The sequence below is a fragment of the Papaver somniferum genome, chromosome 2 (assembly GCF_003573695.1).
Source record: "Papaver somniferum cultivar HN1 chromosome 2, ASM357369v1, whole genome shotgun sequence".
NCBI classification, from domain to species: Eukaryota; Viridiplantae; Streptophyta; class Magnoliopsida; order Ranunculales; family Papaveraceae; genus Papaver; species Papaver somniferum.
Genome location: NC_039359.1, coordinates 78,117,939 through 78,189,706, shown reverse-complemented (window position 1 = coordinate 78,189,706; position 71,768 = coordinate 78,117,939). Strand labels below are relative to the sequence as shown.

Sequence of the window (71,768 nt, the reverse complement as noted above, 5' to 3'; positions counted from 1 at the left end):
ATGAAAAATAGGGATCCAAATATCAAATCTGGGTCACCCCTTATGTAATTATTTTTTTAATTCCTAATCTAGCCCTCACTAATCAGGTTTAGTGGTTGATATTAATTAGTAAAATCTTAAGTATTTGGGGGATAGATTAGTGTGTATTTTTATTTGAATTTGTGTGAGGGAGGTGAGAGTAGAAGGAGGGAAAAATATTTTTGAGTGGAATTTTTTTTGTGAAAATGGAAGATGATTGTGAGGAGAGAATTGCAGCTGCTGAATCTTTAGCTCAACTACAACAACAATCATATATTCAATCTTCGGTTAATGATAACAACTCACAATTGGAATTATATGATGAACCAACACCCTTGGATCATGATTTTCGTGAGCATCAAGTGTTTTTTGAAGAACCAACCCAAGAAAGTAAACATGTTCAACGTACAAGCAACCCCAACATACAGGTAATGCTGCTAAGGGTCGAAAATTTGTTTGTTTTTCTTTGAAACCGCCATTTTTTCTCTGAAAAAGCTTGGTGCCGGCATACCCGTAGTATGAATACCACGCCGGCACCACCAAAACCGGCACAGTATTCATATTATTTCCATGCCAGAAATAGATTTCCCCATTTCTAAAACAATTTCCGACGTGGTCTTCAACCAAAAAAACCATGCCGGCACGAAGTTAACTTTTTACATACAACCGAATATTCCATGAAATATCCAAACCGGCATGGTTCCCTCCTAACTTTCCATGCCGGTACCACCAATAAAACATCCAGGAGTTAGAGAGTTTTGAACTTAAATACCGGCGTCTTATACAAATTATCGAGCACGCCGGAACCTATTACCAGTGTGGTAAAAAAATTAAGGACCAAGCCGGCACGAGATACCGGCTTGGAATCTTTCATATATAGAATGCCGGTACCACTAGAAAAACATCCAAAAGTTAGTCACTTTGGTACCGGCATTGTTTTAGAAGTATCTGGAATGCCGGCTCCAATTTCCGGCGTCGGACCTTGTGTAAAGAGAATGCCGGTATTACCAATTCCGGCATCAATGTTCAAGAAAATAAAATGTCGGTACTGTTTAAAATCAGGTGCTCTTTTTCAAGTGCATTTCCGGAAAGCCGGAACATTTTTCGAGATTGCCGGCACTAATTTCCGGCTTAGGTCGTTTTTGCCGAACTTCCGTCGAGCATGCCGGAAATAGTACCCGGCATTATACTTCATTTTTTTTTTTTTGAACTAATTTAATTTTCTTTTCATTTATTCCTTAGATTGTAACATATGATCCAACAAATTCCAAACCGCTTGGTCCGGATACATCCGAATACTATAAAATGCCTCCGGTATGTTACCAAACAATACTTTTCACCTAGTTTTTAGAACTTTATGTGGGGATTGCTTGTAATGAACCTTATAATATTACATTGTTGTCCATATGTAGGGAATAAAATCTCCACAGGAAGCGATTGCTTAGGCAAAAGAGATGGCTCTTAAGAACATGTGTGTGTTGGTGAGGAATACCCAACATTCAGATAATCGTTTTGAGATGGTTTGCGAGAGAAGTGGGAAATACAAGGAGAAGAATAGCCATAAGAGAAAGGGTTATGTATATCCAAAGAAGACCAATAGGATATACAAGACTCATACGAGGAAGGATAATTTCCCCTTAAAGCTTGTATTCTATTTAAGAGACAAAGAAAAGAAATGGGATTATGCGGTGTTGTGCGGTTTGGCCGTCATAACCATCGGGATCCGAAAGATTTTGTTGGTCACTCCCTAGTTGCGAAGCTAAAACCTCATGAATTCGAGGATGTAAAGATAATTACCAAAGCATGTATCAAACCAAGAGTGATTCTCAGAGGCTTCAAGGAAAAGGATGATCAGAACGTTTCTTCTCTAAGTACAATCTATAGCGCACAAGCAACCATTAGAAGGGTGGAATGGGAAGGGAGGACCGTTATGCAAGAATTTGAGAAGATAGTTTGGGATCACAACTACACGGGTATCATTAAAAGAGGACCGTACAACAAACCCCTTCAAATATTCATTGCGCATCCTTTTCTTTCACAATTGGCTCATACATGTGGTGGTGTTCTTATAATGGATTGCACCTACAAGACAAACAAATAAAACATGTCGTTGTTCAACATCGTGGGGAAAACATCGAACAAGGTGTCATTTACATTGGCTTGGTGTTTAATGGAAAACGAGAGGGAACACAATTATCATTGGGAATTACGAAAATTGAAATTATTGTTCCCGGAAAATCAATTCTGAGGGTCATCATAACCGATCAAGATGACGCACTAATGAGTGCTATATCCGATGTATTTCCGGATGCACAAAATTTCCTATGTACGTATCATATTCGTAAAAATGTGACAAAACATTGTCATGCTTTGTTTGAACCCTCTAAAGCAGATATTAAGAAGAGAATGGTTGCTCAACTAGAATAAGATGTTCGCAAGAAGAAACTATCACCCGAAGAATAAGAAGATGAAAGAGGAAAGATTAAAGAGCGAGTGGACAAAGAATACGATGAAAGTCATAGAAAGTGGTTGGAATTTCTAAAGGATTGGGAGAAAGTTTATTGGTCTCTTACCGAGGATATATATGAAAATAGATTGAATATGTTTATTGCAAAATATAACGAAGTGTATCCAAGTGTCGTCTCATATTATCGGGATAAATTGTTGGATAAGTTCAAGGAAAAATTTGTGCGTGCATGGACAAATCGGTATAGACACCACGGGAATGAAGCAACTAGTATAGCAGAGTCAGCTCATGGGAAATTTAAAGATCTCATCCAGTCCGGCCAAGGAAACGTGGTTACGGTCACCGAGGCATTTGAACAATACTTTAAGGTTGATATCGATAGGATCAAGAAGGATTTTGAGAAAATCTCAATGGAAAGGATGACATCACATTTTCGATATGGTAAATTTCTCCAAGGAATAGAATTCAACGTCTCGCAATGGGAAATAAAACATATGATTAAACAAATGGAAAAGAGATAAACTACGGCAAACCGGGTGATGTGTGTATTTGTCCCGACATGCCTTCGTTGGGGCTTTCGTGTAGTCATATTCTTGTGAAGTATGAAGAAGTGATACCTATTGAGGTTATAGATCCGTTTTGGAAGCAACTATCTTTCGACCCTCCCCCTACGGAAGCTCCCGGACAATCACCATAGGATACAAATGAAGCAAAGGAATTCTATGAAGCTTACTCACGTGGCAACTCGGCTAGACGAAAAGTATTGTTGAGCCAACTAAGGCTAATTACACGCCCATGGATAGCACAAAATGAAGAGCCAACAAAGGGAGATATGCCCGGTAGACCACAAACTAAAATTACAAGGAGAAAACAAATGAGAGAATTGAAAGCAATGAGTCAACGCGAATGTGAAGACGAGGCGAGTAAGAAACGAGACCCAACCGGATGTGAGCTTTCGGAAGCAAGGCTCGCGGAAGTGCCGGTTCCAAAGAAAAGGGGTAGGCCGAAGAAGGAACCGCCATCAAGTCAACAATAAATGGGGAATTCTGTATCCACACCACAAGTCGATGAAGTGCCGGTTCCAAAGAAAAGGGGTAGGCCGAATAAGTTACCGCTATCAAGTCAAGAACAAATGACGGATTCCGTATCAACACCACAAGTCGATGAAGTACTGGTTCCAAAGAAAAGGGGTAGGCCGACGAAGGTACTCGAATCGATGTAACAAGAACAACAAGCCGAGGAAGCATATGTCACACCTAGAGTCGATGTAGCGGAGGTTACAAAGAAAAGGGGTAGGCCTATAAAGGTACCAACAATGATTGAACCAGGAGAGTATTCTGAAGTCACACCCATAGTTGAAGGGGCGGCTTTGCATATCAAAAATCAAAGGCCGAATAAGGAACCTATATCAAGTCAAGTACATCAAGGTGAAAATTCTGAAGTCACGCCAAAGATAGGTGATAGCAAAGGTAAGCGACCAATGCCTAGTCATCAATAACACGATGGTGAAGTGGTCTCTTTTAAAAAGCAAAGGGGTAGGCCAAGGAAGTACGGTCTCCCAACACATACCGAAGACATTGGAAGTGTAGAGATTGCAGAGGATGGATTGTATATAATTAAGTTGAAAATTGGTAATATGAAGATGTATTAGGATTCCAAAATAGGTAAGACTTATGGACATTACCATACCAAAATAGAGGGTTATGTAGACCAACTTCCCGAGTTTATTCGCGAGTATATTGTATATACGGATGATGTCGATGGAGATGGAAATTGTGGCTATCATACCGTGACCGAACAATTAGGAATATTTGAGACGGCGGATAGTAAAGGGATGACACCATGCCGATACGCTAGAAAGAGGATGGCCGAACAACTTATGAAAAAGAAGAGTTGCTATGAACAATTAGTAGATGATGACGAAGGGTTTGATAGTTTGCATGCTCGGGTCTTAGGGTCAGAGCACAATATGAAGCTCCTTTCTAATGAAAATTGGATGAGAATGCCGGTTTGTGGGCATCTTGTGGCGGATACATTTAACTGTGTTGTTCATTATTTTTCACCCACCGAACAAACAACTTATACGCCAAAGTGGCAAAAGTGCGAAGGATCTCTTAAGAAGAGAAGAGTTGTCTTGGGGTTCATGAACGGGAATCATTTCATTATTCTAAAGCTCAAGGAAAATTGTACATTGCCACCGGTTTGTCAGTTGACTATAAACAAGGGTATAGTCCCCAATCACTCGGAGGAATGAATGAAATTGTATGAGGAGAACCAACAATTGTGGGATGCGTTGAAGCTATCAATTAACCCGGAAAAGAGAGAAATTCCTATTCATAGATTATAAAGTGATGAAGAGTAATTTCGAAATGTTTGGTTCACTGCTACACAACCTCTTTTTGGAAGTTTGAATTGTAATCATTAAACCATATGCTATGTACATGCCGACATGATTTAGTTCAAACTTTGCAATGCCGGGAGCTTATCCCGGTTTAGAAAGTTGTTTTTCTTTTATGCCAGAGAAGCACCATAAATACACAGAGATATCAGGTTTGGTACCGGCGTGGAAATTAACTTCCTAATAATGCCGAAATTCTACACAAATCGTTTTTTTGTGAGGAAAATAAAGAGTACCGGCATTGTCGAGAAACTCGTATTCATGCCGGAACCATAAATTCCTTTTGTCCGGAAAAGAAATAAGGATGCCGGCATTTTCGAGAAAATCGCATCCATGCCGGAAATCTAAATTCCTTTGGTCCGGAAAATAAATCAGTATACCGGCATTGTTCGTACCATTTCGATTATGCCGGTTTTGGAAAGAAAAAAACAAAAGTTGCCATAGATGTTCCAATATAATATATTATAAGGCAAAAACAAATGAAATCAACTTCTCCAAAGATTAGCAAGACATACATAATAACATAAGCAAAGACTATGTTGTTTAACAAACTATATGTAAAGTTAAGATGTTCCAAACCGAAAACAAATGAAACAAAGATGTTCAAAGTTTAACAAAACACAAAAACAAACATAAACCGACAGTAGATTGTTCGAAGATGTAACTAATACTATAAAAGAAACATTAACAAACATCTTAGATCACTCGGTCCTTGGATTCTTGTGAACCCTCTTCTTCATTTCCTTCCACAAGTCTTTTGCATATGAATCTTCAATTTTGTTTATCTTTTCCTTTTCCTGTAAGTAACGCGTTTTCACGGCTTCATGCTACAAAAACAACACAAAAACTTAGTTTGTTACATAAAATTTGAAAAATAGTGGTTTGTGTCAAATTAATCATGAAGATACTTACAAGTTGTTGAGGGGACAATCTATTGCGGGTAGCGTGCTCGATCCGGTGTTTCATTTTTAGATACTCAACCACCGCATTTAAGATGATGTCGTGTCGTTGCTCGATTTGTTGAGCAGTTCTCCCTTTCGGGTTACCGTAATCGTGAATAAATTTGTTAAAAATCTTCAACCACATGGAATCCCGCGTGCTGTTATCTATAGTTGAAGGACGAGTTTCGGCGTACCATGCTTGAGTGATTGCTAAATCTTCCTCGGAGTCGAACGATTCCATTTGTTGTATGTGGGATTAGCTACTATATATACTAAGCTATTTATAGATGATTATTCTAGGGTTTAGGGTTTCTAAGTTAAGAGGCTCAAGGAGATATATAAGAACATACGAGTTTTGGTATTTTGAGTCCAAGCATTAGCTCTCCTTATATAGAGAAAAACCTCAACGACTAGTTTTTTTGAAATCACTCAAACACCGGCATACAAATAAATGTGACATAGAATGCCGGCACCCAGTTCTGGTAGAGTTTACCATTAGATGTCCATGCCAGTACAAAGGAATTTCTTCACAGTGAAATATGCAACTATTACCGGAATGGTTTAACAACAAGGTTCAACGCCGGTACTATATGCCGGCATTAAATATATAATTGCGACCATGCCGGTATTTGTGAATTTCAAAAAAAAAAAGACGTCTAGTTTTTTGAAAAAAATAAGACCGTTGGAGATTCATTTCTATATAATACTCCCCATTCCTTTGGAAAAATATACACAAAGCACCCACCAAATAACAAAAAACCTTCTCTCAAGAAAGCAAGCACCAAAAAATAGATCAATCAAGCACGGTTAAAGTTCACAAGCGATGGGAGATTCATCATCAAGATCTATTTGCAAAGTAAGTAGATTGAACATTACTAACAATATATGGACAGTTAAAATCTTCACTACTATGATGCATAACTAATAAAATTATGTGTACATTAAACGAGTAAGCAATTAACAAATACTTACTAGCAATCCGACGGTCTTATTAAGTTGGGTCATCGTAGGTGGTGCCTCTATAGGAGTTGGAACGGGAGGGTTTTTCTGGGGTGGAACTTCGACGTCTTCCGGGCGTACGACAAAAGGATGTGACTATTCCATGTAATTATCAATGTAGGTTGGGTCGGCTTCATCACCGTTGTTCACAAGCTCCCAATTAGTAGCATCTACTAAACGACGTGGTTCCCTATCCCTCCAATGTGTTGGTTGTGGAGTTGGATCATACTCTACCCTCAACCTTGTGGAACTTTCCATGGACACAAAAAGGTCAAGCCGATACCTTTCAATAGAGGATGTCATGTAGCAGGGTAATTGCTTGTATCCAAGTTGCCGCATCACATGTCGAGGATCAGCCATAATGTATCCCTTTGGGTGGAACAAAGGCCCGTTGTAAAATGCAACGTTATGGGACCTCAAATATTGGCGGTTTTCTCTAGCCTCCTTGTAAGGGTCGAACACAACATCTTTGGTAGTCATCGCGTCCAGAGCCAATCTCATATCTGTCAGTCGATGATCGTTACCGGGCTTCGGATGGCTGTTGAACTGGTATCTCTTGGCTCTAGGCTCCTCGGGGTCATCAACGGGAATAATCTTCAAGAAAGGGTTGTCCTTGAACAATGTTGAGAAATGTTCATAAGCCCACACCTATACCAATGTGAAATGATACATATTAAAATTAGTAATTTTTGTGAAAATGGTACATGTGAACAATATAAATAAGAACATAAGTTTAAAAACAAAATTACCTGGAGTAGAGTGAAATTCCCGACAAATTGGTTTGTAACCTCCAAAGAGGCCTTTCTCATCTCCGTCATCAAATGAGCCATTACCACGGTGCCCCAAGAATAGCTAAAGACGTCTTCCAACGGATCCAAGTATTGAAGGTAGTTTGCACTAACCATGTGGCCACTAGTGTCATGGAATACCCTGGTGACCAAGATGAATAACAGGTACGCAGCAGCTGTATAACGAATCCGTGCGGGGTCCCATCCATCCTTCAAACTTCTTTCCTTTGAGTTTTGAAACTTCTCCTTAAGCAGGGTCAGCTTGATGGTCTTTGTCCTACTAAGATTAGATACATAGAAGCTTTCCACAGAAGTTTTGTAGTTCCAACCAAGCAACTTTTTAGTAAGCTCGTGCAACTTCGTCCATTCTAGATCAAAAGAATGATTATCTTCTTCTGCAATTGATTTGCCGGTAACACTCAAGCCTAGGATGTTCTGAGCATCATCAGGGATCAAGGTCATCTCGCCAAACGGGAAGTGCATGGTATCTAATTCACCATGATACCTTTCGACGAAGCAATTGACTGTCACAATATCTGGTTTCACATAATTTTCAACCAAAGGATATAGAACAGAATCCTTAACCATTGCTTGAACATCTTCATGCTCCTTAGACAAATCCTAATGAGCCGCGACTTGGTTTCGGCAAACACGCACAGCCTTCGTATGATCCTATAATTAAGAGATAATATGATTAAGAGATTATGCATAAATACAAAACAATACATATGCACGAGATAGAAATTCTTACATAGGTTCTATATATAGTACGAGCCCACGAGTGCTTGTAGACAAATAGATACCCCGGATCATAAGAAGCTGCGCCCCAAATTCTACCACGATCAAGGTCGGGCATCATGTCATCAACATGAGGAAGGTGCGAACCTTTAACTTTTACTTTTCCTTTGCCTTTTCCTTTCCTATTGCCTTGTGTGGGTTGTTGACTTGGAACACCTTGTTCCACTACTCATTGGATTTGGATTGCTAATTGAGTTGGTTCAATCTCATTATCTTCCTCCTCAACAGCTCCAGTTTTACTACGATCACGACCACTCTCCCAAATTTCCCCTCTTGTATTAGCACCCAAACGCTTTTTGTTTTTCCCTCGAGGAGGCAGAGATTGAGGAGTATCAAGACCATCCTTCCTTCTTTTCTTAGTGACAGCATCTTTAGATTTTCCTTTGTTAGCCTCCTTTGGTTTAGCTTCCTTTGCTTTAGATCTATTTCAAAAGAAGCACAAAATAAGTATAAGACAACTAACTTTAATTTCTAATACCGGCATAGATAAACCACATTACGGGATAGAATCATAAATACCGGCATACTGAAAAAAAGTATCGAACATGCCGGGATACAATACCGGCATAATATATCAAAACGATTACATGCCGGGAGCAGCTGCTGGCATTGATAAATAAGTTTCTAGGATGCCGGTTTACTATAGGAAATTCCTGGATAAGAAAACTCAAGTACCGGCAGCTACGTAAAATTAAAATAAATGCCGGAACGGAGTACAAGCATTGAAATAAAATTTTCCAGGATACCGATAGTAGTTCTAAAGTTTCTGGATACAAAAAATCTAGTAGCGGCATGGAATCTAACATATAATGTACGTCGGAATAACTAATAAAATCATAGGGTTTTCTGTTGATTAGAAGCTTGCTACCGGCGTACTCGTAAAAGTTCAAGTAAATGCCGGTACTAGGTTCAGAAATGGTGTTCATCCTAAATTCAATGCTGAAACTAAGTTCTGGTGTGGTTTTCAACCTAAATTGAACGACGGAACGGGATACCGGTGTGGTCTTCATCCTAGATTGACTGCCGGTACTAGTTTCCGGTGTGGTCTTCATACTAAAATGAGTGCCGGAATTTCTGAAACTCGACTGTTTCACTTAGGGTTTCGCGATTTCGACCTAAACCCATTGCTACAAATCGATTGAAACACTAATTAAACAGTTTTAAATGACATACTTTCTCACAGAAGCCATATTTCTGAGTAGTTGATCATCCGATAACTCTTGTTATTCGTTTTCTTGCTCTTAAGCAATCAAAGCAAGCCTTTTCTTTAATTTCTGTTGAGCAATCGATTTTGATTTCGATTGGGCATCTGATTTGTTTCGTGCAGGCATTCTTATGGGTTGGTTTTAATCGACGAAGAAATTTTTGGTTCAACGATTAATCATAGAGTATATGAAGAACGATGAAGAAGAGGAGAGGAGAGGAAGATGGAAGAAAAAAAAAATCAAAACCTAACCCTAAGTATCGAGTATGCCGGCACAAATCAAATGGGGGATAACTGATTTTGGTTTTTTGGTTTTGATTTTAAGTTTTTAATTTAGTGGGGAGGGTATAACAGTCTTTTCATAATATTTTTTAATTAATCTAAGAGTATTTTAGTATTTTCGCCCCAAAAAACACCCCTTAGTAGACATCTTTGGTTGGGGGAAGTAATTCATATCCCCCAATTAGTTTCCATATCCCCCAATTGCGCGTTCCTAATAAGTTTGAGGTAATATCAAACTTTCTGTTTTTTTTTTTAATTTCTATAACTTTCACTTTATTAGAATTAGAAAGATACTCCTTCCAATGAATCATAACATTTGGTTTTTCATATTTCCCACCATCACTTTTCCTATTCCCAATCCCTCTCGCAATTTATAAAATCAATCTACTTCTTAATTCTAATTTTTCCTATTTACCAACCTATAGAAGTCAAACCTAATTTAACTGTGATTGTTACCATTTTTGGTATTTGCTTTCTTTTCCATTAATCCCCCTTTTCATTGAACAATACCATATAGAGACCAATTGGAAAATCTAGGTTGGATTTCTACCAAATTCTGATTATAGTACACCAATTCTTTTAGCCTTAATCATTTGCTTCGTCAATACAAAAATGAATTATTCGACGGTTAATCGTTATAGCATTATAACGGAAGATTCTATCATCAAATATCTAGCAAAAATCTCCAAATCCTAGATGTGTCAAACATCTAAGAAGATTAATATAATTATATTAAAAACTCATTTAATGAACAAGGTTCAATTTTTTGACTATGAATAATACTTAAATTTCTAATTAAATTGTAGAAATATTTAATTTATTGAGGTGGAATAGAGATGATGGTGGAGATGGAAGAGAAGAAATCAATTGGAACTTAGGGTTCTTTTGGTGTTTAATTGTTAGAATGGTTTTAGGTTTTGGGTGTAAATAAAATCCAAGAGGTATTTTTTAGAATTTTTTAAACTTTTAGTAAATCTTGCATGATTTCGCTTTGTTATTGCTGACGAGGTGCGTTTTCTAGTTTGGATTCTTTAAGATATTCAACAAGTTTACTACAACATTGCTCATTTGTAATTCTTGTTATAATGATGTAGTGAGTGTGATTGCTTGAGAGACCTTTTTATTGGTTACGGTTCTTCTATGTTGAGCTCTTGACTTGCGTTTTTCAGTGGTATTGCTTCCTCCACCAAACAATAAACTGTGCACTATAAAGAGGGATAAATTGTACGGTAGTGGTTTAATTTACTCGTTGAAGAGGGATGCCGAAAGGAAGGCTAAAAAAATTTTAAAATTTATTTCCGAGAGTTTGAACAAGTTGGCTTGAAGATATAATTTGAATATTTGGGGATCGACCTGAAGATATATATTGGGGTATTACTAGGAGGGCATTGGATTGACACATAATCACACGTGTCTTCATCTTGACCCTTTATTACATTTCTATTGTATTAGAGCATCTCAAATTCTTTTTATCATGTAAAGGTTTTCTTATTATCCTTGAACGATTCGGATCTCGTAATTATAACCTACATTGATATAAACGAAGCATAATACAAACAAACAAAAAATATAATAAGTATTGTGAACATGTTTCGATAACATATCCGATTATTATAATCCAAGTTCGGGTTACTTGCGTCAACAGTTGCAAGACAATTAACAAATTCGTCCACTTCCGACTTGATAAGTACTAAATCTACTTCGAACGATAGTAACAATACGATTTTATAGAGTACCATAAGCTAGTACAAGTTTTTCAAAAAAATTATCCCAAAGCATACTCCTAACCACACTACTTACATCTTTCTCTATTCTTGTCATCCGTAATAGAGTATTTCTTTCTCGATTTTATTTGCGACGTTTTAGATTGCGATATTTTTGAGTACAAAAGAGATGGACAAGAAAAATGGGAAAACTTTGAAGTTGATAAAATGATTTGATTAAATTTGAGTTGAAAATCAAGTTGTAGGAAGATGATTTGGAGTGATTTGAGAAGAAAACTAGTTTCTATTTATAGCCATTTTGTCAATAAAAAGTATTAGTTATGACCCGACAGTTGATAAGATGGAGTCGTTAAAAATAATGGATGGTTATGATCGGGGGTGAGATGAATCAAACAAAATAAAAAAAGGTCAAAGAAAATATTAATTCGGGTACGGAAACACCAGGCTTGAATTTGCTATAGTGAGAAACAAATTTTTTCTACTAACTAGCCAAGCCAAGAGATATCGCCGGATTTGAGCCAAACAATGCTCCATAATGGTTGAGTTTCACTATAATCTTGCTATAGCGAAATTTTAATCTTGGCCCGAGTTGTATTTCTAGCCAAGATTATATATTAGAATTTTAAATGCGTGATTAAGCTAGCATTTCTGCCCCCTGGTCCAAAAATGTTCCTTAGATGTATCTTCATGTCCATCCAAAAAATTAATGTTGCAGTACCCATTTTCCCTTTGTTGTAGAGTTTGAGCATCGGAGAGCCTTCGGCTTCCAGGGGTAGACCAGGCCCACAAGAACAAACTGGTAGGGAGGGTTGGGGTCACTGACTTTCTATCTCAGTGTCTCAAATGCAATTCCAACTGTTTTTAAATGAACACCAATTTTGAGCTTGCCTAAAACTTTCAAGGCATACAAAGAACTAGTCCTAACTTGGGTGACCTTATAAGGGATACTCTATGGGGTGGTTCAATTACCTATATGCCCTTAAATCCATTAAATTACTACTAATTTATCCCTAACCCTAATACAAAACCTATAATCAACTACACCTAAAATCAGTTTCATTCACCTTCTTCTTCTTCCTCTCCGCAGCCGAACTCCACCCTTCCCTTTCTTTTTTTTCATCGCGGAAATTTAATTGTCGATTTGTGAAACTATATAATGGATCGTCGTAAGGCAGTATCTCGTTCAAATCGATCGATTGAACAACCTATTCATGAAGAAGAAGATTTAGAGAGTGAAGAACAAACTCAAAATCAACCACAAAATCAATCGGAAGAAGAGATTGAAAAAGAACCAACGCCGGAAATGAAAATAAGAAGGTTAGTTCTACAAACCCATCTCATATTTGATGTTTTTGATTGTTTTGGTCGATTTAATTCGCCAAAATCATGTGTTCTGCGGCGGTTATAGGGTATGGTTCGGCGTAAAACAAATGTTAGATGTGCGCCGAGCTGTTCTTGAAACTGAACTCTGAAAGTGCATATGAACGGCTCGGCGTATATCTGAAATCTGTTTTGAGCCGAACTTAGTAAAACAGAGACTTATATTTAGGATCGGCTTATTCGATGGTGTTAGTTTTATGCCGAATATGTTTTGTGAATTTCAGAAATTTTGCATGTGCGTAGGATCGGCTTGTATGGTAGTATTAGTTTTGTGCCGAATAAATGTTGTTTGAAATTCAGAAATTTTGCATGTGCTTAGGATCGGCTTGTATGGTAGTATTAGTTTTGTGCCGAATAAATGTTGTTTGAATTTCAGAATTTTTGCATGTGCTTAGGATCGGCTTGTATGGTAGTATTAGTTTTGCGCCGAATAAATGTTTCAATTCATAAGTCTAGATTCGGCTTATTCGATAGTATTAGGGCTGCGCCGAATATCATAGTTAAAATTTCATAAATTTTACAAGTGTGTAGGATCGGCTTATTTATATGATATCATGTTGCTCCGAATACATGTTTGAGTTCATAATCATAGGTTCGGCTTATTTGACAATATCGGTTGTGAGCCGAATACAGGGTTCGGCTTACTCGACAATATAGGTTTTGAGCCGAATATTTAGGATCGGCGTATAATTATTCTATGGTATGAGCCGATCCACTGTCTGTGTAAGCTAATAAAAATTTCAAGACATGATTCATACTTGCGCCGAATTAGTCTTATAACTTTCATACTTGTGTCAGGACCAATGCCGCGGGTAGGGAGATGTTGAAAAAAATGAAGGACAAAATTGATTCCAAAACACCAATGACCGTGGAAGAACAAAACTACCTCTACAAAAAGTGGGATGCAATCATCAACAAAGGAGAAGGACCCGAGGAACCCGAACAATCATCATCGGGATTTGGCTCATAAAAATCATCATCTTGAGTTTGTGTTTGAGTTTGAGCTTGAGTTTGAGTGGGTGTAAAATCATTCTCATAATCTAAGAAATCAGCCATTTCTGGATCATTGTTGTAGTTGATGTGTATTTTCTAGGTTTTTTAGATGAATGATGACCCTCCTCATCCTCCATTGAATCAAGAATTAGAATTTTCTCACTTTCTCCTTCTCTTTCTCTCCTTCTTAACCAAACCAAAACTTTGATTTTTTTTTCCTCAAATTTTTCATCTAAACAACTCTTATAATTCTGAAAATTATCTTAATCACTAAACAAAATATTTAATCACTAATTAAGATTATTAACATTAATACGTAAAGGGCAGATTTGTCATTAAAAAAAATTTGGGTTAAGAGATTATCTGATTTTACTATTCAACAACCTTTTTTTATCTTCATTCAATATGTCTCGAAAGATTTTGGTATGCCCAATATTATGGTTCTTTTAAATAGATTGTAATGGTTACTGATTTTTCTTATTACATCAACTTGTTTTTCTTCTATTTCTTTTTATTTTAATAAATAAGTAAATAAAATCTACTCCTATTTGTTTTTATTTTAATACCATTTGAGCAGAAAGTTCCTTGGGGCCACGAGCACCAGCACATGGAACGTCAGCTCCTAATCGCTACAGTGCTAGAGGTGCCTCTCTCATTTATAGATCACTATATCTACTTTTTCCCACATACATCCTTTTAAAATTATATCCAATTTCCCGTGCGAACCTTGTTTTAATGTTTGTTAGCTTGTTTTTTATTCGCTGTAAATTGTACACCAGTTTGTTTCTTGCACAAGATTAGCCAACTTCTGGCCACCTATTAATCTCCTTTTCCATCTACTCTCTAGTGCCTTGCATCCTGTTCTTCATAGATGGCATATTTTCAATCTATATCAGAAATCTTCGGCCAAATATAACAAAGAAGGAAGTTAAGGATGTGTTCGCAAAAAATTTTGGATCAGTCAAGGAACAAGGCGTTGAGCTCTTAAGAGACAGGGTTTGTTTTGTTTATGCATCCCATTTGACGTTAAGTTTTCCATTTCTTTAATCAAATTGAATTTAACTGACACCTGATTCATTTGCAACAGTACTTGTGGCATGGCTTTGTCGAATTTGAATCATATTCTTACGTGCAAGCTGCAGTCGAGGTATGAACAATCTGCAAAGAGCTTTCTTCATTTTCCTTTAAGGTGTAAGCTTGATTATTGATTTGGCAAGTTATAGTTGGATGTCCGCAGATAAAAGATCATCCATAGTTTTCAAGACCTTTGGGCCAGCTAGAACAATTGAAACCACTTACGTATCAGTTTTGGCTTCTTGAGCCGCATGTGATTCTTGAGCCAATGCACTTGAGAAACGTACATTTTATTTTGTACGCATGATTGTGCGACTATAAAACTTTCATGTACTGTAGCTATATGTAGAAACAAACAAGATCACTAGGACTTTGTAGCTATAAAATTTTCATGTGCTTGGGTTCTGTTCTAAAAGGTTTATCTTTGTTGTTTATGCAAGTATTTATCATTTTGTATATTCAGGCGAAGAAGGTCCTTATCGGGAAGCGCCCAGTTTTTATTGAGCACTTGACCAAAGTTACCCATGGCAAGTGAACTGTACAACAGTTTTTCTTGTCTTTATTTTTTGTCTTTATACGTGGGGATAGCTTTGGTGAAAAGCTATCTTAATCTGTTACATTGTAATATCTGTTACTAAAGCATATATAACATTTGGTTTTTCCTATTTTCCACGGCCATTTTTCCTAATCCCAACCCTAGTTAGTAAGTTCGCGAATGATTCGCGAATCATTCGCGAACTTTTTCGTATCACGAATTTTACCGTCTTATTCACGTACGTTTGCAACTCCGAACCCAAGTCGCGTATTATGTGGCATTCCCGGATTATTCGCGAACCGTTCACGAATTTTACGTATTCCGAATGATACGTCCGCTTAATTCGCCATAAATTCGTTAGCTTTTACTTTTCAAAGACTCCACTTTTTGGGCTTTACTGCCTTCCGAGCATACACGACCGAATATTAGACGTGTTGTAATTTTTATGAAACAAAAACGACTGAAGAGATTTGAAGGTGAAGGTGAGAGAGATCTCAAACTCACTAACCAAGCATCTAAACCACCATACGACGTCCTCTTGGATAACTAATGTTGTATATATTATTAATATCATCATATTAAGTTTATTTTTTCTTTAAATAACTCACACATATGCATAAAAATTGGTCTATGACCTAATAAATACAAATTATTTGTTATATATAGATACCGAATTTTCAGAGCCGAACTCACATTTATAAATCGAATTATACACGTACGTATGCCGTTCCGAATTACTAACGAATCACGTCCCGTTGACCGAATTTTGGACCGAATCTGGATTTTTACAAAACCGTATAATACTTGTACATTTGCCATTCCGTACGTTTGCCGAATCCCGAATTGCTAACTAGGATCCCAACCCCTCTCGCAATTTATAAAATCAATCTATTTTTTAATTCTAATTTTTCCTATTTACCAACCTATAAAAGTCAAACCGAATTTAACTGTGATTATTACTGTTTTTGGTATTTGCTTTTTTCTTCATTAATCTCCCCTTTCCATTGAACAATACCATAAAAAGACCAATTGGAAAGTCTAGGTTGGATTTCTACCAAAGTTTGATTATAGTACACCAATTGTTTTAGCCTTAATCATTTGCTTCGTCGATACAAAGATGAATTATTCGACGGTTAATCGTTATAGCATTATAACGGAAGATTCTATCATAAAAAATCTAGGAAAAATCTTCAAATCCTAAATGTGTCAAACATCCAAGAAGATTAATATAATTATATTAAAAACTCATTTAATGAACAAGGTTCAATTTTTTGACTAAGAAATAAATTGGAACTTAGGGTTTTTTTTGGTGTTTAATTGTTAGAATGGTTTCGATAACATACCCGATTATTATAATCCAAGTTCGGGTTATTTGCATCAACAGTTGCAAGACAATTAACAAATTCGTAATCTCTACATGTTAAAAATAATTCATGGTCCCAACTTGGGCCAGTTATAAATAGTAATAACCTTTACATCATAATATCATTGGATTTTTTTTCAGCCGTGCCTTAAAGTATTTCCCCTTGTATATCAATAGTCGACATTATATTGAAAAAATATGGTTCTTGTTACGCGAATTTTGTCATTCATTGGCCGACCTTTAGGGAGGCCTTCTATACGATAGCTAAATGTAGTTTGTCAGTCACTATGTTTGTACAAAAAAATTGAAATCAGTTTTTTGATTTCACAATTCCATCAAATTAAGATAAGATTTCACAGAATCAGTCAAATTGATGAGCAATACTATTTACATTCAATTAAATAAAGAGATTACTAGTTCAAAATTTAACAGATAATCCACTGAATCGATCAATTTTATTATCATATTCATTCAAAATAGAAAACAAATCCAGTTCTCAATTTCTTTGCAACATCGATCAAGCTGTCAGATAAAGCTATTTATACATCTATTCAACTCAATAAAACAGAGGACGGTAAAAACTTCAAGAATTTCCAATCTAAAAAAAAAAAGCGTCTGCATAAAATTAACAGATATTTTCGAGTCAGTCCCGGGTTAATCGTGGGTGTAGAAGACAAAGTAGTGGATCCAGTTAATTAAACCATACCCGATCCAACAACCCATAGTAGAAGTTATTTGTACGCCCAACATTACTCATTTAGTCGCACCCATTTTTTCACCACCATTTTAAAGCTTTTCGTAGAATCAAACCCATTGAATCTCCTCTTCTTATAATAAGTATTAAGTAGTATAGTACTCTTCGCACTCCAACCACAAATCAGCAACTTCCCTTCCTTTGCAATGAAAAACTATCGATTTCTTTATTGCCATTAAAGAAGTATTGAATTGGAAAAATTGCAAACTATAAAAAGAAATTCAAAGTCTCACTATCTACAAACACGAAGCAAATAAAATGTACTCCTAATCTTTGAATCAGTATAGTTCTTCTCCGATTGACGGAAACAGTGCGGCTACAAGAAAACTAAATAAGCTAAAGAAACAATCAATCTAGAACATAAACGAGAATTAGGTTTATAAATTGTAGAGTAAAACCACAAAAGAGCCCTTATATTAGTAAATAATATTTGGTGGTCATTTTTTTTTCTTGAAACAAACATATTATAAAGAGACCAGCTGCTCAGATTAAGATTCTGAGGAGGATTGTTTGTTACAGTAATCGGATAATTAAGGAAAGGAAAAGTGCGATCACCATCACGAGAGGATGGATATAGTCTTTGGTAAAATCCATAAGTATTGGCTTCCATTCAAGCCTTGGGGAAATACAATTCATTTGTCTAAAATAACTGAAAAGTTCTACATTGTCTTCAAACATTTTGATATGTGTTTCCTTTTGTGGGGGTCACTAGTAATATAGGAGAACCTGGTTTCTACATTGCTTACGATTTTAGATTCAAATGAATTTTGATTAGAAAGGTTGAGTTTCATTACTGGAAAGACTAAGTTTAAGTACTTGACTTCTCTTAACTAGCACCGCCACTCTAACGTGTAATATACACGATTACATAACACTCTCAGCTCTCACCACACACATCAACATTACATGTTATTACCCTCCCTCAATCACAAGTGGTCTGGAAACAGACGACTTGAGATTGTAAACTCTCAGCTCTCACCATACACAATAACATTACAAGTCAAACAACTAAGATGACTACATGGTGCAGAATAATAAGGGAGGATCATAGAAGAAGCAAGTGTAGGAGATGAAAACAAGAGACGCACTAGTCACAACAGGTTACCTTTTGATGTTGCAGAGCATAGGAAAGAAGTAAGAGCTGCAGATAAGTACCGAAACAGCATACCGAAATGTACATTTGTCTCACATATGAAGTTGTTGCAGGAATATTAATAGCAGGGTCCGCAATAGTTGATGCATGGAACAGAGATACAAGACTCAAGTATGAGAAATAGTTGTAGTAGCTTAGACATGGGAGAACAATAGAATGTAGAGGTGAACAAGGTCAATGCCAACCAACAGTAAAGGAGCTGCAACATGCTCTGATACCATAGTAACACAGGAGAACCTGGTTTCTACATTGCTTATGATTTTAGATTCAAATGAATTTTGATTAGAAAGGTTGAGTTTCATTACAGGACAGACTGAGTTTAAGTACTCGACTTCTCTCAACTAGCACCGCCACTCTCACGTGTAAGATACACGATTACATAACACTCTCAGCTCTCACCACACACAGCAACATTACATGGTATTAGTCACCACTTGATCTTTAATGTCTTCATCATATTTCCATCCTCCATTGCTATATTGCAGATTCATTTCATGTTTTGTTGATGCCATTTCATTACTGCAATTATGCTCCGTGCATTGCTATCCTCCAGACAGCTAACTGCGTGGTGGCAGGCCCATCGTCCTTTGGTTGTTCCTTGTTCATCTGTTAACACATTGATTATAATAGAAGTATGAGAATGAGTTGCCCAGCAACTGTAGCAGATCATTGTTAATTCTGTTTGGTGGTTCCTTGTTTGTAACTGGTCTAGTTGACCTAGGTTTGGGTTTCTGTTGTAGTGCAGCTGTAATGGTATGCTCTTGATGGTGTGTAAATGGTTTTCTATTAGGTTGATTATTACCGCAGGGGTTTTTTGTTGCTTCTGGAAGCATTTCAAGCATCTAGCTTTCCAAATATGCTATATTTGATGGTCATGATTTGGGGAAGTTGCGACGTAGAACACTATAAGGTTAAGATAGTCAATAGTTACGCCTATCTACAGAGAGCCAGTGTTAGTTTTAACTTTGGAGCCATCAGGGACGTTGAACGGTTTGGTACGTGGACTTTGGATCCTGGCCGTGGATATCAGCAACTCTCAGATCCATTCCTAAAATGTCCAACACCTAATCTCATTAATCGTTATTCCACCACAAAAATTTCACAATTTAACAGTGCGATAATACCAAAATTCCTTGATATTAAACATTTGGTGATTTTAAATGACAAAGAAAAAATTATAAATGGTACCAAAAAATTACAAATGGTACCAAGAGGAACGATTAGGTGTATTTGCGTCGGCCTCCACTGCTGCAGCAATCATCTAGTATAACTTCTTTTCATAGCATTGGATAATATTTTGATTCGTTGGAAAAAATTAAATTGATAAATTATCTTTTACTATGCCTAATCCTTTTTGTAGTTGTACAAAACACTAAAAAATCTCTAATAGCGTAACAAATTCTAAATACATACATATAAAATATCTGTAAATCATCTAATACAACTATAAAAATGCATTGAAGATGCACCAAACTTAAAGTTTTACATTTTCTATATTTATCTATCTATATTAACAACTTTCATATACTAATAATTTTCTGAATGTCCAAAAATATTAATCAGAGAGGTTCTATCGTAAAAAAATCAAAACTTTCTGGAGCAGCTGAAATTTAGACTAACCCCTACAAATCGAAATGTAGGACCAACAAGTATTAGGCATGAGAGGATAGGAATAGAAAGTCCAAAGCCCAATAATTTGGGTACTAAACTTTAGACATCTCAAAAATAAAAATAAAAAGAAGGAGAAAAAAAAATGGTCTGACGGTGATCGTTTCGTGTAGTTAGAATCGTTATGTTAAAGCATGAGAAGGAAAATACTTCCAAAATAAATATTTTTTTTAAGCATTTCCAGTTCCCAAACAGGTTATCAAATATGTTCATGAAAGCTACTACCAAGCTGTTTTATGATAAGGCATATTTCTATGCACATGCCAAAACACGATATTTGGAATATATGCACCCATTATGGGTATGCCAAACTGTCAAAATCATATGTCAATATGTTTTTCCTGACATATAGGCATACACGACATGGTTTCCATCGAGCGATAGAGTCTCGGTCGCTCGATGGTCAATTAATCTCTCGATGGTCATTAATTCGACAGCGACAGTCAAGCTGTCGCTCGCTTCTGTGATAGTCGCTTATCAGATCTTCATCCAACGGCTACCATTTTCCTCCTATAAATACCTGATTTCAATCCCATTTTAACTCACACCAGAATTTCTAAATGTCTCTAGAATTTCTCAATCTCCAATTCTTTTCTGATCTTCTAATTCCTCATAGAACATGGCTAATAATGCGAGCATGGCTGATTTCATAGCAAACCAACATACTTCGGAAAATTAAAGAGTTCGAATTAGGAGTAGAGTACCAAAATTTACAATTGAGGAAGATGAATGTATTTGCAGAAGTTATGTTCATTGTATTGAGACTTTATTCGCAGAAGAATCTCGTCAAGTTATTTTTTGGGATAGGGTTTTGAGGAGATTTAAAGAACAAACAATGAACCCTAACCATCGTGATGTTACAGGGTTGAGTAATCGCTTCACTATAATCAGTCGTGATGTTACTAAGTATCTTGTTTTACTTCAGCAAGAAGGTCCAAATATAAGGAGTGGTGAAACCTATTTGGAACTTAAAGAAAAGTGTCGTGCGGAATATCGTCGCATCTACGAACAAGACTTCGAATATGGAAGTTGTTTCGGGATTTTAAGATGCTTGCCCAAATATTATCCGATTTATATGTGGTAAAATTTATTTGTCAAGTCCTAAAACTTCTTAATTGTCCACTTATTTGTCAAGTCCTAAAAGTTGTAAGATTTTAACTCTAATAAAAATTCAAGATTGGATTACGAATAGAATTAAGCTTAATTTTCAATAATACTTAAATTTTCAAATTCAAAATTCAAATTTCTTAATAGTAATTTTTACAAGACATAAAAACTAGATAATGAAAGTTCCAAAATAAATATAACTGGACTTTAAAAATAAAAATTTGGGACAATGTTCTCCATCTTGTTAATCTTCTTCATTTCACCAAATTTCTAATCAATGCGCTCACGAACGGAGTCTCCTTTGTTTATCTTCTTCTTTGGCTTCAAACTTGTTTTGCCTTGATTTTCCTTTCCTTTAACCCTTCTTTGCCTTCTCTTAGTTGCGGTTTTGACTTGGTTGATATCCAAAACTTGGAGACTTCTTTGCTTTTTACTTATTTCTTTAAATCTATCACATATCCTCTCAACGGCACCTTCAAGCACTACTCCAGAAAAATCAAGTTGTGTTGCCGAATCAAGTTGGGTTAATTGTGCAATTTGGATAAAATAGAAGAAATAAATTAGATTGAGAAATAGAGAATAGAATGAGAAGAAGAGAAATTTTTTGTGTAAAAAATTTGGGGTAATTTTGAGTGTGAAAGTTACATATTTATAGCGATGAAGAACTAGCTGTTGGCGCTAGAGTTAATAGCGGCGGCGATACAAATATTATCTCCAACGATAAAGTCATTATCGCCAGCGATATTAAGAATATCTCTCGCTAGAAAGTCCGTCGCTTATTGGTTTTCCCATAGTGGAACAAATGGTTTGTCATGCCACCTGGTATGCCAAACACCATTTTTTTGGCATGTTCATCGGAATAGGCCTAACAAAAAAGGAAAAAAAAAAAAGACAGCCCCTGGAATAGATGAACTACTCGGAAACAAATTCGTATAGATTCCAACATCTATTAGCTGCTTATAGGCAACCAACTTACGTAATAAGCATGAGCATCTCATCAACGGATGTTGAAACCAGCCGACTCCTACATAAGAAGTACCTTTCACTTAAATAATGAACTGAGACTACTTCTAATCAGCTAGTCACTATCCTTCTAGATGTGCTTCCCACTAATGATGTGGAACATAAGTTTGAACAAGAAAAGTTTGTTAAATTCCTTGTTATTAAATGGTATCATTAAATGAAGATAGATTTCGTTGAAATTTTGTATTCACTCATTGCGTTTGCTAGAGGATAAAGATTCTGATCCAGTGGCTTAAAAAACAATCAAATGAACAGGCGACTATGGGGGTTCCAGTCCACTGGCTGTCCAACTAGTTTGGATGCAGTGCAGGGATCATTGTATACATCCATTTGGTGGGCGAGAAAAATCTTATCGGCATGTTGGGATATTAGAAGTAGAAGTAGTTTCGTAAAACCAAAAATACAATTAATTTGTTATTATTTTTTGGTTTTAGAAGTTACCTTCAAATTATAAGATTTGTATCCAAACTGATTTTTTATTTTTAGAAGCCAAAATATAACTTTTTGATACGCATCAAAACACACTGCACAAATGTATTTAGTCACTCCAAAATGGAAAAACGGTTTTCATGATCTTTATTTTGATTGGCTGTTTAGATTTCCTAATCTTAGTCTCTAATCATCCAAGATATCTTGGTTCTTTCGGGAAAAGAGGGTCTGAGTGGAAGTACTACAACCTTTTAGTCAATAAAGGTTGGCTGTGGTGTCTTTTAGCTTACAATATTCCGTTCCTCCGAACGCCAGGTGACAGTTTTCGAAGCATGATGTAGTAGAGCTGGCAGCGCAAAGAGTCGTCCCCAAATGGTGAAGGTATCATTAATTTGGATTATTTTATTTTTATGCGAGTAGATTGGTGAGTTCTAAACTCCCGTAAATAGTAGTAAAATATTATTACACGCTGAAAACGTGACAAATGAATAGCAAAAACATTTTAGCGACAAGAAGAAACTACACTGTCACTCAACTCTTGTAGAGACCATCTTGCACAAGATTGCTTTCTCGTAACACTGCATATATAATTGTCTAGTGCATCTTGGCTCTACAACCGCAATCTTGTTTTTTATCTCTTCGAAGTCGTCGAGTCGTTGGACAAACATAGATGCATGCAACTTGCACGAAGTGTAAATGAGAAACAAAGAATAAATTACTAGTTTTTCTTTTTTTTTCTTTTATAGTATTGATTCAGGGGCCAGGGATGCATGTTCGTCTTGTAAGCTTGCAGCCAGAAAAGAACAACATTTTCCAAGTCAATAGTCAGCTTTGAGTGGCTCTAGTGAAGTGTAGTCAATCACTTGAGTGCACTAGAATTGAGCCAAGCGTGGAGCCAGGTGTTGGTGGAGCCCTAAAGATTGACTGACTTTTTTTCTTTTTTTTGAATGAATAGGTTAGCCGATTCATTAACTCAACAAAGTGTTATAATTCTGGGGAATTTTGTTTTCCTGGAGTCTTCATTGATAATGTTTAAAAGAAAAGGTGGGCATGCATTTTGTCAAATTTTTGATGTTGGATTGCTTGAGTTCTGCGTTTGAAATTTGACTGCTTGGTTCGCCAGTTCGTCAGATGTTTGATTTGCTTTTGTGTATGCGTGTTGAATCTTCATTAGTGGAATTTCTTGCATGAGTGTTTTTATTTCTGATAACATTCTTTTTAGATACCAAGGGTGGTTGTTTGGCTGTTGTTGTTGGAGTTGTATTACAGCCATTGAATCCATTTCAAACCAAACCTTTGGCCACTGTTGTTGTACTGTGATTCTTGCTGCTATCAGTAAACCCCATGTTTCCGCCGTAGCTGAAGTCGTAATTCCCAGAGGTGCTGCCATTGCCATGAGTATCTCACCGTTGCTGGTTCTACAGATTATTTCTGCTCCTGCCGGTCCCGGACATCCTTGTTGCTCCATCCGTATTGATTTTAATCCAATCTACCGGTGGTGCTTCCCACCCTATCATTATAGTTGTTGTGTCTCTGTGTGCCGTTTGCTGGTTGCATTGAGGGAGGTTGGGGAGTATCGGTGGTAGATGCGTTTGTGCCCACATGAATTCTTTAAACATTACCTGTATGACTTGAGTTGTTTGAGTCGGAGTTTGTCTCTGTTGTTTGTAAACTTCCTGATTTCTAGCTAACCATAGGTGCCACATTGTAAAGCCGTGTAGGGTCTTGGTTGAATGTGGTATGTTGTTTCCTATTGTTGTTTGGATGTTGTTGGTTTCTAGAGGTGGAACTTTGGTTATTTGGGGTGTTGTGGTTGGTGGGGGTGTTTGGTGAGGTGTTGGGGGTGATGATGCGTTGCCAAACTTGTGTCGCCATCGTGCATTGGAAGAATATATGGTTGACTATTTCTGGTGCACTGTTGCATTGTGGGCAAATGTTGGTGGTGGTGATATGCCTTTGTGCTAATATGTTGAAGGTAGGTAGTCCTTCATGCATAGCTTTCCACAGGAAAAGCGAATTTTAAGGGGCATTGAAGTTTCCAAATATGATCGATTTGGGGGTGTTAAGAGGTGAGGGGTGGTGAAAAAAAATATTACTGAAGATGGTTTGGTTTGTGTGTTGATTAGCTGGAGCTGGGTTTTGTTTTTTTATGGGTGTTTGTAGTGAATGCAAGCTTTGGATATTTGTGGGTTTTGATGGGATGAGGGACATGAGAAGATTGTATCCTGATTTGCAAGTGTATTCTCCGGTTTTTTAATATGGCCAGACAATTGTATCTTGTATTGGGTGTTGTGGTAGGTATATATTGCTGATGTGGTGGGCTGTATTGGTATCAAACATGGAGTGTAATAGAGAATGGTTCCAAGTATTGGTTGTGTGGTCGATGAGTGTGAAAATTTGGATTTTAGGGTGTGGTGGGTGAATGAGCTGTGTGGTTTAATGTGGTATCCATTTTGATAAGATCGAAGTGTTTTAGCCATTTCCAATTCTTGAGTGACTGTGTTCCTGCAAAAAAAATAGCTAGGTTAGTTAAACTCTTCCATAATGGGCTCGCCGATGGTTTTGGTTTTTTGATTGGTATGGAAAGTATCAGTTGGCTATTTAGGTACTTGTCTCTGCTCATGGTAGCCCAAATTGACTTCTCGTCACCTTGCACTTGCCAAATTTTCTTCATGAGTAAGGCCTGGTTATGTTGCTTGGTTGGTCTTATGCCTGTGCCTCCCATGTGCTTAGGTTTTGCCACTCTCCTCCAGCCAATTGGATGTAGCTTCCTTTCCTGTTTGTCATGTCCCAAAAAAAAATTCCTCATGATTTGGTCCATTTTGTCGTGCACATTTGCTGGCAGCAGCTGAGTTTGCATGGCATGGTTTGTTGTTGGTTGCTAGGACGTTGTGATCAATAGTAATCTGCCAGCTTGGTTGACACATTTGGTGATCCATCCTTTGGATTTTCTTTCCATTCTATTCAACAGGTCAGCGAATAAGTTAGCCACAGCTCTCCCCTTTGTGATCAATAGTAATCTGCCAGCTTGGTTGACACATTTGGTAATCCATCCTTTGGCTTTTCTTTCCATTATATTCAACAGGTCAGCGAATAAGTTAGCCATAGCTCTCCCCTTTTTGAACTGTATCCCTAAATACGTCGGAGGTTCCGATGTAGTTGGTATTTCAAATAACAAACTGCGTAGCCCATTTACTTCATCTGGTGACAGTCTCGGGTGGTGCACGATATTGGATTTTTCTGTATTGATGAGTTTTCCTGCAGATGTTGAGTATCGATGCAGTATTTCTTTAATGTTGATGCACGTCTGTGGCTCCGCAACGCATGATATGAGCAAATCATCATCATATAACAGATGGGGAATATGGTTACCTTTCGCCGACAGTTTCAGACCTTTAATTTTCTCTTGTTGTTGTAAGCATCCAAGGTTGGTGGATAGAATCTCAGCACAAAGTATGAAAATGTATGGGGAGAGTGGATCACCTTGGCGAATGCCTCTTGTTGGTTGGATGTGCCCGTATGCTGATCCATTAACTTTAATTGAGTAAGTCACTGTGGTGATGTAGGTCATTACCCATTTAATGAAAGATTCTGGGAATCCAAGTCTCCTTAGTGATTGCTCTATAAAGGACCAGTCGAGGGAGTCATATGCTTTTCGTATATCCAGTTTGAGAGCAATTTTTGGGTGCTTGGACGGAGGTGTTGATCTAATGACATGGAAAAGTTCACCAGCAATTGCAATGTTGTCATGGATAGATCTTTTGGGAATGAAAGCACTCTGATAAGGGTTGATGATGCATTCTAAAATTGGTCGGAGGAGGTTAACCAGGATTTTTGTGATGATTTTGTAAACTACGTTACAAGGACCAATGGGCCTGAAATGGGTAGGGGTTGTTGGGTTTGGGATTTTGGGTAGGAGAGTGATGTGGGTGTGGTTTATTTGTTCTTGTAGATAGTTGTTTTGGAAAAAATCTCTGATCATGTTGACAATTTGTGGACCTGTTGTTTCCCAAACAAAAATAAGAAACTTACTGGGTAGGTTCAATTTGTTCAATTGGTTTTTGTAGGTAGACTGACTTTCTACTAATGGGTAGGTTCAATTTGTTCTGCTATCATTTTTGTTTAACAGAGTAATTTGCTAATGATAGCTCGACTGATTCGCGTATCTCAATCGTTCTACCTGGGTCTGATTTATCTTATTCAAAAATTGTTAAATATTACTTGTGATGTTAAAAATAATAATACCATAACTTTTTCATTTTAATTTAAAAATAGACCAAAGTGAAATAATGATAGCATCATGGAGTATTTTATTGTTTGTAAGCTGAAATGTTAGGTTTACTGATTAACATTCCCGATAAAAATCCCTCCTTAAACGTATGGCCCGGCTCCACTTTGATGATCCCAATGCTGAGAACGCGTCATAAACCGTCCATTTCCCTCTCAGATTATTCTGCAGGATAAAAATAGGTATGTGTAACATTTCCCAGTTGTAAGAAAATTTTAAACTCCGGTTAGATATGTGCTTAACAAATCAGGTATCCGACCAATACACCTCTAGATTAGATCTCAAATCGGACATCAGAAAACGAGCCACGTCTACATTATTTCTCCCTAGCTGCCATTTTGTCAGCACTAAGTACACACTAAGCAAGTAGATTTATTTGGATGAAGTCAAAAACAAAATTATTTTATTTCATATAAAACCGACTTTCCTATTTCTAGAAGCAGTTGTATAATATTATCGTTAAACAAAGTTTTGGTTTTGGGCTTCGAAAAGCTTCTCAGTGTACATCCAAAAACAGCCTAGGACGAAAACAAGCCCCTTCTATATTACTTCTTTCCTAACCATCATTTTGTCAGCACTAAACACGCACTAAGCAGATTTACTTGACTAAACAAACCAATCATAAACTAAAGAGTAAAGACCAAACACAAAATCGTAATTAAACAACCAAACTTTATCCATCCCTCATCCGCATTTCCCCATATAAACTAAAACCGTTGAAATTCATTTTTGTAGATTTCACACTACCAAAGACTTTCCCGGCAAAACACCAGAGGTCTGCCTCGATGTCGAAAACACCCTCAAACCCTTATCAAATTTTCAAATCATACCCTCCCTGTGTTCTTCTCCTTCTTCTCTTCTTCAATGTCACGGTAGCTTCTGATGAAGAACAATCAATCTTACTGAAACTTAAACAACAATGGAAAGACCCACCATCTCTTGATTCCTGGAAGATAACTTCATCTTCATCTTCAGCTCATTGTGAGGATTGGGAAGGAGTCTATTGTGATGAAAATAACTCTGTAACGAGTATTATACTTGTTGAGAAGAATATCACTGAAAAAATCCCATATTTTCTCTGTGATTTGAAAAATCTTACTGAGATTGACTTTGCATGGAATCTTATTCCCGGAGATTTCCCAGATTTTCTTCTTCAGAATTGTTCAAATTTGGTAAAGCTAGATCTTTCTCAGAACTGCTTAGTTGGTCAAATTCCTTCTGATATCGATAGGTTTCTCGTTCTTGAAGATTTGAATCTTGGTGGAAACAATTTCACCGGCGATATTCCAAAATCAATTGGGAAAATCTCAGGGTTAAAGACACTTTATCTTCATCAGAATCTTCTTGATGGGTTAATTCCAGCTGAAATAGGTAATCTTTCTAACCTAGAAGAATTGAATTTAAATGATAATTCATTTCCAGAGTGGAAAATTCCTTCAGAATTCGGTAAATTGAAGAAATTACAGGTTTTCTTGGGAACAAATTCGAATTTGATTGGTGAAATTCCTGAAAGTATTGGTGGTTTAACTGATCTTGTAACATTAGATCTTAATACTAATAAATTAGATGGAAAAATTCCTAATCAGTTATTTTTACTCAAGAGTTTAACTTATTTATTTCTCTATAACAATAAATTGTCTGGAGAAATACCTGAGAAGATTGAATGCTTGAATTTAGTTGAAATCGATTTGTCGATGAATCAACTAACCGGAACATTACCTCGTGATCTCGGGAAGTTAAAGAAGTTGGAGATATTTTATTTATACATGAATCAATTGTCTGGAGAAGTTCCAGTTGGTCTAGCAAAGCTTCCATCTTTGAAACATGTCCGGCTATTCACAAACAAACTTAATGGAAGTTTGCCAGAAGATATGGGTTTGTTTTCCAAGCTTGAAACTTTTGAAGTGGCAGAAAATGAGTTGACTGGGAACTTGCCGGAGAATCTTTGTGCTGGTGGTGAATTGACAGGAATTGCTGCTTACGAGAATCATTTAACTGGGGGAATATCGAAAGTATTGGAGAAGTGCAACAGTTTGTATGTGATTAAGCTGTACGAGAATAGATTTTCTGGGGAATTTCCTGCTGGTATTTGGTCGCTGAAAAATTTATCTACTGTAATGATAAACGATAATTCGTTTACGGGTAGTTTTCCTGATGAATTTGCTTCCAATTTAACGATAGTTGAGATTAATAACAACAGGTTTTCAGGTGGTATTCCAAAAGAAATGTCGCAGTCGAGTCTAGTTGTGTTCAAGGCGAAGAACAACCAGTTTTCCGGTGAGATTCCGGGGGAACTAAGTGGACTGTCTAATCTGCTTACTTTATCACTTTATGGAAATCAGCTTTCAGGTCCAATTCCATCTCAGATAATCTCTTTGAAATCTCTCAACTTCTTGAATCTTGCACGTAATCAGCTGTCCGGCGAAATTCCTGAAGCTATTGGTCAACTTCCTAGTCTCATTGAACTCGATTTGTCAGAAAATCTTTTATCCGGTGAAATTCCATCTCAGATAGTCTCTTGGAGATCTCTTAACTCGTTAAATCTCTCACGGAATCAGCTGTCTGGTGAAATTCCTGAAGCTATTGGCCAGCTTTCTAATCTCATTGTACTAGATTTGTCAGAAAATCTTTTGTCAGGTGAAATTCCATCTAAAATTGGCCAGTTTTTGACTATCACCTCTCTCAATCTTTCGTCTAACCGGCTCACTGGGAGAATACCGTCCCAAATTGATAATCTTGCATATGTGAATAGCTTCATGAACAACTCAGGCCTTTGTGGGCACAACCTCGAGCCAAGTGTTCCGTCTTGCATTTCTGAACCATACCAAAATCCCAACAAGTCATCTTCTAAGGTGCTAATAGTGGTCTTGATCATTACAGCAGTGATTTGTCTTGGTGTTGTATCATTCGGTTTGTTTGCGTTCAGAGACTTCAGAAGGAAATGGAACGAAAGAGATATTTCTACTTGGAAACTAACTTCTTTCCACAGGTTACAGTTCACAGAATCAGACATCCTGTCAAGTTTGACTGAGAACAATATGATTGGTAGCGGTGGTTCGGGGAAGGTGTATCGAGTTGATATTAGTGGTATAGAGGAATCTGTAGCTGTTAAGAAAATATTCAACAAAGGGAAGTTGGATAAACAGCTCGAGAAGGAGTTCCAAGCAGAGGTTCAAATCTTGGGTACAATCCGACATTTGAACATTGTGAAATTACTATGTTGTGTTGCTTGTGATAATTCAATGCTCCTTGTTTATGAATACATGGAGAATCGGAGTTTGGATCAATGGCTTCATGCAAAGAAGAGAGGATTCCCGGGGTCTGGTTCAGTACGTCGTGCTGCATTGGATTGGCCTACCAGGTTACAAATTGCGATTGGAGCTGCTCAAGGGCTTTGCTATATGCATGATAGCTGTTCTCCTGCGATCATTCACCGCGATGTGAAATCCAGCAATATCTTGTTAGATCACGAGTTCCGAGCAAAGATTGCTGATTTTGGATTAGCCAGGTTGTTGGACAAGCATGGAGAGCCTCAAACAATGTCTGCAATGGCGGGTTCTTTTGGATATTTCGCTCCCGGTGAGGTTCTTCCCCTTGCTAAGTATTTATGCATTTTCCGAACTAATTTCATTTTTTAGTAGTTAGATAAAACACTAGTTAGGTTCCAGATTCACTTCTGCTAAAAAACTTCCTACATTAAAACTCACAATTTTCATTTATTTGGAATTTTGGATTGCAGAATACGGCTACACAACGAAAGTAAATGAGAAGGTTGACGTCTATAGCTTCGGTGTGGTGCTTCTTGAACTTGCAACTGGAAGGGAAGCCAATAGAGCAGATGAACATACAGGCCTAGTAGAATGGGCGAGGTATCGGTTTGATGAGGGAAAATCTATTACTGATGCCTTTGACGAAGAGATCAAGGAGCCTTGTTACTTGGATGAAATCAGTTCTGTTTTCAAACTTGGTCTTGTTTGTACTGGCACGTCGCCTTCAACCAGACCTACCATGAACGAGGTTTTGGAAATCCTGCTCCAGTGTGGACCTCAACAGGGATTTCATGGAGTTAAGAACACAATGAAGACTGAAGAAGATGTTAATCCCCTCCTTGTCGATGAACGTAATCTTTTTAACCACAAAGGAAGCAAGGGAAGCAGACGGTCAGTGAGGCATTCAGATGACTGTGACGATAGCTTGGTATGTAACAACGTGTGATGGTTTGTAGTGTCACATTGTTAGCTTTTAGCTTTTAGAGTGTTGCATTGCTAAATCTTAGCTCCAGGCATTAACATGCATAGCAGACCGGGGTTCTCCACCCAAAAAGCGAAGACCTGCTGGTGTTTGTAATGTGAGTAGCTCCGAGCAGGGTCTGTCGTAGGCCTAAATGCAAGATCTGTCGTAGACCTTAATGGTTCGTCATTTATGACTAGGCAGGGTGCAACAATGATGCTGGTTTAGCACACAAGTAAGAGTGCAAGTATCGCGAGCTTCATTTGCTAGAGTGGTTTTCATAAGTGATGCCCCTTGTGAATTATGGATCATGTAATATATTTCACTGAATAAGGTTCCTTGAAGTCTAGATTTTGAATGTGAAATGCACAAACTTTTCTCATGTTGAGCCATGGAACCTAATCACAATGCAACCTCATGGCATAGTGTTCATCTCAATACAATGCCAGTTAGGTAGGTTGGTAGTGCGGCTAAGTGGTTGAAGTGTTGTAGTGAAGGACATAAATGGATGTAGCTCAGCTGTCTTCCACTCCCACCCACTAGCCTTGGCTAAACAAGGGAATGAGATTACATGCATGAACCGCTAGTCATGCCCAAATGTAGTAAGTCCAGATAACCCCACTCAACAAATACCTCCGTTTCAGGAAAAGTGATACTTTCAATGCATTAGAGGAGTCCAGGTTACACAGTTACCTTGGCACAGTCACTGGTATTAGTGATTCGGAACCAGTGAAATGGAAGAGTTTCTACCCATATATACCGACTTCTATTCCATGACAGATCAAGGAACTCGGCTTAATACAATTTCCAAGCCTTGATATATTGCTTTTGAATAGTGGCATGAATCTGCTGCCGGGAGAGCGGCCAAGTAGAGTGTCTGTTTGGGATATTGAACGTGTTGCAACTCCTTTCTGCGTATGCCCACCTCCAAATACCTATTTACTTGCATCTATACCACAGGATGTAAAGACTCTTGCAGAGGCAGTCAATTAGTGGAGACCACCATTTTCAGTTTTTTATCGCAGTAAAATAGAGAGCAGCAGGACATGTACAGATACCCATCAATAATAATAACACAGTAACTCATTGAAAAATACCAGCTTTCTCCATTTTATTCACCAACTCAGAGAGCTCCGAACATACATCCTACAGTTGCACCGCTGCTAATAATGGAATATAGCTGGAAAATGAAAAGGGGAAAGTAGCAGAAAGGCGCAGGCTGAAGTGAGAGTATCACGGCCACTTTCAGGTTCTGCAATTATACACTTTATATATAGCATATAATCTCATATGCCGCACTATGAGAAGACCATAAATTTGACTGTAATTGTACTCCAACTACTTCTGAAAGAAGAAATGAAAAAGCCTAAATGACTTGACAAGGTAACACGAAAACTGAAAAAGATCATAAGGTTACTGAAATGCGAAAGAAGGGAATTTTCCCTACTTGGTCAACTTTAGCTTTCCTGGACAGCATCTTCAAGTTCAGGATATTGGGAATGAGAAGCTGCAAGAAGGGCAGCTCCAATACCTGACCCATCATTGGCGTGCTCAACAATAACGTTATCTGCCGCTTCATCACCTAATAGTTCCTTTAATGAGTCCTCTAAACACTGGCTGAATTTCTTGTAGTGTTCAAACAAACCTCCATCCATTGCTATCACAGTTTTCTGTTGCTTTTCACCTTCCTTCACTACATCCCTTCCCAATTTCTTTAAGATGCCATAAATCCCTGCAGCGGAGAGACGAGCACCACGTGTTGATACAATGTTGCAGAGTTCAACTACAGCTCTCCTTGTTTTTAAAGATGTATTAGTAATCTGAAACATGGAAAAAGAGAAATATATGCAGTCATCAGCATGAAAGTTTCTCCTAACTACGCTGTAGGTGTGCATAAACGCTGGCCAAAAAACAAATAGAAAGTCGTACTCTAAAAAAAAAACTATTATTACATCATTATCATTAAGTATCATTAACCGGAGGACCTAGTTTAATGGCAAAATCACTTGTAGCTCGAAAGTGCTAAGAACAAAACCAGTTTTCTTTGGGAGGATGAGAGCCCACAAAAGTCTCTTACAGCAAGTGGTTGGTTGACAAATTAAAATGTATATTCAGAAGGAAAAGGTTACTTCGGACAAGTAAAAGTCAGAAACCCATACCCCTAAAATATCCTTCAGTTTTGCTCCCACCACTCTGAGATCGGAGGATGTATCATGATGCATTACGGACATTTCGGGCGTCCTGCAGATTCCACAAATATAATGTGAGGTACTCTGATATTGCAGTTTGACGTTACATTAAAGTGAAGATGGTTGAGCAGAAACTTGAGGTATAAAATATCATAGTTCAGTACAAGCATGAATTTTCAAGAAGTTTACATTCTTTTCATGAATGACTCATGTCATTTTCAATTTTCTATTATGGAACTGCTAAGCCTAAACAGTAATCGAATTAGTTGAATATAGATGTACAACCTGGGTGCAGCTGGTAACTAATAAGAAGCCACAAAACTGAATGCCAAGTTTCTTCAACCACAAAACCTTTAGCCTAGGCAGCTATCAAATCATAAATTAGTGACCATGTTGTTTCCTACTTTATGGTCACAGACTCACAAGCAGTAACAACAAAAACCCCACAACGCCACAACCCCACCCCACTATGCACTGTGATAGCCTAGGGTGGCAAGGGTAACCAACCAGTTTCCAATTAAGGTCGTACAGTAAGACTATATTGCTTAGCAAAAAGATGAGCAGTATAGTGCAAGCAAAGCTGCAACTATGGAATACCTCAATATGAATGGAACTCTAAGTTTGGCTGGAACAACATCACCAAAGAAAGCAGCTTCCTCGGCCATTTTCAGTAAAACTCTTCGTACAATGTCTCCCAAATACATCCCGGAAATTATCTTTTCAAAAATCTGTTGACATCAAAAGTTCAGATTTAAAGCGATTAATATTCTGGAAAAGAATGACAAGTTAAGAGATTGTTAGACAAACATAAATTACAGTTGAATCTTACCTGGTCACCAACATTTAAACTCTCAAGATCCAAAGAATGATCATATTCTGTTAGAGGAAGATGTGACGACCGGAAGTTTCCCCACTCCATGTTGATAACCTACCATTAGACAGAAGGTAAGTGATTTAACTCAAGAACATAAAGTAAATGTAGAACAACCTGTCCTCCAGTAACCAGAAAGAAAATATTTTTGTTCTACAGAAAACAAGTGCAGAACAAATTGTGATCGAAAAACAAAGAAAAGATAACAGCTAACCATCTCTCCTGATTTGGGTAAAAGTCCATGCCACTTGGGAATTGCATGTGCACGCTCCACATAAGCTGCATTTGTTCCAGTACCCAATATCACAGCAGCAACGACGTCATTATTGAAGTATCTACCCCCAGCTAATGTGCCTATTGTGTCATTAACCTACAGTAAATCAATCCATTATCTCAAGTCTCAACAAACACCCGAAAGTTTTATCCGGTCATGTACATTCACATGAAGATTCTGAAAGGATCAAAGCCAAGAAGAGGCCACTGTAAACTTACAAGTGCTGCAACACGCATATCAACCCCTTTCCTTTCCATGGCTTTTGTCAATTCTGCCACCACATCTTGACCGACCTAGTTACACAGATATTAAGAGTACCAAGATTAGACACGGGTCTAGGAAACACAAGATTGAAATAGCACCCAGGTTAATATCTTTACCGCATCGTCTATTGAGAATCCTTTTGTCCAATTAAGAAGAGTTCCAGAAGCAATGGATGCCTGCTTTACTGGGAAAGAGAATGTAAAACCCAATTCCCTCTGCCTACCAGGAGCAAGATGAAATTCTTCACCTTCTGTAGCAACAAATTTTGCTAGTTCAGCTGCAATAAAGTCAAATAGGTCCTGCAATTACAATTATTTGATTGGAAGTTTAGATGGTAACCATAGAAATCTGAATCAATAAGGTTGGATTGAACTCAAACTTACATCTGAACTCCCAACCATTAAAGGCTGAGGGATTGACACCTCGGTAAATTCTTGCTTAACTACTCGTCGTTCCCTTCCACCCAATTGTACACGCAATACACGGAAGTTTGTTCCACCAAGGTCCAGTGCATAAAATAATCCGTGCTCGTCACTAGAAAACAGAACAGAACACATCAGTTAACTGGATAATAATCTTTCAAAACTATTCGCGCTCTCAACAACACAATGTAGAGAAATGACTATGTTAAACGCTCCAAACCAGTACAACATATGAAAGTTTTCCTACTTCATTGCTGGTAATAAATTCCATCTTTAGAACGCCAATTCCATCGGTAAGTAGAAAAAGAACCTTAGATTTCAAACCAATTCACTGGCCCTTCCCACATGCAAGTAATGAGACATGAAGTGGGATAATTCTAGTCAAACAAAGAGAGATAAAGGCACTCTTGCAGAAATTGGTAGGTCAAGAACCGTGTATCTAACTCTGATATATGAGGAACTCAGCAAATTGATGGACTAAGCAATCAAATTATCGGCTGAAGCACAAATGTCCGCTAAAGACGAGGCTAAATGAATTAAAATCTATCAGAAAAGAAATAAGAATCACTAGTAGCCATGATATTCAATTGTCAAGTCTCCGTCAACTGTATCCAACTTAAGGAAAATTTCACCCATCTCCAGTTACTCCAGTAAACATCCACACTTACATGATATTCTCTTTTTGTTAGACAAAGAAGTCAAACAATACCATTAGAAGAAAGAAAGCACAAAAAGGAGATTGCTACAGTAACAGCACTATTCTTAAAATTTCTATCTGAAATTCCCAAAATTAAAAGTGAAAACTTCCATTCAACATATATAGACCTACAGAAAAAACATCAAATCAATCGAATACTAATTTACACATGCAAATTAACTTCCCAAAAATATACCTATCTTTTTTACCACAATTTCAAAGTTCCAAAATGAATATCTCTACAGCAACAAAAAGAAACCCATAGAAATTATAGCAAAAAGGAATCACCTTTTACCCATCAATAGCAAGATTTTCATCAAAACATAAATTTTAGAAATCACCATTAATGGAAAAGCACAAAAAGCAATCACCTTTTCCAATAAAATTAAAAACCCAAAATTCAATATGACTAAAAAAGAAAAGCAAAAAAGAAATTAGAGGTACCGACCCAGTGGGAAGATTATCAACAAAACTGATAAGCATCTTGAGCTTACTACCACCTTCAGAAGCTAAACCAGCATGCATCTCAACAGTCATAGCATCAGCAACCTGTCTCAATTTCCCAAGTGAAGTACCACATTTGTCTTCAAATTCTCTTAATATTGCCATAGCTCTTGCCCATCTACCTGAACTTTTCATTCTATGTCTTACAATCAAAGCTGCAACTGCACATACTGTTGCTGCACATATCACCGTAGCTCCCACTGCTACCTTCCCCATTATTATTATCACTCAAAGTCTCAAACCCTAACAACAAAAACAGATCTTTCTCTGATTTCTCACTGTATACTGGATTATAAACAACCCTAACAAAATGGATCAGAAACTGTTTTATCAAACTTGATGATTCAACCTCATTTGGTTAAGTTCTGATACAACAACAAATTTAACCAAAATCGAAACTGAAGTAATTTTATTTGGATTTTTTTATTGTATTTTTTGATTTATGAAATAAAAATGAAATGAGAACCAGAGAAAATTATGACAGACCACCAGGATTCAGATTTCTCTGTTTTATCTTAATTTTCTTTTAGTTCCAAAAAATGTGTCTAAAAATTCTGACGTCTTATAACAAAGGACTTTAAATTTGAAGTTATTTACGAGGTAACCATTGAGCTTTTTTCGGTTGGTAGGACCACAGGGGGATATTCTTTGGTCCTACGTTAGTGAATGACATGGAATATTATGTGGGTCCTGGTGATTTGTAAGATTGATCTTAACCGTTGATCACATTACGACGAGATGTGGTTTGATGATGGGCCTTGGCTCCGTTTTGGAGGTTTGCTTTGAAAGCCCATGAAAAAACAAAAGAGTTGATAGGCGTCAACATTTGTGTTTTGTTTTCTACTTATCAACGGTTTAGGAGAGTGCTAGATGACAACAGATGATGATTGTTGCTTGCCGGAAAACGGTGCATTTGGTGTCGGAGAGGAGTGAAATATCTTATAGCGGGTTATTTTTCTTTGTTCAAACCAAAATATCATGAATACCCCTTAAACTTTTTGATTTTTCTGTCATGTCATGTGTTCCATTTCAATCCATTTAGTTGTTGCTTACTTGCTTTTAACAAGAAGAGTACTTTATTTCTTTCACAGATGATTCGAAAAACTGAGATGCACTGAGACAATCGCAGTAGCGTCTATATCTGTGTTATCTAGATCTTTAATGGAAGAGTAAAGATGTCTGCAGAAGAGATAAGATTTGACAATATATTCTTCCACACCTACGAATATTTAAAGTGATTCAACACTTTCTGATTGCGCATGTTCATCACCGAAGATATTCTTTTTCTGGCTTGTTATATCATGCGTGAATCACGGGCGGAAGTAAAGGGGGCTAAACCTGGCTATAGCCCCTTTTTCTCATAAAACTAGAACAAGTTAATAATTCACCCTTTAGTTGAATTTTTGTTTTTATTTAGTCCACTGGTTAAAAAGGAATTTAGTCCACCTCTCGATCATATTAGTCCACCAAAGTCCGTCAAGTGATTAAAGAGATCAGTTGTCCAAGCCAATTAGTCAAAGCATCCAAGCCCAGTTACGTGTCTAAATATTTTAATGTTCCATGTTCCAATCGGTGCTTTTGTTACTGTTAGAATATAGAACAACGATAAACAAAGTGAGCGAAATTCGTGGCTGGAATTGAATGGGGTTATGAACGATCATTAGTAATAGGTAAGAATTTTTCTTCTTTACTTATTTATGATCAACATGTCAATCAAGAGTAATTCTATAAGTTTGTAATTCCTAAAAGCTATTTCGTTTTGTGTTAAATTAGGTATTTAGGTTTTACTGATTTTGAATAAAGTAAAAACTCAAGGTTGTTAATTGTTTTCTAGGGGTTGATTCTAATTGAGAATTAAATTATGTTGATGTTTATTATTGATAATTGAAAATTGAATTTGTAATTGTAATTCTAGGGTTTGGGTTTTCTACTTTGAGACTTCTAATTGAGAATTGAATTGATGAAAATTGAAATTATTGAAATTGTCTATTGTATAACAAGTTACTTGTGATGCTTACTACAGGTTGCAATGTCTACTCCTTGTCAAGGGACTAAACGTGGAAGAGCTACTAATACTATGCATAAATTTTTCAAAACTATTGAAGCAGCAACTAGTAATGTGCTGTTTTCGTCTCCATCATCTGCTAGAAATCATGAAGTTCCAGTTGTAAATTGTGAACCTGAAGAAGTTGAGGGTACTCGAAGAACTGTTGAAGTTGAGGGTACTCGAAGAACTGATTTTGAAGAAGTTGAGGGTACTCAAAGAACTGATGGAGTTGAGGGTATTCAAAGAACTGATTTTGAAGAAGTTGAGGGTACTCGAAGAACTGATCTTGAAGAATTGGATACTCGAATCGTACCTGAAGTTGCCGATAGTGCGTATGTTACTTCTTTAGAACGGGATCCTGGATTACGTATACCGATAATGCAGCATACGGCTAACAAACGTGATGAAGTTCGCCGAGCTTATCTACAAATGGGGCGTATTAGAATAAAACTTTCTAAGTATCCAGGTACTCCAATGGGAATCCAAGATCGTCGATTTTCTGCGAAGTGGTTTGGTGAATTTCATTGGTTAGAATATTCTAAAGCTAAAGATGATGTGTTCTGTTTCTATTGCTATTTATTTGAGAAAAATCCACCAAGAAGACCAGAGTACACTTTTGAAGGAGTTAGAAATTGGCATAACGTTAAAAATGGAGCTAAATGTGCATTTTTGGCACACATGGGAAGTAGCAATTCTGTACACTTCACATCTGTAGAAGCAGGTGAGAATTTAAAGAATCCACAGCAACATATTTCCACTACTTTCCGTACACAGTCGATAGAGATTATACGGAGAAACAGGTTAAGATTCACAATATCGGTTCAATGTGCCCTGTGGTTAGCTTTTCAACAGTGTCCATTTAGAGGACACGACGAGTCGAAAAATTCAAAGAACCGTGGTAATTTTCTTGAGATGGTTAGATTTTCCGCCACACTCAATGACAAGGTGAAAGAGGTTGTCCTAGAAAATGCTCCCAAAAATTCTACTTATACTTCGCCTGCTATTCAAAAATAGATTTTGAATATTATTTCTAACGAAATCAGAGACAAGATTCGAAAAGAAATTGGAGATAGGAAATATTGCATACTTGTGGATGAATCTAAAGATGCTTCAGATAAAGAGCAGATGGTGCTAGTTTTGAGGTATGTGGATAGTGATGGGTATGTTCAAGAACGTTTTTTCGATATTCAACGTGTGAAAAACACTTGTGATGTAACTCTCAAAAAAGGTATAATTTATATTCTTAATCGTTATAATCTTGCCATTGAAAACATGTGAGGACAAGGTTATGATGGTGCTAACAATATGCGAGGTCGAGTGAATGGATAAAAGCTTTGTTTCTTAAAGATTGTAAATATGCATACTATGTTCATTGTTTTGCACATAGGCTACAGTTAGCTCTTGTTCACACAGCTGAAAAAAACGGTAGACTTTGGGACTTCTTTTCAATGTTAAATAATATTGTTAATTTTGTCACTGCTTCTTCACTGCGTTTAGGATCTTTCCAAGATGCTCAAGAAGATGATATTAACCAAAGGTTGGCTAATGGTGATCTTGAGACAGGTAGAGGGGCTAATCAAATAGGTACTTTTCCAAGGTATCGACATCCCTGATATGACTGCACCTTATATGCAAGGTACAGATCGTTCTTGCCAGCAGCGTGATAACATTATTGTAGATCATCATTATCACCATGATATTTTTAATGCTGCAATTGATCTTCAGATCGCGGAATTAGTTGGAAGGTTTCCTGAGGATACAATGGAGTTACTTTTTCTTTGTTCATGTTTGGATCCTCGAGAATCTTTCAAAGCATTCCATGTAGAAAATCTTTGTACTCTAGCTGAAAAGTTTTATCCTCTCGATTTCAGTCGACAAGAGGTACATACTTTGAGAAATGAATTATACCACTATGGGCAAGATGTAGTCAAGCATGCTGGTTTTAAGAACTTATCAATTATTGCTGAATTATGTAGACGTCTAGTGGAAACAAGAAAGGCAGATGTTTATCCTTTAGTTGACAGGATGATTCGTCTTATATTAACTCTCCTGTTTCTACAGCAAGTGCGGAATGGTATTTTTCAACAATGTCAAATGTTAAATCAGCTCTCTGCAACAAAATGGATGCAAACTTTCTTAGAGATTGCATGATGATAAACATTGAAAATATCCTTGCACGAAAAATCAGTATTGATCGGATAATTGATTTGTTTATTGCTCGAAAGGATCGAAAAGTAAAACTAAAGGAATAGATGATGATCTAAATGCTGGTTGATGGGTTTTGTTGGTAAATCTGTTGTTTTTTTGTATATTTGTATCAACCTGACTACTACATCTATTATATTATATATAATGAAAACTTTTTTGTATTGATGGTGTTCACTTTAGCTCAATAGTAATGAAGATTTCCCAGAAAGATCAGTTGAAATCAAACTTTGGTCCGTCAACTGACAAGTTCATTGTTATCTTAGAAATGCAGGTTGCTTTAAAGGAATGGGCGTTTCGACAACCATGATGGAAGCAAGGGTGACAGCACTTTCTGCGATAAAATGGTAACAGTCCTGTTTTGTATCTCACAAACTACTTTTTCTACCATTCTCTACCATACTAGCTCACAATAACAATATTGTAGCGGGATTTTCTTTTTTTAGCCCCCCTTCTAAAATCTTGATTCCGCCACTGTGCGTGATTGAGCCTAGTGCATGAAGATGGCAAAAATGCTAACGGGAAGTACCAGATTAGATAGGGGTGTACCAAAAACAAAAATAAAACAAAATAACTTCTCATATAAAACAAAACAGATTTTGTACACCCCCTCTTAACCTAGCACCCCATCAGCAGCCTTGGAAGATGGCATGCCTTGAACTTGGAAACAAACCGTTGTTACAGCAACTTACAAGTTCATCTAGCTATCAAATCCCAAGTTACTTGGGAATATTTATTTTTCTGATGCTATTAAGAATTTTTGAACAAAAATACAAAATATCAAGTGCGGTTTACGGACCACAATTGTCCCATCTTCTTCGGTTCGGTCCCTGGATGCAACATCCGAAAGCTAGGCGACCATATGCCACCGATTTGTGTTGTCCTTTTCTTGATTTCTTGTCTGTTTAATCTCAGTATTTAGCTACTAAACTATAAATTCGCGTTGATCGTAATGGCAAGAAAAATAACTTGGTACAACTATAGGGGTATATTTAACGAGCTTAGAACATGAGGGTGTCATGTGACCTACTAATTTGAAAGATATTTTGTTTATTCTTTTTGTGAACATCAAATGGTCGCAAGGAGGAATTTTGTTTACTTTTTTAATGGAATCAAGAGGAATTTAAAATATAAAAGAAATTGAATTTCTTCACGACAAAATGAAAAATGAAGAATGATGTCACATGACACGCGCGTACGTGTAAGGCGAACAGAATCTCTAGTATCACGTGGCGGACAGATTCCTCCGTACTCTGTTACGTGGCTTCAGGTGACCACCTTGGCAGAGGAGTCCTATAATTTGAGTTCGGGATGATCAATAATTGTGTTGTTTCCTGAACACCTTTAAACGTTTTGGAACTTGAGAACGGCTTAGATACTCCTCGGTCCCCAGGATTTGGTTTCGGTCCAATGGTTCGCGTCATGAATTTTTCTTTCTAAATTTAGTTTTCTCGTATCACTCACGCTGCGCGTACCTATGCATCCCCGAATGATGTCCCCAATCTATGACTTCAGAAATATGTTACAAACACTATTTCACCATTAACTCACTGTCGTACACTGTGAGCTTCTTCCGAAGGCATTGGTTTATTGTGGGCACTGATGTTATCAACATGGTTCCTGCAATAAGAGCCACAATGGAAAGCAACAAAACTATTCAGCGACTTCAGTTTCACTTCTTCCTTTCTCGGCTAAACATTCTCCAAAAGCTCAGGTGGCTCAGGCTATTTATCAAACAACTTATGTGCGACAAACTGGTGATGCAGAGATAACAATTTTGTTGTTGTCTGATTTTTAATAAGCTTGGCGATTTCCCTTTCGATTCATAAAACAAGTTCATAAATGTACTTTCTTTAAACAAATGTAAAACATTGTTTCCTAGGATGAAATCTTCAACTGTACCCATACACATAATCACAATAGCATTCATATGATTATGTCGATGTCATATCTACGAAGTTTAAAAGATAAGCATTATACTTCGTAGTCTAATTTCTTAATACTATGATCATGTCTCACTACTAGAGTAAAATATTTCATTCACAGGTTCGCAGTTATGTTTTCAATATAGCACGACTTGAAAGATACATTAGAAATAAAACAGTTCAAGACAATATTACTAACCTCAAGAGAAAGGATGATCTCGTCATTATGTATTCTATGGACCACTATTTATCTACCTTAGACTTTCTTAAACTCGATAGGCGCAAAGCCCACGATAAGGTGGGAATAGGGTCTATGTGTTATCTTTTAAAATCCTTTCGAGCACCATCTCCCCTATTATGAACTGCATGAATATCATTTGTTTCTCTATTATCGATGGTTCCAAGTTTTTTATTAGATGGGAGAGGTATTAAACAAAAATGTTTTCTCGTTTTGTGTCTTTTCATTTTGTGTTTTCAAGGTCTTTCTTGATTGATGAAGAAAGTGGTAATGGGAGTTTATAATGGGTAAAGAATGAAGAAATTGGTCAAAGTTATCTCTTACCTTTTGTTCTGCAGTTTATCTTTTCTACTGGGTGTACTGAATGATCAAACTTTTAAGACTCAATCTCAAAGATGGCCTTGTTCTCTACTCAAAATGAGCTGGACAACAGGTCAACTATGCAAAGTCGTCTATTTTTTTTTAACTAGTTTGTCTGCATAAAGATAGATTATCATTGATTAGATTTTTATCGTCGTTGTGGTAAATAGGATTCGAACTCTAAGACTTGTGAAGATTAAATTTAAAGGTTTAATGAAAATAGAAAGCAAAAGCGAAAGTTACTGGGACTAGGAGTTCACCGAATTCATAGCATAAGGCTCAATTATTTATTCTCAACAATTATCGCTCAATAAATAAAACAACATGGACTCTTATTTTTGCCAAGGTAGATTCTCAAAATATTAGTTGTAAATCGTAAGCATGGGACATCAAACATTTAAGCAAGCATGGCCCATCAAATAAAATGATAACTAATTAATCAAAATCATAATTCTATTTTAATTAGTGCAAAAGTCAAATAGAAAATAAAATAAATTCACCCATGTACGAAATTCGTCTTCCCCCGTCGACCCAGTGTCGGGGTTTAGCTTCTCATGATAAGAACACACTCAAAAATATAATTCATAGCTCAAATGGTGTTTTTATTAAAGAAAACTAATAATACAATGAATCTGCAACGCTGTAAGATCGTTACAGAAATCACCGTTACAAGAGTTGTTGCAAATTCTAATTAAGCATGCCAAACTGACTGTTACGAGTACTGTTTATTAACGACAGTTCTCTGCGACAGTCAGTGGACGTCAACTCTTCTTCTTCTTCTTCTCTGCAACAGCAGAGAAATCTTCTCTGCAACCCTCTGTTTTTTAGCCCTCTCACTCGATACCCTTCTCTACAACACCAGCACCCTTTATATAGCCAACAACACCAAGAAATCTCGCTCAATCACTCCAAATATTCCTCCATTACTCGGCAGTAAAAGAATATATCCTCGAGATATTTTCTTCCCTTTCTTGCCTCCTTCATGCGTTCAATTGCTGCAAACACACTCCATTATACTCGGTTAACGTTCAAAAGTGAGTCAACACACTATAAACATGCTCAAACATTCCAAAACCACCCCCACAGAACCCCGTGTATCTCTTCCAATCTGTTTTATCGTTATCGCACGTTTCATTCATTTTTCTTCGAAACTAACTCACATACCTTCCCCGTTTAGACGAAACAGGGTCAACACAATCAACATGTATGAGAAAATCCCTAAAAACACTCGGCAAATCCTCAGAACTTTCAGAAGAATCCGAGTTTCTTCCCTCTGTTTTGCCTCCATACCATTATCCAGCCCAATTAGGCTTGTTTGAACAGCCATACCAGCATTTTTTGGGCCTCTCAACTTCATCCCAATCGAAATCAGCGATTGAGTCTCACTGAAACTCTTCCAAAAAATCCATCAGTATTCTCGGATTTTCAAAGTTCCCTGTTTTTATTCCACACGACTAACCAGCCAAACTGAATCGATTCCAACGACCTTACCAGCCGTGTTTGGCTTAGGAAAGAAAACCCAAAAAGTTTCAACGCTTTAGTCTCCCTCTAACAACTCCAATTTACAAACCCTAATTCTGGTCCGTGAAGCTCAATTATTCCCTCCAATTTCAGATTCAAACGAAGAAGAAGATGGGTGCCCCTTATCCGAGTTCGGTGTGCGAATAACAATTAGGGTGCCCTTAGTAACTGGGTGCCCCTTATCCAAAATTGGGGTCCGCTTAGCAAATGTCCTTCGGGGGAGTGCCCTTAGCAGTTTTTCGAGCCGATTTTTCCAAAAACGTTTATTTCCTAAAAATACCCACAAACAAGTTTATTAGTGATAAAACGAGTCACAGCTAATGTATTTATAAGTGAAAATGTGTCGCACTTTCGTGCTTTTCAAATTCCCCCACACTTACATTTTGCTAGTCCTCGAGCAAAACAGAAAATTGACCCGCTACACAGTTGGTCATATAATAAGAGAGAGAGAGAGGGACAGACCCGCTACACAGCTGGTCATATAAATATTATTATTTATTTATTTTATTTTTTAGACCCGCTACACAGCTGGTCATAACATGCAAGAAAAGGGAAAAAACCCGCTACACAGCTGGTCATAACCCTAACAACAAACTTCTTTCTAGACCCGCTACACAGCTAGTCATAACATGCAAGAAAAGAGAAAAGACCCGTTACACAGCTGGTCATAACCCTAACAATCATAAAAAAAATTTCTTCCAAAACCCGCTACACAGCTGGTCATAACCCTAACAACAATTTTGTTATTTTTTTAGACCCACTACACAACTGATCATAATTTGCAAGAAAAAATCCTGAAATAGTAAAGTAAAAAGTTAACCACTCCCCCACACTTAAACATTACATTGTCCTCAGTGTAATTGAGTCATCCAACGCAAATATTAAGATGGGAAATGCAAAAAGTAAACCAAAATAAAAATAAAATAAAATAAATATACCTACTGGAATGTATAGAAATGGATCCCCAAAAATTAACAGCCTGAAAATTTTGGGATCAACCCAAAATACAGTATTTACAAACGAAAACTTCACAATTATGCTATGAAAATATGGTGACATTGAAACTGTATGAAATAGAGGATTACCCCCAAACCTAGTTTTTACTTCACATGGAAGTGAGTATAGAACAAAATATGGGGATATTATTGGGACTGGGGAAATATCAATTGGTTCATGCACGATATCAGGAATAGGCAAGTCCTCTGGGTACTTAGATGCAAAGTAATCCAACAAAACTTTAGAAGCACGCAATTCTAACCCTAAATTAGGAAACTTTTGGAAGTCTAGGGGTCTAAAAACAACCTCTAAGTTGGGTGAATTATCTTGTGGTATGGATTCATCTATGGAATTAGGAAAATCATCCACACAATCATCCACAAGGTCATCTATATGTTCTGTTTGGAACAGAGAGTCACTACAAGATTCATCATCATCATCATATAATCTTTGACATTCAAGAACTCTCAATCTTTGTTCCAAACTAGGCGGTGTGTGTTTGTAATACTTGTCATATATTGTTAAAGGTGATTCTTCACTTACCACATGTAGAGTAGAAACTCCATACCGTTGCGTACGCTTATATTCAGCAAGCGTCATCTGAGATGAGGTTTCCTGATAATTTGACTTTCTACGCTTATATTCCGCCAGCATCATCTCAGATGACGTATCCCCAGAAGGAGTCATCATCCTCAAAATGTTTTGAAAATAAATACAAAAAGAAACGCATAAAAAGAAAAAAAAAAGAATCTAAAATAAAATGAAAATACTGTACCAAAAAAAAAACCTAAAAATTAATCTAAAAACAAATCCGCGTCGGCGGCACCAAAATGATTAGATTTTTATTGTCGTTGTTGTAAATAGGATTCGAACTCTAAGACTTGTGAAGATTAAATTTAAAGGTTTAATGAAAATAGAAAGCAAAAGCGAAAGTTACTGGGACTAGGAGTTCACCGAATTCATAGCATAAGGCTCAATTATTTATTCTCAACAATTATCGCTCAATAAATAAAACAACATGGACTCTTATTTTTGCCAAGGTAGATTCTCAAAATATTAGTTATAAATCGTAAGAATGGGACATCAAACATTTAAGCAAGCATGGCCCATCAAATAAAATGATAACTAATTAATAAAAATCATAATTCTATTTTAATCAGTGCAAAAGTCAAATAGAGAATAAAATAAATTCACCCATGTACGAAATTCGTCTTCCCCCGTCGAACCAGTGTCGGGGTTTAGCTTCTCATGATAAGAACACACTCAAAAATATAATTCATAGCTCAAATGGTGTTTTTATTAAAGAAAACTAATAATACAATGAATCTGCAACGCTGTAAGATCGTTACAGAAATCACTGTTACAAGAGTTGTTGCAAATTCAAATTAGGCATGCCAAACTGACTGTTACGAGTACTATTTATTAACGACGGTTCTCTGTGACAGTCAGTGGACGCCAACTCTTCTTCTTCTTCTTCTTCTTCTTCTTCTCTGCAGCAGCAGAGAAATCTTCTCTGCAACCCTCTGTTCTTTACCCCTCTCACTCGATACCCTTCTCTGCAACACCATCACCCTTTATATAGCCAACAGCACCAAGAAATCTCGCTCAATCACTCCAAATATTCCTCCATTACTCGGCAGTAAAAGAATATATCCTCGAGATATTTTCTTCCCTTTCTTGCCTCCTTCATGCGTTCAATTTCTGCAAACACACTCCATTATACTTGGTTAATGTTCAAAAGTGAGTCAACACGCTGTAAACATGCTCAAACTTTCCAAAACAACCCCTACAGAACCCCGTGTATCTCTTCTAACCTGTTTTCTCATTATCGCACGTTTCATTCTTTTTTCTTCGAAACTAACTCACATACCTTCCCTGTTTAGACGAAACAGGGTCAACACAATCAACATGTATGAGAAAATCCCTAAAAACACTCGGCAAATCCTCAGGACTTGAATTCAGAAGAATCCGAGTTTCTTCCCTCTGTTTTGCCTCCATACCATTATCCAGCCCAATTAGGCTCGTTCGAACAGCCATACCAGCATTGTTTGGGCCTCTCAATTTCATCCCAATCGAAATCAGCGATTGAGTCTCACTGAAACTCTTCCGAAAAATCCATTAGTAGTCTCGAATTTTCAAAGTTCCCTGTTTTTCTTCCACAGGACTAACCAGCCAAACTGAATCGATTCCAACGATCTTACCAGCCCTGTTTGGCTTCGGAAAGAAAACCCAAAAAATTTCAACGCTTTAGTTCCCCTCTAACAACTCCAATTTACAAACCCTAATTCTGGTCCGTGAAGCTCAATTATTCCCGCCAATTTCAGATTCAAACGAAGAAGAAGATGGGTGCCCCTTATCCGAGTTCGGTGTGTGAATGACAATTAGGGTGCCCCTTAGTAACTGGGCGCCCCTTATCCAAAATTGGGGTCCGCTTAGCAAATGTTCTTCGGGGGAGTGCCCTTAGCAGTTTTTCGAGCCAATTCTTCCAAAAACGTTTATTTCCTAAAAATACCCACAAACAAGTTTATTAGTGATAAAACGAGTCTCATCTAATGTATTTATAAGTGAAAATGTGTCGCACTTTCATTCTTTTCAATCATTAGTGAAGCATATGGTGTCAGAAATTCATGAATGTTAATAAAAAGTTCCCGGGAAATTACCTTATTAAACAAACTCAAGAACGATTCATCCTACCAATCAGATTAGTTCAATATTTCTAAGAAGAAGGGAGGTCTAGGGATTTGATCTTCGGTAAATATAAACAAGGCCCTTGTAACCAAATTAGCTTAGATATTATTAACCGAAGTGTTTTTTATGAAGTAAAATTTTGTAGTATAAGTATGTTAATGGTGATTTATGAACAAGCGAAACCTTTTAAAGCACCAAATACTTTGTTTGACATTTTGTCAATAAGGGTGTTGCTTGCAAAAATAAAATAAAATATAACAGACTGGTAATAGTGAGAACACAAGGATTTGAATGGATCCATGGGGTTCTCTCTCATCTAACTGTTAGAGCACTACTCGGTTGAACTCGCAAGTTTTGTTATCTCAAGTTTGTTGTCAACGTTAGATGCACAAAACTATATCTTGATTTCTAGTCTATTTGAGTCAAGTTTGAGACTAGGATTAGAGTTCAGTAGTTGAGTATCAGACATCACTGAATAACCCTCGAAGATTGAAGACTTAAGATCAAACGAACACATTTTAAGAACTTTATTAACAATGAGGTATGTGAAGACTGAACCATTCTATTTACGCACAAGTATTACCATTTTATCTATATGAGACTATGACGTATGACTTCTAGCGGATATTGCAAAGAAGAATCTTTGAGTCAATCTTGTCTTGTTAAACATCTCGAAATATTCAAGCAATGGATATCCATAGGTCCTTAGCAATTTTAGTTCGAAATAATTTATTGTTCAAGAACTATGTTTGTGGATCATTTAAAAGTTGCGCTAACAATGATATTTATATCTATGACGATTGGGAAAACATCAAAAAGAAAGTTTTCAGAACTACTGAAATCTGGACTCGGGAGGGTACGCATACCCAGTACGCGTACCATGGTCATCTGAGGTTCCGAAACATAGGTAGATATGCATACCCAGTATGCGTACCATGGTGTTCTGAGTTCGTGAATGTGGGAGGTATGCGTACCTTGGCAATCTGAATTTACAAACTGGTTCATAGGTACATGCACCCTTTCACATACATACCCAGTACGAATTAGTATACGCTCAGGAACTATTTCCGCAGATACTTTAGCATTGCTACAACTCTCGTGGACACCTCTAAGGCATCTCATGATCAATAAAACACCTTGTGTATGAGCATCGTGATTCAAGTCTTAAGTGTTTAAATGATCAAGATTATGTTTATACTTTTTAAGACATACTTGCCATAACTATCATTATATACGATTCCGGTACCTGGACCACAATGTATATTATTCCATGTGATTTCAAGCCAAACTTCTCACATGCTTACATGAATTCCTAACAAGAGTTTCATCTACACATAGAAAGTGTTTGCTTGAATCTCAAGTTATCTTAGCTTGAATTTTATGAAACCCAAGTCTTCAAAATTTATAAATAGAGAAACTCAAACAATCAGGTATTGATGGGAAAAAAAATTGTTGGTTTTTGAGGAAAAGTAGAGTAGGAGGATGCTCAATTAAGTAAATTTCCTAAACCTTTAACAAATGCACCGCACTGGAGTGCTTTGAGTTTGAGAGATCAATTTGTATGACTTCGGCCTAAACCAAGACAATGGTCGTTCTATAGTCAATTCGGTCATAAAGAAGGATGATGGTCGATCTGTGTGAGGGAAGCTGAAATTGTGTAAAATCAATGGTGATTATTGATGGATTGTGGATGTGTTGATTTTTCCATGTTAGAGATTTATGCAAGTTTGATAATGATAAACTGTCGTAAATTGGATTAAAAGTGAGGTATGATCAGATTGATTGAATTATGTTCAGTTCATCGAGATAAGTTGAGTTATCAAATCATAGATTGTTGAAACTATTTATATTGCAAAAATAGTTAACACATTGATCTCCAGTAAGTGTGACAGTTGAAGAGGAGTGGAAGAATGGGAAATCATGGTTGAACCAGTTCCATATTGCGTGAGACACTTGGTTGATTGTCCATCCACTGCCAGCGCGACTTACTCACATTTATCATCATGGATTTTATGTTAAATCACACATGATGTAAGCCGCCAGTCGAAAACCATAGTGAATATCCCCCCATGTCACATGAGTGATGTCTCATGTATCTGAAGTTTGCAAGGAAGACGTGCATTTAGTTGGTCAGTTGTTGACTTGGCTAGACCGTGAGTCTTACCCTTGATGAGTCGGGCATAATTTTAGAATGTGATATGCTATGATGAATTGAGCATAAGGTGTCTGTTGGGATATCAAAAATACATAGACGTCGAGTCTGATGAATGCTGACATATCAATATTCCAGCTGAGGCATCAATGATACTCGGAGATTTTGGATTGACGAATGTCGGCCTGATGAGATTGTTGGATCAGGGCTTACTCTGATATGTTAAGTGCTTGACAGGAAATCAGAAATTCCTGAGTTACTATACAATACCTATATTCTTGACCCACCATGTCATGAGTTGTCGAATGACAAAGTATGAATTAGAGTATTAGTAAATATTGAATGATCGATGGTCATCCAATGAAATATTGGATGTTAAACCAAGTGGATGGTCGTCCAGTGTCATGTTGATTCTTGGAAAGTCGAGCAACCTAAATGTGGGCAACAAGATTACATTAAATATTGATAGATGGATCAATATGAAAACTATTAATACTCAAACTCGATCAGAATTATTATCAAGTCTTGAAAACATAATTTTAGGAAACCTTGGATCCAGGAGATGGAGGACTGTCCAAGGTAGTGAGACCGACCAACCAATGGGTATGAGGACCGTCCATTAGTGGTATAGAGACCGTCTAGGCGGCGTATGGAGGATTGTCCAATTGGTGGAAAGAGTATTCACCAAAATATGGAGGATTATAAAGATATGAAGGATTATCTAAGTGGATTAAGGAAAGTGAGACCGGCCGGCCATGGTGGCCAAGTGGACCGACCGACCATGGTGGTGCACGGGCCACTATGTTGACGTCCGTCCATTCTTGAGAATTTAAATATTTTTTGTTCGACGTTTGTGCAATATTTTGTATTTTCAGAAGACTTTGATCTTGAAAGAAACTCTCAATTTTTCTTGAATGAGCAAGTAGGATTCCTGCTTGAATGCCCAATATTTTAAAATATTAAAATAATTATATTTTTTTAAAAATTATTGGTGAAAAATACCTAATGATCGTGCGACCATTTGATTTGTAGATTTTTAGAGAATTGAGTAATATTTGAAAAATTATGGAGAACCAAGGGTTCGCTCGAATGAGGGAGGAAACCAAGGAATATAATATAAAATAAAAGAAATAGACAAGTGTGAGACCGGCCACAACCGCATTAGTTGAACAAGTTGTCGTGCTAGCCTACCAGCGAGGCTCATGAGGAACCATCCAATGGAGCCGAAGCGGATAGGGGACGATTATGTCGCAAGGGAGGAAAGCTAACTCTACCTTCCATGTCAAATTCTGCAATATTGCGCCATCGAGGACTCGAACCTGAGACCTTCTAAAGCGCATCACCTTTGAGGAACGGGGATGACCAGCCGAGCTAGCTACCCGTTTTATTATTATTATTATTATTATGGAAAGGATGATACATGGGCGTATTATTAAAGATAATACAGAAAAAGAATTACAATGGAGCAGCTGGTAACCTAGCAACAACCCGGGAACCAATACCTTTCTGCTTGTTGGTTGAATCACAATGAAGCAGTTGGTAGAGTTATTATTATTATTATTATTATTATTATTATTATTATTATAAATATTTACTTTTAATTGATAAATATTATTACAAAAAAAATAGTTGGAAGCGCAAGCTAAGCTCCAACAACACACTAATACATCAGTTGAACGGGTTTCCACACTAGCCTACCAGCGAGCCTCATGAAGAACCAGCCAAGGGAGTCGAGCGGATAGGGGACTGATTATGTCGCAAGGGGGGAAAGCTAACTCTACCTTCCATGTCAAATTCTGAAATATTGCGCCATCGAGGATGAAACCTTTGAGGAACGAGGATGACCAGCTGAGATAGATACACGTTTTTTTATTTTATTTTAAAATCTAGATTATTGGATAAAGAGTATTATTACAAAAAACTAATTGAAAGATTAACAATCTAAGCTCCAACATCGTACTACTACATCAGTTGAACAGGTTTCTGTGTTAGCCTACCAGCGAGCCTCATGAGGAACCATCCAAGGGAGCTGAAACGAATATGGGGGATGATTATGTTGCAAGGGGGGCAAGCTAACTCTACCTTTCATGTCAAATTCTGCAATATTGCGCCATTGGGGACTCGACCTCCTGGAGCGCATTAAACCTTTATAGAACGAGGATGACCATCTGAGCTAGCTACCCATTTATATTATTATTATTACTTTCCTTTTTCTTTTTTGCTTAACTTTCCATAGCCTCATTCGTCCATATTTTTAGTGCCCGTTTGTGCATTATTGCATAGTACACACACAACTTTTTTTCACGGCTTACTCTGTGGTGGCCCATATGCCCGAAATGTCCATTACTAATCCATGAGATTCAACTAAGAAAATATGTGAATTGAAGTAATAAAATATTATGGTGAAAATAGAATATTTTCTAGGAATTCAATTGATGAATATTGCAATAGAATTAATTAATTGATGGCTCTATACTAGCAGCAAATCTGTCTAGGACGTTATATTTATTCGATAATCAAGGTATGAGATGTAGAGGTGTGATACCCGTTCTGAATATTTATTCTGCATAGTCAGAGAACATTTGCGACATCTTGAAGACTTTATTTCTCTATACTGATGGTCAATCCATCTAGAGCTGTCCAATCATTCTCGATTCTATACAGAATTGTATACTAGAATTGCTCAGTATAAATGATGAAATATGTAGAATATTGAAAGATCAGCAAATGGTCAATCCATGAGAGACTTTAATAATTACATATTCATGCATGCTCTGAAGAGGCTACACATTCACTTAGAAATCATCCTGACATGAAATTTCATGTATAAATTATAAAATATGAATTTCATATATTTGTATGAAGCTATGTCATAAATATACAAAACTATAATTTTACAATTTTAGCTTTCGTCAAAAATCCGCCATCAACACCAGGAAATTCAATCCCTGACATTTTTGTGTCCTAGTTGTTTGCTAGAGTCCTGCTCTGTGAACCTAGGTTTCATTTGAGAAATATAATTAGGTTTACGATTTAAAGACTTCATTTAAGGATTCGTGAAGTCAGGTACAACTATCTTTACCTTGATAGTTCATATATCCTGATGTTGTTCTTTCTGTTATCGGGGTTCTAGTAATCTCTTTCATGAATGAGATAGATAAAAATTGCAAAGTTCTCTTCGTCTCAGACTTTTGTGATTCCTCAAGATACACATCCAAAAATCTTCTTAATTGATTGGTTTAAGATTGTTCTTTATAAGTGGTTGATAGTCAAGGCTTCTCAGCTAACTGAGTGTAAGTGTCCCGAATTTGTGAGGTTTGGTAGCTTTATCTATTGCTAACATATTTCCAAGCCTTGGTATATTCGATTTAAAGGAAATCAAATAGGCTTACTTGTTAGAGGCATATTGTTATCAAAGGTCTTCACTTAGGATGAAACAACTCTTAGGGTGTAAAGGATGTCATCTAAGGGAATCAATTGTGTAGAGCCTTGCGAGGTTCAAGAGACGTAAGGATCACGATTGCAGCTGAATTTCTTGGAGGGTGAATTCAATCTAAACTATTTCCACTTCGAATTTTGATAGTCAACTAGTGTCTGTAGCGGCTTAATACAGTTGCAGTTTTCCTCGTTAACAAAACTTTTGATGTCTTGTGTTGTTTTTTCTTCACATTATTGTAATAGGAATAATATAAGTTGTACGTAATTTATTATAATAGATAATTCCATATTAATTGTGATCAATTATGAAACTCGTTCTTGTAAGGTACTTATCTTGAAAAATAGATAAAAAATTTCATACTTGGAAGAATTCGGATTCCATTATTTGAATATGACTAGATTGATCTTGGATATTGATTTTTGAGATCATCCAAGTACTCTTCTATATAATCAGGTTCATGGACTTTGTTGTCTTGATTTTGTGATTTTGAAGAGAAAGAGATATGAAATCTATATACATATTGTTCAATGATCATTAAGTTAGTCTACTTGCAATTGAATAAGTTTTGTCCATAAAAGTTGACGAACAAAAAAGTTTGTGGTATACGTAGTACTCGATTTTTTAATAATTTCATATGAGGTTCATACATTGATGAGATTTCTTCCTCTATTGGTAAGGTTAAATATCTCATCGTTCTTGGTAATAATGAGTATAATTCTCACCTTATTCATCTTATTTTCACTCCATGCTGAAGATAACCAAATTAATCTTCACAAAGATCTGGATTGATTAATTAATCTCGTTTTTTCAACTCTCAAATTCAACTCACTCGTCCTAATCATATATCTAGCTTTGCTGGATAATTTGATGATGTACATAAGAAGAACTCATGAAATAACCTCAAAGTAATTGAGAAACTAGATGAGAAGAAGTCTATCCCCAGTCGAAAATGTACTAATAAGTTTTGATTTACGTACATGCTTTTATATACTATATATACAAGTATAAATCAGAAAACTTATCCTCAGAGCCCTTGGTTGGTGGCGTCTAATTGTGTTCACGTGAAGACTGGGCCCTGAATATCACACCCATTTTCTCGTCGATTTCCTTAAAGACCGAAAGTTCTTTCAGAGAATCTCCAACAGCGGGCGTAAGAAATTCTACGTGGAAGTCTTATTAATACCTTTATTTTGGAGGTATATGCATGTGATAAATATAGGACCTCGTAGCTAATAAACTATCTCCACTAGTACGAAAATTAATCCTTAGAGTATCTTATGTGATGAGATATTAACCATTTATTTTTATTTTCAATAATTGTAAAAAAAGAAAATTAATGAAAAATATGACATAGAGGTGAATCCGAAGGTGTAGTTAAGACTTTCTTTGACACCTTCAAATTTAGTATCTCATCCCTCATAGTTTGTCAATTGTTGGAAATGAATTTATGCTAAATGGGGGTCTAAAATCCTATGTGTCATGAAAAAATAATATTTTACCCACTATTGGAGATGTTTTCGGGATTTTTGAGCTCTCAGCTCATAAACGCTTTATAGTTAGTAGATATTTTGTCATCTAAACCGCAATGCTTTGTAAATATGCTAGCTTTTACATTCCTATTGAGGACTCTGAAGACAAGCTTATCTAGTCCCTCATCCCAAGTGGTAATTTCTTCTTAATCTTCTTATAAACTACTATTAAACGAGTATGATGAGTCATCCTTCTTTCCTGTTTCTAATTTCCTTGGTCCAAGTTTTAGAAATCAGAAAAGTTAGCTCCCATAATGCTCACTTTCATGTGGATGATTGTTGCATAAGGCGTTTCTTGCCTCCGAAAGATTGGCAATCATATCCCTGGGATCAACATGGATTGATTCATTTTTCAGGATAATATTAAAAATGTGTACCATCTATTTCTCAATTTCAATCACATTCAGGTCATCCTGTTTGCCGCTCCTATGAATTTAAGGGTGGAAAACACCCTGATATTACTAGTGCTGATTGTGTTAAAAAGCTAGTATAAGCTCATTTTTGAAAAACAGAAACCACGAATTGATACAAGTCTCGTTGATGCTTCATCTCTTTTAAGCCTTTTCAATTTGTAGCTATTATAGCATAGCTCGGTTGAACTCACCAAGCGTTTGTATGTCAAGTTTGGTTGTCATATTTTAGTGTGTCAAATCTCATCTAAAATTGCTTGACTATATACAAGTCAACTTCGTTTAGGTTATACTAGAAAGTCTAGGAATGTTGAGACATACAAGTATTACTCCGAAGACCCGAAGAAGGTGAAGAAGACGTGAACTAAAAAACGACATCATCCTTCCTCTTGAGGTTAGTAATATTGACTTGAACTGTTTTATTCCTAATGTATCTTTCAAGTCGTGCTATATTGAAAACATAACTGCGAAGATGTATATACTGTACATATTGTATGATAATCTAGTGATGTAACATGGTCATATTTGTATGATCATAGTATTAGGAGATTATACTACGAAGTATGACGCTTATTTTTTGAACTTTGTAGACATGACATCGACATAATTAATACTGTATATACTGTTATGATTATGTGAATGGGTTATAGTGAAGATTTCATCCTAGGAAAGAATTTTTTACATTTGTTTAAAGGAAGTACATTCATGAACTTTTTTTATGAATCGAATGGGAAATCGTTAGGATTATTGGTACGGTTATTCATTGCAAATCTTTGGATTACCAATATGTGTGAGATGGTAGATCCGATCGTAACTTTGTTATGTATCTTGGTATAACTAATCACAATGCCTGGCTTATGATTCAGTATGAATAGTTTTTAGTAATTGGTGTAACCGATCCTAAGTAATCAACATGAGATGGTATGATCTATATTTGTAATTGGTGTGACCTATCCTAGTAATCGGTGTGACCGATCACAGTGTATTGTGTAATCGATCCTTGTAATTGGTAACCGTTCCTGGTAATTGGTGTAATCGATCCTTGTAATTGGTGTGACCGATCACAAGCAATACTATTGAATATGGTAACCGGTCCTGGTAACTGATGTAACTGGTCCTGGTAACTTGTGTGACCGATCACAAGTATTTCCATATTGAGGTATAACCGATCCTAGTGATTGGTAGCACCGATTGAACCCATGTATGTGATTTGATTTGATCAATCACATAGTTATCTTGGAATACAGGTGAATCAATTCTAAACTTGTTTGGAAGTATGGTTTAACCGATTTCAAGAATGTAAATCCATGTAAATATGAATAACGATTTACAGTGAAAAGATGTCAACATACTTTGAACATGTACAATAACTCTTATTATTTATTATTCAAAGATATTTCTTAGTACTCAAGGAGATCCTGTGCCGAAATAAATTGGGAATCTCTTAATTAAGGTTTTTGGTTTTATATGCTTTAATTACCAGCAATTAAATGCATATCTCTGGAGAATACAAATTAGTAATGTGCATTTACTAATTGGAGATTTTCTATTGAGAGATTTCGAAAATTTTGGACAAGCATTTATTGGAATTAGGAAAACCGATTTTGGCATTCGTTGCATATCTTGAGAATATTTTTGGTTTTGAAAATTCCTTGGTGTCCAAACATCCTTGGTCTATAAATACCTAAGTTTGCATTTCTATAAAACTATCCTAAGAGCCAGGCAAACATCATTCTTGTTGTTTCTGGTGGAGCCGTCTATTAGGAGAGGAAAGTATCCTAATTAAGTGAAATCTCTTACGACCGCTCGTTTAAAGATTTATGTGGGATCAAGAAGCTGTACGAGTACCGTTAGTGGGAAACTAGATAATTGCAGTGTTATTAGTTTCGATTGGTTTGATTGAATAATAGTTGTTGAAACTTTGATTGGACCTAGTTTGTTTATTCTCGATAATATTCTCTTCTGATATATGATTCATTCAAACTAAATTAAAGTATCGACGAGATCTTTAGAACTGTTTGTAGATCTAAAGACATCTTGTGATAATCCATTGTTAACAGACTCCTTTTTATGTGTGATTTATCACAAGAGATTCAAGTGGTATTATACAGGCTTTTATTGAAGATTAAAGAAGATTTGAAGACGAAGAAAATTTCTTATTTAGTTCTCATATCTTTATATGTGCACAAACCTTTATCAGCTGGGATCCAACTAGAATCGGATTTATTCGATTGATTAGTTGCGTGAGATCGACATCACTTTATAGTTTCTTGTTGGAATATATATTGATTGATTGTGTATCTAAACTTAAATACTTTTGTATTTATTGGATAAATTGATCTAACAAGACAAAGGATTTTATTAGATTAAACGGAAGAACCTTTGCATATGACTTGAGATATTTTTATCTTGAAAGAATCAAAAGAGTTGTTACCAAACAGATTTGTTGTTCCTTTACTGTTTGGAATACGATCCAAAGGAATTGTTCCAGTGCGTGCACTCATCGAAGTTGGAAGCACATGGATAATGAGGAAACTAAGTGAACTAGGGGTAGTTTCTTGGTTTCAACTATACGAAGTTGGTTTAGATTTTGTATAGCGGCTTAATTCTGAGAGTATTCAATTCTGAACTAGGTCCAGGGGTTTTTCTGCACTTGCAGTTATCCTCGTTAACAAAATCTTGCTGTGTGTTTTACTTTTCTATTTCCGCAATTATAAATGTTTATTATAATTAAAAGTAAAATACACAAACGTTAACTCTGATATACTTGATAGTGACCCTATAGAGTTTGGTTAAGTCCGAACCTATTATCAAGTATCATATTTTGGTAGTCGTATTGTCTCGATTTCGTATCCATAGACAATCACACAAAGTGTGAATACCGATTTGTTGTATTATCTCGACTCTGTCCATAGACGATCTCTTTCGGTAAGAGGACTTATAGGTTGAAAAAAAAAAGATTGTGGTGTATTCGGGTACCCTCGTCTTTTCAGTAGCCCATTATAACAATGCCTGATAGATCACACAAAACCCATGAAAATGCTTCAACACACGTGGAAAGTCAATTTCTTACTCCTGAATGCACTATAAAGTTACACTCTGATATTATTTCCATCAAAGATCCTTTTTCATCTACGGAAAAAGTGGCTAGCTAAAGGTCACCATGTTCAGCTTATGGATTGTGGCTCTAGAAAGTTTGTGCATTATGATCTCTTCATAACAAAAGTTACAGGTGTTATTTATGTTGTTCTAGTTAGCAAAGAATAGGGTTTTCGTATTGCTGCATTGAGCCAGGATATGATCACCCAAAATTCTTGATAATCTCTTATGTTATAATCCCATGAAGGATTAAAAGAATCATTCTGGACATTAGGATTTCGACAAAGGGTTTCCCTCGCATTTCCAATTCACACTCAAATCGTTAGGAGCTAATGAAGAAGCTCATCATCTCGCCAAGTTCTCTCTTTTGAACAATTCCCACCAGTGGTGGCCTCTTCTTTTTCCACCTTCTTATATTTTTAACAAACTTTATAACCAAGTATCTACTTTTCTGTTTGTTTGTTTTCTCTTTTTTTTTTCTTGTTAAAAAATAATTACGACATAAATTGGAACCTAAATGGACAAGGACACTTCTCGATATGCTAGTGTAAAATATTTTTTTTGGAAGACAACAACCTCTAGCGGGCCAAAGGTGAAAACATGCTTGTTTGGAAAAAAAAAAAAAAAAAAAAGATAACAAGAGGTAAGAAACTTTAGCTTCTTCTATTTTTTACCATTTTCGAATTGGGATGAGAGGAATCGAAGAGTAATGCCTAGCAATTCTAGTAGAAAGGTGGATGTGATCATTGACAAAGTTGAAGCCACCATTTTCCTTTGGGATATCAATAATTGATTTATTTAGGACAACATACAGTCAAATAAAATTTTATTAGTTTGTATCTGAAATATTTTGTATATGGGTTTGTAATTGAAATATTTTTTTTTTTAAATTCGGCTATGTAATTCTAACATTCTTTTTGCAAACAAATAAAAACAACCATTTGGCGGCGGCAACGAAACTCCCTATAGAAAAATAAGAATCCTCTTCCCACCATTCAAACAAGCCGTAATTCTTGTTTTTTTTTTCAAAATTCATTATTACTTACTTTATAAAGAAAAGTGTTAAAAATTTACGGCTGCAAACCACAACGATAATAAACCATATAAATTTTCTGTATTATACGTTTTTTGTATTTAATTTCAAGAGGGAAAATATTCACATAATTGGTCAACTAATCCAATAACGATAATTCCTGGGTGAAAAAGATATGTAAAATTTGATACTGTTTAAATGGACGAGAACGTAAAAATAGTCAGGATGTAAACAGTTTCATCCTACCCATTTTCAAATACTTTTTCTTCTTTTTAATTTACATCAGAATGCATCCAGTTTCATCCTCGCTATTTTTTAAGTTTAAGCCAGGATGAATCCAGTTTCATTCTTGCTATTTTTTTTGGTGTCCTTTTCACCCATACTAATTTTTACTCGTCCATTAGAACCCTGTTTTAAAATATTTGGGCAAATGACCCATTTTCCGAAAAATATTCAAGAACTTCGGCTGTCTTTACAAGTCTTTGTTTACGGAAACATGGTGTAGTCTGTAAAAATGAAATCGAATTTGGACTCGGAAACTTTTCCTCTCATGGGAAAATACAACATTTTTTTGTTGGGGGATTTTGCATTTCCCCCCTAAAAAATATACCTATTTTGCATTACCCCTCTTTTTAATTAGTAATTTGTGAAACCTCCTTTCTGTTATGACTGTCTTTATTTCCTAGTTAACATAGCACGTGCAGTTCACGTGTGCATCTTTCGACCTTTCTTGATTTTAGACAAAAGGAGCACCACCGGCCACCGATGATCTGTTCCTGAGGGATTGAAACTTTGGCCCCTACTTGTATCTCGACCATGAAATCTATATCGCAAATAGAATTGAAATTTATGTGTTTCAATATCAAGCTTCTTCTACCGGCAACAGATCTTGAGGGTTCTTAACACTTATGAAGTTGTTCTCAGGGATTTGATGGATTAAAGATCGGTAGTGATGGGATTTTACTTAAAATTAATTCTGATTGATGGGTGGAGCTGTGGACATAAAGAGAGGATGGGGAGATCGAAGACGTCCATTTTTCTCTTTTGTCTAGACTGCATCACGTTTTGGGTTTTAGGGCAATTCCTATGGAACAAACTTGGAGTTTGTTCATTTTGCTCCCATTATGGAATGAATAAACTATTTGTTCATTTTGCTTCCATTATGGAATAAACAAACATGAAAAATGGATGCTCAAATCAGCAAATTTCTTGATTTGAACATCGAGCCGGAACATCCAGTGCGCGTCTGTGGTAACGACGGGCGATATTTCTACCAACACTGGTGTCAGAAGAAATGACGCGCGTTCATGCAAAAAACGCCAAAGACACTTGATTTATGTCCGCGACTCTTGGATTGACGCCAAGTACAATCCCTGATTATTTTACTACTTTTTAACCTTATTTTATCTCACTTTATCCTATTTTTTCTCACTTCATCTTATTTTATCTCATTTAAATATTATATTTTATTTTTCATCTTTATCCTACAAAATATTTTATATTAAAAAGAAATACTAGTGGGGCCCTAGAAAACCAAATCTGTTCATGTTGCTCTACTTTACCATAGTGGAGAAACACGTTTGACCATCCACGTGGCTCAACAAAATTTTGAGTTTGAACATTACCATAGGAACTGCTCTTACGATTTCATTATGTATTTATGACACACACGCGTACCGCACATACACAGTTAACTGGGCAGTCACAATAAAACTAACAGATAGGGGGTTTCACCTATTATCAATTTATAACGGGGTAATGCAAAATAACCATTTATTTTGAAGGGAAACACAAAATCCCCTTTTTTTTGTTTTTTTTTTCTTATCTTGCTTCTGTATTGGGCTTAGCGATTTACCCACTTCACTGCTTGGCAGTTTGACAACAATACCCAAACTCCTATAATACGCTGAAAGTATGAAACTTTCATAATTTGCATTAGAGCCGCACTATATCACATTATGATTGCAAACGATGCAAATTCCCCAAAACTAATCCAAGTACAATCAGATTTTGTGTAACAAATATAACCATGAGTATCCTCCTAGCTAAGCAAAAGAGAGTAAATTAATTCCATTAGTGAATAATCACATAATATGACATGCATTTCATGATCAACCAATTGAAAATAACAAACCTATTACATCAAAAGTCACAGTATAAGCATGACATTGTTTGGTTGTTTGTTTTCTAAAACAGAAAGATAGATATACAAACTTGAACACCTCGATTTGGTTACTAATAAATTAATGGAGGGTCGGTTTCTCTAACAAAGTCCCTTCAGTAACACTTGTCAGCTTGTATTCTTATACACTATCTAATTCATTAGCTCATCAACCAAACAACTATATCCAGTGTCGGGTTCGATAAAGCCGCATATATACAATGGCCTATAAGAGAAATCTAGTATGTTTATTCGCCATACAGTTCTTGGTATTATTTTCAGTGGAGGACGTTCGAGCAAAAATTTCTGCTATCATTGTTTTTGGAGACTCAACGGTTGATGCCGGCAATAATAACCACAGGCTAACTATCGTTAAGAGTAATTACATGCCATATGGTAAAGACTTCGAAGGTGGAAAACCCACCCGTCGTTGGTCTAATGGCAGACTGTTTACTGATTTCATATCAGATGCTTTAGGAATTAAGAAGTCCATACCGGCTTATTTGGATCTAAATTTCGGCATACAAGATTTCGCCACTGCTGTCACCTTTGCCTCTGGTGGAACTGGATATGACAGTTTAACTACAACATTAGTAGTAAGTATGCTGAGAATTTTATAAACAATTTGATTCACGTTCATTAGTTGTAATATTTTAGCCGTTTTTTTCTTTTCTTTTTTAATTAGACTAGCGAGTAGTAAGCATGGTCAATTGAAAATTATATTTGCAGAATGCCATACCTCTATGGAAGCAATTGGAATTCTTCAAAGAGTACAGGGAGAAGTTAACTAAGTTTCAAGGGAAAGAGAAAACAGCCGAAACAATACATGAAGCATTGTACATACTAAGCGTAGGAACAAATGGTTTTATGTTGAATTACCTTCATGTTCCTATACGGGCACTGGAGTTCACCATGAAGGAGTTTCAGAAATTTCTAGCCAAGCGAGTTTATCAAGGATCTTTACAGTTTGGGTGCCCGAAAAATAGCACTAGGTGGATCTGTTCCCATGGGGTGCTTGCCGTTCTCAAGAACTTTGAACATATTATTAGGAAGAACATGTGTGGATCGATATAACAAAGTGGGTACAGATTTTAACTTACATCTCCTCAAGTTAATTGAAGACTTGCGGAAAGAAATCGATGGGATTCGACTGGTATATGCAGATGCCTACATTCCTTTGTCAAAAATGATACAAACACCATCCTTATATGGTGAGTTCTCTCCTATATAATTTGGCAACCATCGTGGTAGACAGTCTGAGTTGGTTATGGGAAACAATGTTTATGATTTTTGTTAAAGGGAGAGCAAAAAGAGATTCGAGAAGAGCGAAAATCGTAGCCAACTCATTAGATAAACCGGGTTATATAGAAATCAACGAGTCGGACGAAATTATCCTTTCTAGTAGCACGAAATTTTCACATACTCGTCGTCCAGTCATAACCAAACCTACTCCTACCTCGTCTTCTACTTTTCTGGAACCCTAATTATCGTTACAGAGACTTAAACTTCCATTAATGGTGGTGAACTTTTCTCTTGCTAATTAAATCCACATTAGCATGTACAACAATTGAATAATTGTGTAGTAGATGGAGAAATCTACATATTATCACCAACAGAAGCGAGATCATAATCTAAAGATTTAAGGCAAAGAGGACAAAATGCTACAACGATTGATTCTAACGTACGGATCCATTCAATCAAGATGGAAGTGTTGTCTGTTCATCTTATCATAGTAATAACACTGTTTCTTTTAGTTTTTTAGAATGATAACAATGATGATTGATGGATTTTCACTATCTATGAAATTGATACAGATTTTTGGTGAACACACCTCTTAAGTATCGTAACTTAACATTTTTGATTTAATGTACAGTGTATTTTATCTTGGAGTTGAGAAGACGATGCAAGAGGGTTAGGTTTTAGTTGATGTTAAACGTGTGTGAAAAATTTGTGTGATCACGAAGAGTAATTATGTCTGATTCGGACATTTATATTAAATCGAGCCTAGTTAATGAGTCAACAACAATTTTTGCTCTCCTCGAATCTGTTTTTGCTCTCCCTTTAACAAAAATCATGTTTATAATCTTATTAACCTGTTAGCCCAAAGTTGTGGATTCTTTATTCTTCATTTTCTTGTTTGATAGTTTCACATTATGTTTCCTTGACTTGTTTGGTTAATTTGTTGTTGTTTAAATATGTAGGATTAGAGGAAGTGAAAATTGGATGCTGCGGGACGGGAATAATTGAGATAAACCAACTGTGCTCATTGGCAAAGTCATTATGTAAAGATCCTACTAAATACATATATTGGGATTCAGTACACTTAACAGAGAAGGCAAATAGCTTACTTGCCGATAGCTTTCTAAAGACAGACCTAGCTGAGTTAATCTGAATCCTTGGCCATCAGATGATGTACTCCTTAATCGAATTGTCATGTATCAAGTATAAACAACGCACGAGTGCATAATAAATTAATCCTGAAAAATATATTAAGACTCTCGTCCTAGTGATGATGTTTTTAAACAGAAGTCCGGGATTCTTTTGGCACGCATGTTGTTTTTTTGGTTCTAATCATCCTTTTTGCAAGAATGTTATCTGAATTTGTCAACCAAGACGGCTGAGATGACAATAGTCATTTTAGCAAAACGCCTACAGTTGTCTCCAAGGAATTTTCAAAAACCATATATGGAGTTTAAGCGTTCTCAAAACTATTATGGAATGAAACTCAGTTTCTTATCTAAGTTTAAGCACATAACAGCATGACATACAGGATATAAGATATTTTCTACCGGTTTTCATCTCCAACACTAGTTTTCATCTCCAACACTTGGATAAAGATTATAAAGGAAGATGGCACGGCTAGGTGGAGGTAAATGAGAAAGTCTAGTTTAGACTTTCTGCATGATTTTGGGTCTTAAATCCACATATGTCTCTAGATTTTAATAAAATAAGACATTGGGGATTGGAGATGAACATTACCTAAAAAATGTTATCTTTACTTATTTTGTCATTTAGCAACGATCCACAAAGAAAAAAGTGTTAATAAGAACTCCACCTATGATGACCCTTGCATTGGAGATGCTCTAAATGAAAGTGAGCTAGTGTCTTTAGTGATACTTAGATTCTAAAATTACAGCTCTCACCAAGGCACATATTAAAAACTGGTTTTTTTTAACAGTCCGCCGCATATATTGAAATCCTGAAGTCTCGATACAACAGTTAACTGAGATTTCTCGACTTTTTTTTTTAATTTTTGGATTTTTCTTTTCGCTAAAGGGTGCAAGTTTTATTTCCATAGATTAGACGTATTTTCTAATCCAATCTGACTTGGATCTAAGCCAAATTCATACATTTCATTATCAACAAACTAAAAACAAACCCATTGTACCAAGATTCACAGTTTAAGCATGACATTGTTAGTTTGCTTTTTAAAATAGAAAGATAGAATTACAAAATTGAACACCTTGATTTAGTTACTCGTAAGTTAATGGCGTGGTGGTTTTTCTAACAAAGTCTTTACATGGTGAAGATTTCAACAACACTTATGTGAGCTTACATTTCATTGTATTCGTATATCTAGGTCTAAGGTTGTTCATTAAATCTCATTAACCAGTAATTGTATCTAGTATTCGGTTCGATAAAGCCGCATACAATGGCCTATGATATTACTCTAAAATGTTTATTCGCCATACACTTCTTTTTACTATTTTCAGCGGAAGAGGTTCGAGCAAAAGTTTCTACTGTCATTGCTTTTGGAGACTCAACAATTGACGCGGGCAACAATAACCTGAACCTAGCTATCTTTAAATGTAATTTCAAGCCATATGGTCAAAACTTCAAAGGTGGCAAACCCACCGGTCGTTGGTCTAATGGCAGAGTGTTTACCGATTTCATATCTAATGCTTTGGGTATCAAGTCGTCGATACCGACTTATTTGGATGCAGATTCTGGTGTAGAAGACTTCGCCACTGGTGTCACCTTTGGCTCTGGTGGAGCGGGATATGATAACCTAACTTCAACACTAGTAGTAAGTGCTTTAAGACCTTGTTTGGTAAAATTTATGATTATTGATAATCATAAATAGATAAATGATTTTGATAGAATTATTTCGATGATAAATTTTCATAAACACCATTTTAAAATAATTGATTAATTTAGAAAAACACTCCCATATTGGAGAGAAAGAACAACAACCTAGTAATTTGTTTTTGAATTCCTTATTATTTTTTTTTTGTCTCTCTATTGCCCAAAATCAATTAAAAATAATTGACTACAGTAACTTTTAAAGATAACATGTTTGTTTACTTATGGTTATAATAGAGTTGTTTTTAATTATGATTAAAATAATCATTGATTATAATTTCTTAAAAAACACACTCGTATAATGGATTAGGGTATGGATAATTGATTATGAGTTCATAATCAATTGTAATGGTTGTTGCCAAACAACCTCAAAGAATTTCATACACATTTTGAAACTCAACTTTAATGATATAGTAAAATCTCAGTATAGGGATAACCTTTATATAAGAATTAAACTTTCTGGTCCCAATTTACACCGACTATGGATAAGAATAAAATATATATTCAAATAAGTATTGTGTTTTCGGTCACGCTTTAACGATTTTACCTCCAAATAAAAATAATTTGACATTATAATAACTAAAATATAGTTACTACTTGATGATTGTATAAATTGTGCTGAATAATTCCTAGTTTTAACTTTTTTTATACACATAAAGAAAGAAATACATCTTTGATTTGAGCATTTCTAGATAATCAATATCGAAATTGCATATAAGTGTTTTCTTTACACATGTTTATTAAAACTAACCGTTCATCTTCTCCATGTGAAACTCTATATAAGAATATCCTCGATATAGAAATATTTTTTGTGTTCCAAAATGATAATTTTATATAAAGGTCCTATTGTATTAAATTAATATTTTAGGAGCTTTTTGATTAATTAGATTATTACACGAGTAATAAGCATGGTCAATTGAAACCAATACACGCAGGGTGCCATACCTGTATGGAAGCAATTGGAATTTTTCAAAGAGTACAGAGAGAAATTAACAAATTTTCAAGGAGAAGAGAAAGCAACCAAGATAATACGTGAAGCATTGTATATAATAAGTATAGGGACAAATGATTTTATGTTGAATTACCTCACTGTTCCTATACGGCCGTTACAATTCAATATTGATAATTTTCAAATTCTTCTCGCCAAAAATGCTGGTAAATTCATCAAGGATCTTTACAATTTGGGTGCTCGAAAAATAGCATTAGGTGGGAAAATTCCCATGGGGTGCTTGCCATTCGCAAGAAATCTGAATGTTCTATTATGAAGAACATGTGTTGATCTCTATAACAAAATCGCGAGAAATTTAAATATAAAGTTATTTAAGTTAGTTGGAGAGTTGAGAAAAGAACTTGATGAGATCCAACTGGTGTATGCCGATGGTTATACTCCTTTGGAAAAAATGGTTCAAACACCATCTAAATATGGTGAGTTCTCTCTTAATGCAAACTAGTTAGATGTCTTTATTTTTCATTTTCTTTTGTTAGATAATTTCATGTTATGTTTTCTTGACTTGTTTTGTTAATTTGGTGTTGTTTAAATATATAGGATTCGAGGAAGTAAAAGCTGGATGTTGTGGGACGGGAAAATTTGAGATAGACCAACTGTGTACGCTGGCAATGGCATTGTTATGTAAAGATCCTACTAAATACATGTATTGGGATGCAATACACTTAACAGATATGACAAATGGTTTACTTGCCGATAGATTATTGAAGACAAGCCTAGCTGAATTAATCTGAATCAGGCGACCATTAAATGATGTATTTTATAATCAACACTTATTTATATAAAATATAAATAACCCACAAGTGTGTATGATAAATTGTTCTTTAAAATGTATCAAGACTTTGTCTTTTTTTTAGTGAAAGGTTTTCATAACAAGATAAGAAAAATCCTTCTCATATCATCATCTATCAAAACATGAACTAACAATTGATGAAGATCATACAAACATCCAGTTTTTTCTTTTTTTTTTTCACAAGAAAATCTGCAACTTCGTTCCTTTCATATATGTACGGTGAAGCATAATAATTCCTAATTGAGCAACCAAAAATTTAACATTATAAAAATATTTAAAATGTTCTAGGTGTTAGAGCATTGCTCTGTCGAACTCACAAGTATTTGTATCTCAAGCTTGTTGTCAAAACTATATCTTGATTTCTAGTCTACAATTAATAAAGTCACGGACTAGGATAAAAACGTAGTTGAGAAACAGAGGATTACAACAATCATCATTATGTTTTATCATTTGAAGGCGAAGATCAACCGAAGTTTTTGGAGAACTTCATCAACAAAAGGTAAGTACTGAAGACTGAACTACCTATATCTCAAGTTATATTCACTTTCTATCATTTGAGACGATGTCGCATAACTAATTAGACTAGTATGCATAGACAAGAATTTCGAGTCAAGTTTATCTTGATAATTTCTCGAAATATAATGGCTAAGCTTAATGAACATTTTTTCATACTTGATGAATCTCGGTTTAGGACAATTTATTGTTTGGAATAAAAATCATGATTCAAGTTTATCCTTCGGAAATAGCCTGGAAAAGTGATATGTGTCATTGATGTTATTCAGAAATGTTTTGAATTAATTTAGAGAAATATAGAACTACTATTGATTCAGATACAAGATAGTGGTATCAGTTTTACTGGGAAAACTGTTACAAGTATGAACCCTTATTACATGTATTCATACAAGTAGCGGATTAGCTATATACATATCGACTTACAGATTAGTGGTAAATATATTCTTATGTATATCATATGAAATCAGTGTGACTCGTGAACCGGATTGGTGTGTATACTCGTATGCAAACCGTTCTTGAACTGTGGTTACGGAACTGAGGGTGAGTATCCAAACCGGTACGCAAAATTAAACAGTTATATGTTCTTGAACTCCGCAGCGTTTCCAAACTGGTATGCAAACCGATTCAGTTTTATGAACTCTGCAACCGGCGAAAGTCTTTGAGTTTCCAAACCGATACGCAATCCTTAAAAGTTCTGTGGACTTATGAACTTAGGTTTGGTGGAAATTTTGCAAACTGGTTCGCAAACCTAAAAAATTATGTGACTTCCGGAACTCGGTTTCGGTTTAATTTCCAAACTGGTTTGTGAACTGTGACTGAACCGACTCACGAACTACTATGTATTTTTACTCGTACATTTACTAATCATGTCGATTATACTTTCATGTATGTTTAAACTATTTCTTCGAGATAATTAACATTTGATTAATTCTTTATAAACACTAGACTTAATTGATCACATGAAAATGAAGATTAAGATTTTAAGTTCAAACCGGCTAGTTTTGGATAACCATGTTGAACATAGTCTCTGTACACGGTTTTACCTAACTAGAGTGTATATCTTGTTTATGAGAATCATATCCAAAAATTCATCTAAAGGTAGATATTGTTTGCTTAATCTGTGGGAGGCATATTTGGTTTAAAGTCTTCAATTGAGTTGAAGGAACTCTTAGTTGGTGTGACGTCATCTAAAGGAATCAATTGTGCGGAGTCCTGCTGGGATTCAAGAGGCATAATGAGTGCGCCTGTACCATGATCGATGGGATACCTTTTAGGTCTCAACTACATTTCAGTCCGAAGTTAATTGGTAATAGTCTAGTGTCTGTAGCGGCTTAATACGATTTGGTATTCAATCTGGACTAGGTCTATACATTTGCGGTTTCCTCGTCAACAAAACTTCTAGTGTCTGTGTTATTTATTTTTCTGCATTATATTGTTTATCTTTATAATTGAAATATGACAGGTTGTGCGTTGATCAATCATAGTAGAGATATTCGACCTAGTTTGTTGGAAACGACTTGATTGATTATTGGATATTGGTCTTTGGTATCATCCAAGTTATCTCTTTTTGATTAGGTTCACAGATTTGATTATGTAAACGTTCTAGTCGCAAGAGATAGAGATATAACTCTAAGATACTATTCCTTGATTGATTTTAACTCTTGGAGTTGTATTCAGTTTGTCCATACATATTGCCTAAGAAAAAAGTGATGGTGTATTTTGGTACCCCGCGTTTTTACTAGGCGACATGAGAAAGATCAAGATATAGCTGATAATAAAAGAGTCACTCTCAGATGACATAACTATTGTTCTTGATTGAGAAAAAAGAACTCACTACAACTAGCAGATTACATGGCGAGGACTAATACACATACAATGACAATTAATATTAACTCCACTAACTCTAACATATATAAAGAAACATACCATTGCAATCAATACACATAAAATGACAGTTCTCATTAAATTTAACAGAAACACAACAACGAATGAGTGACTATAAACCAATGTAGTCGATCTCGTATTCCGGTTTGTCTCGGTCCCGAGCGAGACACTGGTACAACGTTGTCTCGGGGAGATTCCGTTTCCAAATCTCGGTGTAATCTCGGTTCAAACTTTTATATATATAATTTGATGGTTTAATGGACAGATTATTACACTTCATATTACTAGAGCACTGAATGCAGTGTTGTCTGCTGAGCATAAACAAGAGATGTGTCGTTGTCTTTACAATCATCAGGTGAGTGAAACATTTTTCGATTTTCTTCTGTCTTTGTTTGTGGCTTGCCTTGTTAAGAATCACTGAACACTATTTAGTTTTGTGTTGTGTGCATATGTCAAACATTTGACTGTCAATTGATAAATGTGGACTGTAAAATGAAGATGGGGGTTGGGGTCTACATGCTGAAGGACCAAGTACAATGTTCGGTTCATGCCTAAACTATGTTACTATGAGATTGCTTGGAGAAGGAGCTGATGATGGAGAAGGGGTAATGGAAAAAACAAGGAAATAGATTCTGGACCATGGTGGTGCTGCTGCTATAACATCATGGAGGGAAATGTGGCTTTCTGTACATAATTTAACCTCTTTATTGTGTTTTCTTTTAAAATTAGAGGGGAATAGACAATGTTCGTTCGGAGTTTCTAGTTCTTTTTAACTAATTCATTAATGGTGACATGTGCTAGAAGTTTTTGAATGGTCCGGCAACAATCCACTTCCCCCGGAAATATGGT

General features: G+C 36.2%; 6 protein-coding genes and 1 long non-coding RNA gene across 11 annotated transcripts; 6 read left to right on the top strand and 1 right to left on the bottom strand.

Moving 5' to 3' along the window:
* The first annotated feature begins 14,832 nt into the window (after positions 1–14,832).
* Positions 14,833–15,622, top strand: LOC113353594. The gene is made up of 3 exons (XR_003361393.1): positions 14,833–14,988; positions 15,080–15,139; positions 15,530–15,622. It is a non-coding gene; the product is annotated as an uncharacterized LOC113353594 (long non-coding RNA).
* A 12,478-nt stretch (positions 15,623–28,100) lies between these two features.
* Positions 28,101–31,978, top strand: LOC113348121 (receptor-like protein kinase 5). The gene is made up of 2 exons (XM_026591825.1): positions 28,101–30,965; positions 31,126–31,978. The coding sequence occupies exons 1-2, from the start codon at positions 28,172–28,174 to the stop codon at positions 31,599–31,601; spliced, it is 3,270 nt and encodes a 1,089-aa protein (XP_026447610.1). The 5' UTR covers positions 28,101–28,171; the 3' UTR covers positions 31,602–31,978.
* Positions 31,979–32,699: 721 nt separating this feature from the next.
* On the bottom strand, positions 32,700–37,338 carry LOC113348122 (hexokinase-1-like). Of its 2 annotated transcripts, XM_026591827.1 has the most exons (10): positions 36,782–37,053; positions 35,598–35,748; positions 35,331–35,513; positions 35,169–35,243; positions 34,891–35,046; positions 34,635–34,733; positions 34,403–34,533; positions 33,776–33,857; positions 33,064–33,436; positions 32,700–32,960 (listed from the first exon to the last, which is right to left on the bottom strand). In XM_026591827.1, the coding sequence occupies exons 1-9, from the start codon at positions 37,051–37,053 to the stop codon at positions 33,074–33,076; spliced, it is 1,512 nt and encodes a 503-aa protein (XP_026447612.1). In that variant the 3' UTR covers positions 32,700–32,960; positions 33,064–33,073. The 2 variants fall into 2 exon arrangements, with proteins under 2 accessions (XP_026447612.1, XP_026447611.1); XM_026591826.1 differs by having other exon boundaries at positions 32,700–33,436; positions 36,782–37,338.
* Positions 37,339–38,471: 1,133 nt separating this feature from the next.
* Positions 38,472–41,413, top strand: LOC113353592 (zinc finger MYM-type protein 1-like). Of its 4 annotated transcripts, none has more exons than XM_026597144.1 (4): positions 38,472–38,507; positions 38,861–40,026; positions 40,382–40,468; positions 41,364–41,413. In XM_026597144.1, exon 2 carries the CDS (start codon positions 38,867–38,869, stop codon positions 39,896–39,898), a length of 1,032 nt encoding a protein of 343 aa, XP_026452929.1. In that variant the 5' UTR covers positions 38,472–38,507; positions 38,861–38,866; the 3' UTR covers positions 39,899–40,026; positions 40,382–40,468; positions 41,364–41,413. The 4 variants fall into 4 exon arrangements, with proteins under 4 accessions (XP_026452929.1, XP_026452928.1, XP_026452927.1 ...); XM_026597143.1 differs by lacking the exon at positions 41,364–41,413 and adding an exon at positions 40,610–40,629 and having other exon boundaries at positions 40,382–40,520; XM_026597142.1 differs by lacking the exon at positions 41,364–41,413 and having other exon boundaries at positions 40,382–40,536.
* Positions 40,010–41,035, top strand: LOC113351439. The gene is made up of 3 exons (XM_026595424.1): positions 40,010–40,158; positions 40,272–40,468; positions 40,521–41,035. The coding sequence occupies exons 1-3, from the start codon at positions 40,010–40,012 to the stop codon at positions 41,033–41,035; spliced, it is 861 nt and encodes a 286-aa protein (XP_026451209.1).
* Positions 41,414–62,741: 21,328 nt separating the features above from the next.
* LOC113351438 (GDSL esterase/lipase At2g04570-like) lies at positions 62,742–63,714 on the top strand. The gene is made up of 2 exons (XM_026595423.1): positions 62,742–63,236; positions 63,370–63,714. Exons 1-2 carry the CDS (start codon positions 62,862–62,864, stop codon positions 63,712–63,714), a joined length of 720 nt encoding a protein of 239 aa, XP_026451208.1. The 5' UTR covers positions 62,742–62,861.
* A 2,498-nt stretch (positions 63,715–66,212) lies between these two features.
* LOC113353591 (GDSL esterase/lipase At2g04570-like) lies at positions 66,213–68,522 on the top strand. The gene is made up of 2 exons (XM_026597141.1): positions 66,213–66,667; positions 68,270–68,522. The coding sequence occupies exons 1-2, from the start codon at positions 66,293–66,295 to the stop codon at positions 68,282–68,284; spliced, it is 390 nt and encodes a 129-aa protein (XP_026452926.1). The 5' UTR covers positions 66,213–66,292; the 3' UTR covers positions 68,285–68,522.
* Positions 68,523–71,768: the final 3,246 nt, after the last annotated feature.

Bases quoted from the DNA above. Each gene is read 5' to 3' on its own strand.
- LOC113353592 (XM_026597144.1), top strand. From the start codon at position 38,867: ATGTCTACTCCTTGTCAAGGGACTAAACGTGGAAGAGCTACTAATACT.
- LOC113351438 (XM_026595423.1), top strand. From the start codon at position 62,862: ATGGCCTATAAGAGAAATCTAGTATGTTTATTCGCCATACAGTTCTTG. The intron at 63,237-63,369 runs GTAAGTATGCTG...TTATATTTGCAG, and splicing joins GTTTAACTACAACATTAGTA to AATGCCATACCTCTATGGAA.
- LOC113351439 (XM_026595424.1), top strand. From the start codon at position 40,010: ATGGTGCTAGTTTTGAGGTATGTGGATAGTGATGGGTATGTTCAAGAA. The intron at 40,159-40,271 runs GTGAGGACAAGG...TTTTGCACATAG, and splicing joins AATCTTGCCATTGAAAACAT to GCTACAGTTAGCTCTTGTTC. The intron at 40,469-40,520 runs GTACTTTTCCAA...CTTATATGCAAG, and splicing joins TAGAGGGGCTAATCAAATAG to GTACAGATCGTTCTTGCCAG.
- LOC113348122 (XM_026591826.1), bottom strand. From the start codon at position 37,053: ATGGGGAAGGTAGCAGTGGGAGCTACGGTGATATGTGCAGCAACAGTA. The intron at 34,734-34,890 runs GTTAGCTGTTAT...GTCTAATGGTAG, and splicing joins TACCCAAATCAGGAGAGATG to GTTATCAACATGGAGTGGGG. The intron at 34,534-34,634 runs GTAAGATTCAAC...TGATGTCAACAG, and splicing joins GTTTAAATGTTGGTGACCAG to ATTTTTGAAAAGATAATTTC.
- LOC113348121 (XM_026591825.1), top strand. From the start codon at position 28,172: ATGTCGAAAACACCCTCAAACCCTTATCAAATTTTCAAATCATACCCT. The intron at 30,966-31,125 runs GTGAGGTTCTTC...TTTGGATTGCAG, and splicing joins TTTTGGATATTTCGCTCCCG to AATACGGCTACACAACGAAA.
- LOC113353591 (XM_026597141.1), top strand. From the start codon at position 66,293: ATGGCCTATGATATTACTCTAAAATGTTTATTCGCCATACACTTCTTT.